The sequence below is a fragment of the Arachis ipaensis genome, chromosome B4 (genome assembly GCF_059453495.1).
Source record: "Arachis ipaensis isolate K30076 ecotype BB chromosome B4, ASM5945349v1, whole genome shotgun sequence".
Taxonomy (NCBI): Eukaryota; Viridiplantae; Streptophyta; class Magnoliopsida; order Fabales; family Fabaceae; genus Arachis; species Arachis ipaensis.
In genome coordinates, this window is record NC_142439.1 from 8054920 (window position 1) to 8117064 (window position 62145).

The 62145-nt window shown below is 32.4% G+C and overlaps 4 protein-coding genes, 2 non-coding genes and 2 pseudogenes across 10 annotated transcripts; 3 read left to right on the forward strand and 5 right to left on the reverse strand.

The window, feature by feature from the left end:
* Positions 1-6712: 6712 nt before the first annotated feature.
* FRS10 (FAR1-related sequence 10) lies at positions 6713-9833 on the reverse strand. Its single transcript, XM_016342077.3, has 4 exons — positions 9555-9833; positions 8256-9370; positions 7733-8176; positions 6713-7634 (listed from the first exon to the last, which is right to left on the reverse strand). Exons 2-4 carry the CDS (start codon positions 9273-9275, stop codon positions 7023-7025), a joined length of 2076 nt encoding a protein of 691 aa, XP_016197563.1. The 5' UTR covers positions 9276-9370; positions 9555-9833; the 3' UTR covers positions 6713-7022.
* Positions 9834-20311: 10478 nt separating this feature from the next.
* MAP70-5 (microtubule-associated proteins 70-5) lies at positions 20312-23448 on the forward strand. 3 transcript variants are annotated; one of them, XM_088485652.1, is made up of 12 exons: positions 20312-20348; positions 20424-20572; positions 20904-20989; positions 21070-21135; positions 21238-21408; positions 21476-21646; positions 21735-21890; positions 21972-22118; positions 22245-22316; positions 22414-22926; positions 23014-23176; positions 23253-23448. In XM_088485652.1, exons 2-12 carry the CDS (start codon positions 20473-20475, stop codon positions 23258-23260), a joined length of 1653 nt encoding a protein of 550 aa, XP_088341778.1. In that variant the 5' UTR covers positions 20312-20348; positions 20424-20472; the 3' UTR covers positions 23261-23448. The 3 variants fall into 3 exon arrangements, with proteins under 3 accessions (XP_088341778.1, XP_088341779.1, XP_016197564.1); XM_088485653.1 differs by having other exon boundaries at positions 23029-23176; XM_016342078.3 differs by having other exon boundaries at positions 20332-20572.
* A 1198-nt stretch (positions 23449-24646) lies between these two features.
* Positions 24647-27157, reverse strand: LOC107635956 (pentatricopeptide repeat-containing protein At4g16390, chloroplastic pseudogene; annotated as a pseudogene). Its single transcript, XR_015881126.1, has one exon. The product of XR_015881126.1 is annotated as a pentatricopeptide repeat-containing protein At4g16390, chloroplastic pseudogene (transcript).
* A 5067-nt stretch (positions 27158-32224) lies between these two features.
* On the forward strand, positions 32225-32327 carry LOC148566594 (U6 spliceosomal RNA). Its single transcript, XR_015882953.1, has one exon. It is a non-coding gene; the product is annotated as a U6 spliceosomal RNA (small nuclear RNA).
* A 501-nt stretch (positions 32328-32828) lies between these two features.
* LOC107638718 (pentatricopeptide repeat-containing protein At4g16390, chloroplastic pseudogene) lies at positions 32829-35430 on the reverse strand (annotated as a pseudogene). The gene has a single exon (XR_015881127.1). The product of XR_015881127.1 is annotated as a pentatricopeptide repeat-containing protein At4g16390, chloroplastic pseudogene (transcript).
* A 729-nt stretch (positions 35431-36159) lies between these two features.
* Positions 36160-36262, forward strand: LOC110270881 (U6 spliceosomal RNA). The gene has a single exon (XR_002360602.2). It is a non-coding gene; the product is annotated as a U6 spliceosomal RNA (small nuclear RNA).
* Positions 36263-39761: 3499 nt separating this feature from the next.
* On the reverse strand, positions 39762-41282 carry LOC107638722 (uncharacterized). The gene is made up of 3 exons (XM_016342085.3): positions 40934-41282; positions 40762-40843; positions 39762-40658 (listed from the first exon to the last, which is right to left on the reverse strand). The coding sequence occupies exons 1-3, from the start codon at positions 40943-40945 to the stop codon at positions 39997-39999; spliced, it is 756 nt and encodes a 251-aa protein (XP_016197571.1). The 5' UTR covers positions 40946-41282; the 3' UTR covers positions 39762-39996.
* A 6702-nt stretch (positions 41283-47984) lies between these two features.
* LOC148566595 (uncharacterized) lies at positions 47985-48554 on the reverse strand. Its single transcript, XM_088484326.1, has one exon. It carries the CDS (start codon positions 48552-48554, stop codon positions 47985-47987), a length of 570 nt encoding a protein of 189 aa, XP_088340452.1.
* Positions 48555-62145: the final 13591 nt, after the last annotated feature.

Sequence of the window (62145 nt, forward strand, 5' to 3'; positions counted from 1 at the left end):
TAAAAAAGAGGAATGTTAGGAGCTAGTAATTTTGATATTTTGTAATCATCAATTGGCCATCAATAATATTTTTAATGGTGTGAGATTACATCTAATAGTGGAAGATCACTTTTGTTTTGATGGTTAAGTGCTGGCAAAAAAACACAAAAATTACTGACTCCTAGACTTTTTCTTAAAAAAATATAAAAATTTAATTAAAAATTTAATAAATTTATAAAGGAATCCATGGAATAATTAAACCTAAAAAAATAGTGTAGGTTGAGAGTTACTATAAATAGAATGGTCCCTAAAATTGAGAGTTGGTTCACTCTTGACACATATCATCACAAAGAATACATACAAGCTAAGATACACATACATCAATCATCATCATTTTGTTCTAAGGATGGATCATGAAAATGGCATAGTAGTAATGATGAAACGAAAGTTGCAGTTAGTTATGTCGCTAAATGTGGTATCTGTGTTCCTTTGTTGCACTTTCACATTACACTATCTTCTTTCCTTCAATTATGATTACTTCTCCACTTTCTTCACTCACACCCTCCAGAGGAAGTACATGTTCCTCATCTGCAACGCCATTCTCGCTTTTCTCGCCAAAACCTCCTCTTCTTCTAATCATCAACATGAACAACACGCGCTAGTTCCTCCTACTGCTATGGCTCTGCCTCAAGAACAAGAACAAGAAGATGAGGAGGAAGAAGTAGAAGACACGTCATCATCCATTATGGAAACGAATAACGAACAAGTAGAAGAAGTAGGAAATGCAGAAGAACTCAACAGGAAGTTTGAAGAATTCATTAGGAAGATGAAACAAGAAATCCGGATTCAAGCTCAAACACACCTTATTACCTTGTAATCAGATCAGACCACCGTTAATCTCATATATGGAATAATAAAATAAAGAGAAGTGTTAGGGACAGCAACTTTTATGATTTGTAGTCATCAAATAGCCATCAACAATGATTTTAATGGTATAAGATTGGTGTGAGATTTCATCCAATAGTTCACTTTTCTTTACTGGTTACATGCCGATTAGAATTTGATAAAGTTGCTGGTCCCTAAATTTTTCCTAAAATAAAATTTAAATTATATTTGCTCATTTTAGTCCGCTTAATTTATTATGGTATGAAAAATTTTTTTAATGCATCAAAATTAAAATCTTATCTTAATATGAAAAATTTTGAAAACCAACGCTTTCAGCGATAAAAATTAGAAAAGTAACTAGTCTTAATTTAAATACAAGGCAAAAATAAAAAATACTAATTGTCTAACATTTTTTATAAAAAAATTAACAAAAATCACTGCATCTAATATTATTCTGAAATAAAACATGCTTCAATATTGTTCCGGGGTATATGTTATTGTTTTTAAGATAGTAATAAATAATATAAAAAAAGAAAAGTGCTAGAGAGCCAGCAAATTTTATAATTTATAGCCATTAATTAGTTATGATTAATATTTTTAATTGTACGAGATTACATCTAATAGTATAAGATTATTTATTTATTTTCTTTGCTAGTTAAAATACTAACCAAATTTTAATAAAACTGCTGGCTCCATAAACCTTCTCACAGAAAAATATAAGAAAATAATGAGAATAGTAAATAATGTGAAATAATAAAATAAAAAAAATTAAAATTAAAATCATAAATCAAATCTTATAAAATTTAGAAGATTATCATTTTTTTTTTGTTTTACCAAAACAAACAACCTTAAAAAGATGAATCAAATCCATTCTTTCTTTTAATTTATTTATTAATTATTTTTAATTTCATATTTTAAAATTTAAAAAATAAGAATTAATAATTAAACAAGCAAATAACTATTTTTAACCATAAAAAATTTGGAGGTTGACAAAATTAACCATAAAAAATTAAAACTAAAATTATACCCATAAAAGATAAGTTTTTTTCGATAAAAATGATCAATTATTAATTTTTTATTAAATCTATTTAAAAATTAATTAAAATACCCAAACTACCCTTATCTATTTTATTATCTTCAACTTTTTAAATTACCTCTTCTTTTTCAAATTTTTAACATCCGTCTTTCACACCCATACCACTGCAAACCACCATCAATGCCACTATCATATCAACATAACGCATCAACAAATACAAGCAAAGAGGCGAATAATAGAGAAGGAAAAACAGTAAAGGAGAAAAGGGAGAAAGGATGTCACAAGGAAGGGAGAGCCATCGAAAGGTGGAGTTTTCCTTATTTTTTTTGTTCTCGTTTAGTGTTTTTTGGTTTTCTTTTTGTTTTTGGATTACTTTTCAAGAATGTACATTCACCGATACTGCTACCATTCTAGAGGCGAAGAAAACTGCCGCCGAGGAAGTCGCCGTCACATTCCAAAATCCTAGCACGTCCCTTTATACGGTTCCAGCGTTCCCGCATGGTCGTTAGTCGTTACAGAACGCGCTTGACTTTGCTCTCTCGCATTTGCTCCAATCCACGACCTTATTGCTTTCGCTTCGTCGTATTTGAATCCGATTTTAAATCCGAAGACCCAATTGAAAAAATGTGAAAGCTTTGCAATAAAAAAGAACACTTGACATCTGGGTTTTGGAGTTTGAACAGGGAATAAGGTTCGAAGCTTCTGGCTCGGCAATTCCGTGATGATTGCCTCTACATATGTGATTGTCTTGAGTGCTTGTTCCGTGGGGTGTTTGTGGATTTGAAGCTGTAACAATTAGAAAGTATTTGAGGGAAAGCTAATCGTGAAAGGGAAAGGAAGAAATTAAGAATAGGTGGTTAACAATGGGATTATATGTAAAGATGAGGTAAAGATGGAAGAGATGGAAGATAATAAGGTAGGGATAGTTTAGGTATTTTAATTAATTTTTTAATGGATTTAATAAAAATTAAATGATTGGTTATTTTTGTCGAAAAAAACTTATCTTTTATGGGTACAACTTTAGTTTTAATTTTTCGTGGTTAATTTTGTCCGCACTTGAATCTTTCATGGTCAGAAATGGCTATTTACTCCAATTAAACCAAATAACAATTGACATAGTTACTCTCAATTTCACGCTCCTTCCCATTCTCCATTTGTGATCTCCGGTGGCACCGCTGCACTTCCCCGCTGTCCGGTCCGACGCTGTCCAGCCTTCTGCCGTCGCCACCCAGCTTCCTGCTGATGCCGCCGAAGCATCTCCTCGTCTCGCTTGCGCTCCGTAGCAATGTCAGATTGCTCCGCAGTAGTGTCGTGCATCCTCCTTCCCGCTGCCCACCTACCGCCGGCCGTGCAGACCCCATTGCAGCCCCCACCTTCACCGTTGCTTCACTGTGTGCTGCAGTTCCATCGACATCAAGGGACACACGTAGCAACATTTTCATAAGTGCATCACCCTCACATGCACGTAAATGGAGTCCATCCCTCCGCAGTTACACCCGTGCATTCCCTTGTCGTTGTAACCCCGGCCGTGCCAACGCCACCACATCCCCCCGCCAACACCGTTGCAGTCTCACTGTGCGCGGCCACACCCTCCGCAGCCACAGCTGCACCCATGCCTTCACCCTCACGTGTCCATTGGTGTAGAGGGTGAACAATCTAACAAGGTAAGCAACAAAAGTCCATGCATTGATAATGAATAATATGACGGTTGTTCAGTTTACTAGGTTGGCTGATGATTATTGTATTTTTAATGAGGATGGTTAGTTTAAGTAAATACAAGTAAAACATGCTAAATATTCAGTTCAGTAGGTATATAGATGATTATTTTAATTTTTAATTAGATGGTTATTTTGTTCGATTCAATGATGTTCAATGAGGAAAAGATTGACGCCGGTGAAAGGGGATGGTTGATGAAGGCACGACGGTAGAGAGTTTGGAAAAAAAGATGTTGAGTTAGTAAATTAGAATATAGGAGATGGTTAAAATTTTGTAATAACTAAATGGAATTTTTGGTTTGAATAATTTAAGTGGTAATTTTTTTTTATTCGGCCAAATTTTCAACCCATTATTCACATTGTTTAGTATTTTCATTGTCTACTTATACTTTTTTAATAATAAAAACTTTCCTTTCCTTTAATTCTACCTTATTTTCTTTTGAACAATCATCATATAATAAATAACATCTTACTTGCTCTTAATAAATTAAGAAAAATATGAACGAAATAACCATGATCATCCTCAGATAATAAAGAATATCAACTTATTAAGGATGAACATACTAGAAACGACAAGAACGTACTATAATATTTGAGTACATACGATATATAATAAGTAGCTTATTATTGGTTTGTTAAGTTGCTTGTATTACATCATTCAATTAAAGTAGTCCTTTTTTAAACCGGCAAAACCTGCATTACAAAAAATACTTATACATAGAACTGTCCTTTTTATACATGCAAGTAATTATTGTATGGAAGAAAGAATATTTACAAAATAAAAGTGCGTTTTCCTCGGCTTTTATTGAACATGGGTCATTTACAATTCGCCATATGTTATTATGATTCTCTAGTTTCTGGCCAACATAAAGTATATATATATCTAGAAGACGATAGTGCCTACTATATTTGTATGGACTACACCATTTCAATTTTACATTAATCAATATACATACATACATACAGCGACTCAATTGACTTGTCAAAGAATAATTTATACTGTCTACTACTATTATTCTATCCCATTCATTGATGTGGTTAATTATTAGTTTAAAAAAAAAAAAGAAAAAAAATACTTAATTAGAATAAGTTATAGTAGTGACTACTACATTAAGATGTGAATATATATTAAGAAAAAATTATATTTAAGATTTTAATATGTATTATATTAAATAATCTAGTTAAATATGTCAAATTATCTATCAATTTTCAATTATTATTTTTATATAAAAACTTCTAATACTATGTTATGAAATAACTTATGCCAAAAACTTAAGCCAATAGAAAAAGACAATATAAATAATTATATCTCTAACCATTCCTAACATTTAATTTTCCTAGTTCACACACACATAATTGAACCCTAACCTGTCCCGTAAGTAGTAAATGGTTGAACCCTAACCTGTCCCGTTCCTACCTGTTCTTATAATTATTATATTAAAATCTAATAAATAAAATTAAAATTTAAAATTTATAACATCATCACATACACGACATAAATTAAAATAAAATTTTAAATATAATACAATATTATCAATTATTTTACTAATTATTTATATATATTATACATATTATACATTAAAATTATATTTTATATATATACTGGAACAAATAAGAACGAATAATATCTAAATCTGACCCATTTCTATCTCATTAAAAATCCGCCCCAAATAGATAAAAATAAAATGAATATCCACAAATTCAAATTGTGTTGCCATTCCTACATGAACATGAGGCATGGACACAATAACTCCTGTGGCATGCATATGATAATTTTATAATCTTACTTCACATGATATTCAACTGCTGTAATTAAGTTAGTCAATGCCGACAGCCATAACAAATATCTTTTAAAAAAAATAAATTATAACTTAAATTTTTTTTTTCTAGTAATTTTACTTTACTATTAAAATTTTGAAAAAATAAAAAATATATTTTTTATTAAAAAAATCTTTTTTAACAATTTAATGACATTTAAACAAACTTTAATACTAAGACTAAACGTTCTTTTAATCTCCATATTATTGTTATTATTATTAAAATCTTTTCAATCACCCTTAGATACGGTCTATACTATAATGAATCCATTGTAGAAACTAGAAATATAACAAATTCCTGAGACATATACTTTCCACGTGCTTCCATTGTTATTCATCTAATAGCTCAATGATTATTATTGCAACTCTCACCACTGACCACATATTTTTCAGGCTCATAATATTCACAAAGGAATAAGGAAAATGAATTAACATGGCTATTATTATACCTAGCTTATGCCCCAAAAATATGAAATATAGTAGTACTATATGAAAACTGAAAAGATTTAATCAGATCCATAACAAGAAATTATATGTTGCACTTTTTGTCATATACTACTTTAACTGTAGAACAGACACTAGACAACTCAACAATAAGGATTTTCTATGCATTCGTGTGTGGCTATTAAGAAAGTAATTAAGCACATTATTATTCTTTAGCAATTGAAATATCTTGTGAGTTGTGGCCAAATCATTTAAAGGGAGGGACCCTACTCCTCTAAGTGAGGATTCAAGTTGAACAAATCATGTCAAATTAAAACCTTTCTGGTACACACAACAAGCCTTAAAAGGAGAAATCTAGAAGGCTCATCATTGAACTTTAGAGCACACAAACAAATCTGTCACCACATTATGACAAATATATATGTATGAAATTGCTCAATCAATATCAATATATTTGATATATGGTATGGACAAGTGCAACAAACACCATGTCCACATGAACTTGACCAAACTAAACACTAACTTGGTGAAAATATGGTGTTTGATTGTAAAAAGACAATCACACATTATTGGACTCATGCAGACCAAATAATTAGAACACTTTTTTGTTTGAGTTGCTGTTTTTTATTTCTAGTAATTTGTGAAAAAAAAAAGAAGGTTAAAAACATTAAATATATGTTTAGCATGCCACCAAAAGTGCAGGATACAATCACAAAATAGTAAAATTTTAAAATCAGAATCTGATATAGACAACATTTCATTAATTGGAGCAACATAGAAAAACTGACTCAACTAGATGATAACTAAATTTTACTCAACTAATTCAACAATGGAAGTATCCTCAACACACTACAATATTCACTTTTATTATCTATCATCCAACCAAACAGATAGCTAGGGGCATTTATTGTAATCTTGAGCAAAATCATAAACATTTCATGGATTTGAGAAGACAATGATGTAAAAAATGATACAAGAAAAATCATATCAATGTACATGTACATGTAAATTAGCCATTTCAAACACATGCTGAAAGTGTTTTGGCAATTTTCCCTTCAAAACTTACTGTTCTGCCATTCTCTGCTTTGCAACTCTTTTCAAACTAGCATATTATGTAATCATGTATATAAAAACCAACACTTCTAACTAACTGGTCGGCGATACAGTCATGTTCATTAGGACTTCATCGGTGTCCGGCAGATTTCTGACCTCATTGAGAATCCTGGTAAGTTCTTTTGTCAGTTCACTTCGAGCATAGTCAGATCGTTCCTTTGTAATCGAGGATTCTGAAAATAAAGTTTCGGCTAGGGACTGGTACTCTTGAAACCACTCCCCATCAGTAATTTGATTGTTGTGATCATCATCAATCAGTAAAGTACATTCCCGTCTCCATCTGCTTAAATAGTATTTGTCAGGCAGCTGAAAGTAATTCTTTAAGATGAACACACGAAGAGCATGTCTGCATAATATCCCAGAGGATTCAAATTCCTTGCAAGAGCAGTGAATTTGTTCGTCTTCGGCCAACCATATTACAAGCCGTTCTCCATCCATACTTTTGAAATGCCGCACAATATACGATCCATTGGCCATCTCAGATGCAGCATATTGCATGGCCAGCAATAACTCTTGCTGCAAAGCATTAAAAGCAAAAGGCGTGAGGATACTCCGTGCATGCTCTTCAACAGGTATGCAAGTTTTCAGATGCATATAGTGAGTCTCCTGATGCGCTTGATGTTGGATGTTCGCAGAAATGCCAATCTGCAACAATTTGAAACAGTGAATAATTATATCACTGGTATAGTAAACAATGCTAGTGCGAGCGTAGGAGGCAAATTACTTCTTACTAGTATACATACCTGCTCGAAAAAGCTACGCAAACATGTTTGTGCGGCGAAGATCCCTTTCAGAAAAGCATCTATTGATTTTGAGTAAGCTATTGTAGACATTCGAGCTAGAAAGTAACCTCTCACATAGGATTGTGCCCAGGATGCTCGAACAGAATACAGTAAACCAATGTGTTTATCTGAACCAAATCCAAACACAGAAATCATGTCTCTCCACTGTAGTTCAAACTCCTCGGTATTCTCAATTTGAATTAATGCATCAAACATGGATTTAAATTCTGCATAGCGTGGCCCAACATGAAGAGAAAACCAACTTGGTACCTTGTATAGAATATTCCATGGTGGAATGACATGTTTAGTTCCTGGATATTCGCTTCTAATGGCATCTTTAAGCCCGGGGTCAAGATCAGTTAGAATTGTTTGTGGACATCTTCCGTTCATGAATCGGACAAAAGTCTGTATCGAGGGATAATCATCATAAGAGGATAATTATAAAGGCAGAAGTAAAATCTTAGAGAGTATGCTAGTAGTAAACCTGCAATGCCCATGAGAAGGACTGAGGAGTTTCATCCTGCAACAAAACAGAACCGAAAAAGATGGTTCTGCCACAGCTATCAATACCAAACCACACTCCAAAGAGCAATCCATAAGTGATTGATCGATATGTCGTGTCGAAATAAACTACATCCCCAAACATAGCATTTGCATTAACAGAGTCACCATATGACCAAGCTACATTTTCAACTTTATCATTCTCATCCACTGTAAAATCATAAACAAAGTCAACATCAACTTCTTTCATGGCTTTGCATGCCTCAAGAAGTTCTGATAGATCGTTTTCTCTCTTCTCACTGAGCAATGCCTCGTTCTCTTGAACAACCTTCTTACGGTTTTGAACAAAGTTCCTCACATCCCTCTCCAAATAGGGCAATTGCCCACCTTGAATCCCCTTTTCCAGCTCTAACATCTTCACTATCCGATGTATCGGAAACCCTGCTTTAGAAAGCAATAGTATGCGCTCTTGATCGGCCTCGTGAATCTTTCGATAAGCCGGAAGAAGGCGCACTTGGTCATCTTCCAATAGCTCATGATTGTGGATATTGCTGAATTGCACAACAAACCACTGGGAAACACCTTCAACCACCTCCTTAGACAGATACATTTTCGCATCGCATCCACACCTAACCGATTTCCTATCTCTATGGTGTTCTCCATTGGGCTTCCTCTTCACCGGGGCGAATCCAGAACGGTAACAAACAAAGTCACGCTTGTAAATCCCCAACTGGGGGCTAACCCTAGACCTTTCCTTCCTAACAGAAAACCCATTCTTTCTAGCAAAATTGCCATAATACTCAAAAGCTTCATCATCACTCTTAAATACCATTCCAACATATGGGGTGATCATGGCACCGGATGAAGCTTTTTCTGCCTTTACCAATTCTTCTGCTCTAGAACCTTCATCAGAATCACCCTCATATGTAATGTAACACTTCCAATCCCCACAAGGGCATTGTTGCCTCCTAATCCATAAGTTTTTTGAAGGTATGGAAGTCATTGTCCAGCTTCAAATTTGAGTGTCGAAATCACTTAAAGTTACACACTTTTAAGCGACCCAGAACCATGTAAGCATTTACAAGCATAAGCAAACACCTAGAAAGAAAAAGACAGACAGAATTGAAAAAGAAAAAGTGGGCAACCTAATTATTTTTAAGAAAAAGAGAGACTTTTTTAATACCACGAAATTTTCAAAGCAAAAGATTGAAAATTGCGGAAATGAGTGAATTTTTTGAGCTACAAAGTTTGAGGGAAGTAGGTATGAGTTGAAGAATCGTACCAGAGATAAAGTAGCAGAGAGTACTTAAACCCCTTCCTTGTTTCTCTAATTCTGATTTGTCTCTTGATCCTCCTGTTGTTTCTGTTCTTTATTACAGGTTCCGAGAATTCCCTCAAAATTGAAGAAAGAAACCATTTTTGGGTGGGAAAGGGGATTTTTTTTTTTTGGGGGGGTGGCAATTTTCGCTTTTTGCTCAACTAAATTGAAATCCACTTTGGATATTGGGCTAGGGTTTTTATGGGCCAATTGAAAAACCAAAAGGATCCAGTCCAAAAAAAAAGAAAACAAGAGGAGAGGTTGTTCTTGTTTGGTTAATTTCATTAATTTGACAGAATTTTGCACAATTATGGAAGTCAATTTCTGAGTTGAAATACTAGATGCAACTTTCTGAGGTTCCTATTCTTGATTTGTGCCTAATTGATGTTATGCCCTTTCTTTTTAATGACACTCTTGCTATTGTTCAACTGGGCCTAAAAAGGTGCTGTAGAATAAAGTGCATTCATATGTGAATTTTGCAAAAGGAAAAAAAAGAAGTTTGCTTTTCATTTTTTGGAAAGGCTGGATTAAAGTGATTGTGATCCCATGATTGTACTAGAAAATGTATGAAAAGTTTTACCATTATATGTTTTCTTATTCAGTATTCCCCCAACAATAATGCACATTCTCACTTCTGATATTGTGAACTAATGTTGTTGAATATGGATAGTGTTGTTCTTATTACCTATTGCCAAAGGAGAAATGGTACAAGGCTTTTGGACAATACATACATGGTGACAAAAGGAGCAGACTCATGCAGAGATTCTCTCTTTTTCTTCATCTTCACCTTTGTATCTTTCTCTCTTTATGTATATGCATTCATGTCTTAATTGGGCATGACTCATGCAGAGATTCTCTTGGACCTATATCCTAACACTGCCAAATACATACATGATTTTAGCAGCAGCCAGCAACCACTCTCTTGGAAGTAGCTATGCATTTTTTTTTTCTTCACTGCAATTGTTTCAACATGATTCTGATCCATCTCAAATAAGTGTCTATCTTTGACTTTTCATTTAGATTAAAAAATAATTGAATTGTGTTAGATTAGAATTATAAAAGTTACTAATTAAGTTACAAGATTACTTTCCATAACAAATCTTTGGAAAGAGAGGGAATATTATCAGTCATGGGGACTAGAGCCACTCAAGTCTCAATCAATGAAGCTCATGTTTTGCATTGTTTGATACTTTGATCTGAATATATATTGAGTGGCACAGTTAGACACAGAAGAAGAACACTGGCAAAAATGGGCCTTCCAACAAAATTGTCACTCTCATAGTAATCAGAGCAAATTAAAGTGATGCATTTAAATTCACAAGACACACATAAAAAGGGATCTGACATCTGAGAGACACAAACAAAATTCTCATTTCTATGTTTTTACTTCTTCACTCAGTACTAAAAATTGATTAAAAATGTTCAAATAGACTCAGACTCTATCTTTCATTCATCTATACTGTATTATATGTGGTGGAGTAAAAGGAATTCCAGTATGAAACGAAGAAAAAAAAAAAGATAACAACTTCATAAATAGTATATATGGAAAGTGCTTTAAACCAAGAATTGCACCTCATCAATGGACTATGGAGGCAATGGGGATTGAGAATAAAGTTATATGTAAACATAACAACACAATATAACGTAGGAAGGGTTTCAAGTGTACTGGTAACACCGATATTCCAGTTGTTTTAACCGTTGATCTAAACTATAAAAAATATATATAATATATATTAATTGAAATCAACGGTTAAAATAACTGGAATACTGGTGTTCCCGACACACTTTAAATTTTTCCTATAACATATAGACATAGTATTAATACCTATGATGAATACGGACACGGGACACGACACGACATACATGCAGACACACGAATATTAGATTCTTATAAGACACGCGTGTAAGACGAATGTCGTATCCGAAATGTATTCAATACGCAGACATGACAACCCAGCAAAGTATCCATGTTTTATAGATTAGGAAAAACTACCAAAAGTACCCATAAAGTTTACGAACGCTGACAAAAGTACCCATAAACTAAGGAAATTAACGATATACCTATGGAAGATGGATTTTGTATGACAAAAGTATCCAAATCCTAATTTTTTGTTGATTTTTTAATAAAATTTCCAAACTACCCCCACTCAACCTCAACTCACTTTTCCAACCTTCCATAACCCAACCTGCACCTTTAAAATCTTTGTTATGGAGTTCAAAATTACTTCTATAATAGACCAGGCCGAAATCAATGGTAGTGGTGGTAGAGGACTTCGACCGGTTCTTGGCAGATAAATTTAGTATGGTGAGCTCTTTTTCATTTTTTTTACCACATCCCTTCACACAAAGAAAGCCCCCAAATTAAGAAAAAAAAAAAAGGAAAAAACAACTGAAACGACTAAAAACTGCTTCTTTATAATTCTTTCTCTGATTCTTCATCGGTATTGATTGATTCTTTTGTTAATCTCGGCGCTGCAATTCTATGTTGCACCATAAAGGTTTATTTTGTCTGTTGTAGGAGTAGTTTGGATTCTATGGCAATGATTTTAAAGGTGCATGTTGAGTTATGGAAGATTGAAAAAGTGAGTTAAGGTTGAGGGTGAGATAATTTAAAAATTTTATTAAAAAATCAACAAAAAATTAGTGTTCGGATATTTTTGTCATACAAAACTCATTTTCCATAGATACATCGTTAATTTTCTTAGTTTATGGGTACTTTTGTCAGCATTCGTAAATGTCATGGTTACTTTTGGTAGTTTTTTCTATAGATTAATACTAATCAATCTGTGTTTATTTGCAATATGGTTAAAGAAGTTAATGTCTATGGAAGGGAAGTGGTGCAAAGGCACATGAATGTTCCTCGTTTTACTTGCATTTGCAATGTATTTTTTATATAATATATCACCCACATTTATAAAGTTCTAAGGAAAATTGCAAAATGCATGAACTTGTCATAGACATTCATCTATCAAGGATTATATTATTATATCAGAATATTTAGAGAGTCTTATTTTGAAAAGTGAACAAATGCAGAAAAATTTCTGTGTGCAAGTGTAGGACCAATTAACAGGATATAGTGGTATCTTAAATTCTTTTTAAATAAATTCAGAAATTAAAGGCGGTGTTTTCAACACTTAGCTTGATAAGGTAGATGCTTTAGGAAAAAATAAAATAAAATCACTTTATTACTCCTAAAGATGACCTCAGAACTAAAACAATGATATCATGTCTCTAAAGTCTAAAGCCACAAGTTGTAATTCTCTAATTAATTATAACTGACCATTCTATATGGTCCCCAATAAAACTCATACTTATCTTAAAAGTATTAGTTATAGACTTATAGTTATCCTTAGGCCTTAGCCCTTTACAATTTACAATATTATGTTCCTATATATGTTCTTATATATTAAAATATAGAATTAATAGTCATATTAGTTTTGAAAGATAAGACATTTTTTAAATTTATATTTAAAAGACTTTTTGAATTAAATTGGTCATTTAAAGATTGTGAATAAATCATATTTGTCCTCCAGTCACTTCATTAACAATTTTTTTCAAAAATTGATGTTGTAAAATATTAATTGATAACATATATAATACCTGATATGTCTAATTGGATATACTAAATATGTTTATGAAAATTTATTAATTTAATCATTTTTTCAATTACAAAAATTCTATTCCAAATATGACCTAGTGACTAAATTGATAGATTTTTATAAACATATTTAATTAACGTCTAATTAAACATGTTATGTGTCATGTATACTATCACTTAATATTTTACATCATTAATCATTGATGAAAATTGTGAGTGGAGTATCTAAAGGACATATATGATTAATTTGAAATCTTTAAAGAACTAATTTAATTAAAAAAATCTTTTAAGAACGAATTTAAAGAATGTCTTATCTTTCAAGAACTAATTTGACTATTAAGTATTAACCTTTAAAATATATTAAAATTATAATATATGTTCCTATTACTTTGTAATTTATAATATTATGAATCGTTTCGTAGATTTATTTTTATATAAAATTGATAATAAATAATTTGATAATTTAATATATTTAATTAAATTATTATTATTATTTAATAATTTTTAATTATAAATTTTATATAAAAATAATTATATAATATATATATATATATATATATATATATATATATTTTTTTTTTTTTTTACTTTTGCTGCAAAATCCTTGCATTCATGGAAGAATATACATTCATGTAACACTCCATGAATGTATATTAAGTAACAAATGCAATGAAAACATATATAAGAAGGTGAAGACAAAGTAAAAGAGGAGGTGGAACAGAACAGTTTTTTACACTTGCTTATTTTCTTTGATATTTCTGTGACAATTATTATACAAATTAGATTGATACAATTTCCTTTTGGAGCATCAACCAGGTCACCAGAAATCAAGCATGAAAATTAAAGGGTTTCTAAACTAATTAAGCCTCATGAAATTACATAAACACCCCGTCATCATTAACATGTTTTAGAAGCTGTGAGAATCCTCACTATGATGTTGATCCTACACCTGCTACATAATCCAAGAGTCCCTCACCAGCTTTCTCACCATGAAGATCATGATGGTGAGATAATTCATCAGTTGAGAACTTTGAAACCCCTCCAAAGGCTATTATTGCAACCAAGAAGACTGTTGTGGAAGCAAACAATGGCCAGAAATATGCCAATATTGTAACAAATCTTGGTGCTGCATACAACATCAAAGACAATAAAACTGAAATTGCTATCACTGTGCTTATATGGTATCTATACCTTAGAAGCCTTTCTGATACATCCATGGATTAGTATTACAACAAGCACCTTGATTAACTCTAGAGAAATAAGAGAGAAGAATAATAAGGGAAAAAGGGAGAATAAATAAAGATGTGTATAGTGTAACAACATTGGAGTTGGCAAAGTATTATATATGTGTGAAGAGATTCTTTATGCTCTCAATGATGTTTCAAATGTTACTTGCCCCATATGCCAATTATTTTTAACATACTGGAGGAGTTTAATTTTAATGCACTGATTGTATAAAACGTTTTACACAGTGATATAATTATATTTATTTTTTGGATGATTATTTATGAAATTAATATAAAAAGTAATTATTTTTATTGATGTGATGATACGTAATTCGATGTACGTATAAAATTATCTTTTATTGATAGTATATTAAAATTAAATTTATAAAAAAGTATATGAATTTTTTCCCAAACTGCCCTCACATGAAAAATGGATCAACTTCACTTAGAATAAAAAAAATTGTTAAAAAAAGCAATCAAAATTTTTAGAATTGTAGAAGTCACCATTTTGTTAATAAAATTTGAGATTAAAAAATGTATAAACAAAAGATAATACGTATATATAACTAAATTATGTGAAATATTTAATTATATTTACAATACTTAAAATTAATTGGTTAAAAAAATATTACGTATATACTAAATATCAGTTATTATATATTTATATATAAATATATATGATGTTGTATATATTTTTTAATATATATTTTATATTTTAACATATTTTTTATATTAATAGTTAATTTATTAGTTGATTTTTACTATACATGTAATATAATTATTAATTAAATAACGAATTGTCTATTTTATATTTTTCGTCTGTTTGTTCTGTCCTTGTAATTTTTTTTTAGAAAAAAGATTGGCATTAAAACATCTCTTTCCAAAATTATGATTAACGATCTCAGCATTAGGTATAACTCCCAAACGAGACAAGAAAGATGATGAAAACTATTTGCATTAAGAAGTGAATAATGACTCCAAATTAAATATTCTTATCATATCATGGACGGCCAGGACGGGGGAAGGGATAATAAACTTTTGAATAATTGCTTTATGGACCAAATTTGAAGGGCATATTAGTAAATGAACAACCTTGATGGAATGTTTTGGTATTGATTCTTGATTGGTCGGTTTGCGGTGATGCCCTTTATTTTAATTGGAGATTTTAATTTGAGATAACGAAGATTAGTCCACAAGGACAAGCAACTCTACTTATTCTTGTTAATGGTGATTGGAATCAAGAACTCAAAAATTAATCAATGAACATTTTGAGAGTCATTTTGGGTTTTGGCAAAGCTTTGTTATTCCTTTGGATCTAAGGTTTCTTCTTTAGTCTTTGGTGCCATCACTCTCCACCACCCACGTGTGAGGACAGGCCTTTAAATCATTATTATTTTGTAAGAAATAGAAATCTTTATACAAAGATTTTGTTTCTCATTTAGAAAAAGCTAAGGTTGAAGACATATTATTAAGCTTAGTGTGTCACCAAAAAAAAATATTAAGCTTAGTGTAAATTTAATGATAGTATAATAAAATTGTGAATGTTAGGGTAATGTAATATTATTTAATAATTTAAATTTTAAGATGAATAATTTTATGCCATAATATTAGAATTTTTATATTTTTGTTTGATAATTTTTTATTTTAATTTTATGATGGTTATTATTCTTTTTAATAATTATTTTTATTCATCTTACCACTTAAAATGATATTTTTCTATTTTATTTATATACTTAAATTTAATTGTTTATACAAAGTAATTTCTCTTTTACTATTTTTTGTCCCCTCAAATAGGCAAAACTTGAATTTGAGATAACATACTCAAGTAGTCCAAACTTTTTTCTCACATACTAATAGATGTTAACTTTTAAATAAGACTTTTTAATGAATCTTCCACACTCACAAACAAATTAAAAAAAAAAAACTATATGTGGCCATTTATATTCAAAAGAGATGAATGTCTAAATTTGAGGTATGGGGTAACCTTCAATCTCATGAGTGGCTGATAAAGATGTAGATGATGAAATTTGTGACCAATTTGAGGTGAGAAGTGGTCTTCAATCTTATGTAAAAAAGACATGGCAAAAGAGACAAAAGTGAAAAGTCAATCAACATTCAACTTCAGATGAACATAAACACTTTTATTTATTTATTTATTTATTTGTTGCCTACAGTATCCTTCAGCCCGACAAATCAATGACACAGATCTAAGCTTCATTTAAAAGTCTATCGCTGGACAATGGGTTGTTGCATGTACAAGGCGAAATTCGAACTCCTGACACTTGTTTAAGTAGACGAATGAACTTATCACTTAATTAAGCAAGTTAGTTTAATTATTTTATATTTGGATAACCAACCCAAAAGGATCAAAGCCCACCAAAGAGTTAGTTTGCTTTGGTTCTAAGGATACCCTTTTTGAGTCCATTCAAGAAAACTTGGATTTCATATCATTGCATCACATTGTGGATATTGAACCAAAGAGCACTATACCATAGTGAATACTTCATGAAGTTAGAATGGGCTCAATTTAGAAAAGCAATTAAATCCTTGACCCATAAAATAAAATCAGCATAGCATGGAGCCCAATTTCTAATGAAAACTCAATTTCTAATGAAAACTGTCATGTGGAATATTTGACTAGTAGTAGTACCAACATACTTGGATTGTGGATTATAAAATAATTGTATAATAATTATTATTATTATTATTATTATTATTATTATTATTATTATTATTATTATCATTACCTTGTCTTATGACTTTTGTTCTAATTTTTTTTACTTCTCAAAAAAAATGTTACGACTAGAAGACAATTGAGAAAATAATTCTTCATTTATTTATTTTAAATTACATACTTATACATTACAATTGATGGACAAAGATAAAAACATCCCTTTCTACAACTACCATTTTGGGTAGAGGCTTCCGTTATTTTATTAACTTGTCTTTAGTCAGGATGAGTGGTTATTTTTTAAAAAATTGTCTTTAGTCATCGAGTTTCATTTTTTATTTGCTGAAATATATTTATTTAGAAGTCGCTGCACGTTTAGATTTTAGACAAATGCTGAATATTTTAGTTGATGACAAGTATTTTAGTTTAGCTTTTAAGTTTGAGCACGTAAATATTTATATATTTCATGCTATACATTATTTTTCTATTTTATATATGTGTTCGTCATCTTAGTTCATATTGTTAATCCGATCCTTTTTGTTTTTGGTTGGAGAGATTATTTAATTTTTATTTCCACTAATTTAAACCAACATATATAAAATATGTGCCTTAAAGATAATAACAATCACTCCAACTTATAAAATTAGTTTGATCCCACTATTATATCACATCACTATCAAACTATTGTAAGTAATAATGTAAAATCAAATTAAGAATCATTAACTTCAATTACATAATATAATACTAGTGCTCACATGCTTATTGGATCGTTTTTTATTTTTTATATAGTTAACAATTTACCAAAAAAAAATTACTTGAAAAATAAAAAATACAAAAGAGATCAAAATTTAAAGTAAATTATCATAATTTTCATTATATACAAGTATAGAACTATACAACTATATACAATGATAAAAAAACTCCTTTTAACTCTGTTTTTTTTTTTAATTGAAATGAATTAGGGTTTAGGGTTTAGGGTTTAGGGTTTAGGGTTTAGGGTTTAGGGTTTAGTATGTATTTACCAACGCAAGTTAGCACAGATGGATGAGGGTTTGTATCCCTTAACCATCTCTCTCGGATTCGATACTCACTCGAGGATGGAAATGGAGCTTGCTTGCTTGGGAGGGTTGCCCACTTTGCCTCAGTACCCGAGGGATTAGTCATTGGGCTTCCGGCCTGATGGATACCCGTACCCTGGTGCAAACCAAAAAAAAAAAAAAACTTAGTATGTATCTATGTGACTCTTGTCTATTTTAAAGTGAAGAAGATTTGTGGTTGTAGGTAAACCCTTCCATTTGTTGTAACATATATCCAAACATAGAATAAGCAAAACACACACCTTTCTTTGTGTGTAGAAGCCGTTTTTCTTTTTCTTTTCTTTAACCTTTTTTAATTAATATACTTATAAGCAAAGATGACAACTTTTAATATTGATTTTCAAATTTATATATTTGTACTTTGAAGCCACTTTAGTTGGTCTCTTTCAAAGTAGAGTCATGACTCTTAATTAAGTAGTATATATATATCATTGCCTTTTGAGTGGCTTCAAATAAGTAAAAGAAAAAATGATCTAAAAACGTTTTTAGCGCTTAAGCAATACAATAGTCCAAAATGATATATATTATTTTATGAAACAAGATTGATATGACAATTTTTAGATTTCAAATGAAATGAATGAAGCATTAGTTACTATGCCAAAAAGAGTTACAATTTTTTTAAGGCTTTCTTATGTTTTTTCATAGCATTTAAAAAAAAAAAAAAAGTTAAATTACACGGTTGGTCTCTACACTTTTAGTAAAATTGTAAATTAGTTCCTACACTTTAAAAGTTTGTAATTAGGTCTCTAAAGAGAATTAAAATTTATAATTTAGTTCCGGCCGTTTAAAAAGTGTTGATTTAACAAAATATTTTCAAAATATGTTGAGAATATTCTGTTAAAATAGAGAATATGTTGAGAATATTCTGTTAAATCAAACATTTTTTGAACAACAGAGGCTAAATTATAAATTTTAATTCTTTTTAGAGATCTAATTACAAACTTTTAAAGTGTAGAGACTAATTTGCAATTTCACTGAAAGTATAGGGATCAACGGTGTAATTTAACCCAAAAAAAAATAGAGGAGAGTTTTACCATAGGAGTTACAATTTTTTTAAGTATATAACCATGTTGTTTTCAATTAAAACTGTTAAAAATTCAATCATATACTCTAGTTCTATGAAGTCTTTTATCTTCATATTCGAGAACTTCTTTGTATATCTAATAATATTAATGTTAATTGAGATTGAAGCAAAATATGTCAGCTGAAAAAACAATATGACTGTATATTTGTATGAAAAACTATGCAGAAATGTGACCAACCACTAGTGCAGTACTTTTTATTTTATTATTTATTTATTTATTTATTTTATGCTATATGATTGGTAATGAATTCAGGTAGGAAAAATAATTTTGTTCTAGAAGGTATAAGTAGTAACCAACAAATAACATTTGGCATCACTGTAATTATCATTTTTCACTGAATAAAAGCATCCACCTAATCCATTTTCCTAACATGATTATCATATCTGACTTAGTACAATTAATTATAGATATTACAAATTGACTTAAAAGTATGATCTTTATAATATTTATAAGTGTGAGACAAATTTCACCTATTGAACTAGCTTTGATGTTATTTATCTTTTGACTTGAAAACATTTTAAAAGAATTTAATTTTTATATACTAATTGTGTAATGTCATATTATTAAAAATAATTAATTTTTGATTGGATGATCAAATAAATTTTTTTACACTCTAAATGCATCAAAATTAAATGTTTTTTTAAAATAAAAATTAACAAAAAAAAAAAGAAGAAAAAGAAAGTAAGGGTTGCTATCATGGAAGAATTTAGGAGGATCCAATGAACTAAACTAGTTACTAGTTCTGAAGCTTGCTTCACTGAAGGGGAATGCCTTGCCACTCTTTACGGTCAATTCCTTACAAGAATAGACTTTCATATTTTCAGCCATAATTCTCTCTCTCACACACACACTAAGTATTATATATATAAGTGAAAATTCAGGGTGAAGTCGACTTCACGTGAAGTTGATACTTCAGAGCCGTTAGATGAAAATTTAGTCAAATCAGTTAAATTATCTAACAGCTCTCAGGTATCAACTTCACGTGAAGTTCACTGCACTTGAATTTCCACCATATATATATATATACACATTGCACTTGAATCATCATTTCTTGTTGGTGTTTTTGGACTAAGCCTTACACATATATCTCTTGTGTGCATTTACCACCACTAAACAAGAAAACCAAAGGAGAAAAAGGAAAATCAAGTATATATACATATCCATTAAGCCTAGTTGAACTTAGTGTGACCATTTTTGTGTTTGAGATGGTGACTTTGGGAGAGCTAAATGGTGAAGAGGAGGTTCCACTTGTCCTACATAACCCTTTGGTCTTGGAGATTAATGGTTTCCAAAACCAACTCATAGGTTCACAATACATATATCTATCTCTCTCATATTGTTTTCTATTATATGCTTCAGCATATGGTTCCTTTTGACTTTAATAATGTTGGCTTTTTAAGTCAATTAAGCACTGCAAATCAATTTTATTAAAACTTCAAAAGTTGGTAGAGAGATATTATATAATAGAAGGATTTAACTAACAATAGCACACATTGTTTGTTCATGAAAGGAATCATTAACTTCAATTATATAATAAATGAGTCACAACATAGGAAAATGAATATGGTATGAGAATTTCATATCTCAGTGTGTATTCATCTATTAATATGATAACTAAGTTGTGAAACCATTGCAGAAAAGGGTAAGGAACTTGCAACTTGCCAGGGTGAAGTCAAGGCCTTAAGGGCAACTGAAGCTCTCAAGGATAAGGCCATAGAAGAGGTACTTTTAATGCTTAGTTTATTTATTTATTATTGCTTACACTATCAGTAGATTGAAACTTAATTTTTCTCCAATTCCAGCTGAGAAATGAAGTTAGTAAACTGGATCAGAAACTTAGAACAACCGAGAATCATCTTAAGGACAAGGTACACTGATATAGTAATAGTATAGATTGTAACATAGATAGAAGCATGTCAAACAATGCTAAGTTCTAAAATCCATTTACTTCAAAATCTGTTCATGTGAAGAATCTAGAAATCAAGAAACTGACAGAAGAAAAGAAAGACGCCTTGGCTGCGCAATATGCAGCAGAAGCAGCTCTTAGAAGGGTACATTTAGATGAGAAGGATGATGATTATATTCCATTTGAGAGTGTGATCACTCCTCTTGAGGATGAGATCAAGTTGTATAAAAATGAGGTATGATTATATTGAAAAGTAGGAGAATTATATAAAATGATAGTCCTAACACCCATCTTTGCTTCAGATTAAAGCACTGCAAGAAGATAAGAAGGCATTGGAACGGCTCACAAAGTCGAAAGAGTCGGCATTGCTCGAAGCAGAGAGGATATTAAGAAGTGCACTAGAGAGGGCTCTAATAGTTGAGGAAGTACAGAATGAAAACTTTGATCTGAAGAGACAGATTGAGATTTGCCAGGCATGAGTTTCTATGATTCTTGTTCACAATTGGTTTCTATAGTGAAACTATTATGCTGTTCAATCAATTTTCATCTTACCATTGACAGGAGGAGAACAAAATCTTAGAGAAAACGCATCGCCAAAAGATCATGGAAGTTGAAAAGCTTAGCCAAACCATTCATGAACTTGAGGAGGTCATATTAGCTAGTGGAACAACTGCTAACGCCGTTCGAGACTATAAGCGACAGATTTCTGAACTGCAAGTAGGCATATGTTATGAATTCTTGCATTTTGAAACTTATGGTTGGTCTTTGTAGTAACATGATTTTGCACAAACTTTTCAGGAGGAGAAGAGGACATTGGAGAGGGAGCTAGCAAGAGTGAAAGTTTCAGCTAACAGAGTTGCAACTGTTGTGGCTAATGAGTGGAAGGATGAAAAGGATAAGGTCATGCCGGTCCGGCAATGGCTAGAAGAAAGGAGGATTATGCAGGTACATAACTATAATGAAAAAAAGATGCTGAAGAAAGCAGTTCAAATGAATCTTTTATCCTAAAACTTGGCCATTCAAGTATGAGCAAGAAATGTTTTATGATCAAGTATGCTGTTACATATGTAGGCCGAGATGCAACGATTGAAAGAAAAGCTAGCTATATCAGAGAGAACAGCAAAGGCAGAGTCACAATTGAAGGTAAAATTATATAGATTGATATAGATTATAGAAGCATCTGCATCAACTTATATTGTAGATATTGTTGTTTGTTATTTCATTCTTTCTTTCTTTTCAGGACAAACTAAAGCTGAGGTTGAAAACACTAGAAGAAGGCTTAAAACAGTTTGGTGAATCTCCAAAAACAGAAAAGTCTAGCATCTTGAGTTTTTTAGCTACTAATAGTGGACTAAGAAGCAGATCCACATCACAACCAAGAGGATCTTCTGTTGGAAGCTCTTTGTTCCAGAAACCAAGCATGAAAAACAACACAGACATTGCTGCTGGGAACCTAGGACAAGGTGGAACTACAAAAAGGAAACACGGTTCTGCGGAAAACGTGTTGAAGAAAGGTATATGGGCAAGAAGTAAAGTTGGTGATAGTAGTGAAAAGGAAAATGAGATGCAGGTGAACAACACAGGAATGAACTTAGATAGCTGCAATAATGAGAGAGAAGCAGATGACTCCAAAACCAAGGATGATATGGTCTCAGGTTTTCTGTATGATAGGCTTCAAAAAGAGGTCATCAGTTTGAGGAAGTTTTGTGGAGTTAAAGAGAGTAGTTTGCAAACCAAAGATGAGGAAATAAAGGTACTAGTAACAGAGTTATTCAATCAATTTCTATATTTGTCTCTTACTCCAAACAAGTTTCTTTGAATTCTGTTATGAGATAAATAGGTATATGGCTTGCAGATGCTTACAAAGAAAGTCGATGCACTTACAAAGGCAATGGAAGTGGAGTGTAAGAAAATGAGAAGAGAAGCAGCTGTTAGAGAAAAGGAGGCTACACCAACAAAGTCAGAAATAAACAGAAGAAACAGAAGCTCAACTCCTCTCAAAGGTTCTGTAACATTTTAAGTTCTGATAACTGTTATAACTGTTTTAAGTACCTTAACATCGATACAAAATCACTGCAGGGCGATAAAGCGAGCGCTGAAGATTCTTTATCTAGAGAACAATGAAGGAGATTTATTGTCATGAGATTTTCATTTGTGTTGAAATAAACTCTCAATTGGAGAAAGAGAGTCAGGGATTTGAATGTACACACAGAAGGATTACTATGTCTTCCACTATATTTAGATAAATAATATTGATATTTGATTTTCTCTGACTGTGGAATGCTATATACAAGCCAAGTTTATCAAAAACATCGGCAAGAATATGAGCATACTTAATATGAAGAAAACAATTTCAGTTACATTTCTGCATTATGATGGTTGTGAAGAAAATTGTTCCCCAGTGATCTCAAGACTCATTCTATATAAATTCTAAACTGCATAGCCATAAGGATGTCTACCTATGTTCATCATGGATTATTACAATCTTTTATTTGAAAACAATTGAACACATGGAGATTCTACCAGTAATATCTCTAAAGCAATGAAAGTTAACAACTATTGGTTCTCCCTGCTGTTACTTTTAAAAATTTAAACAAGTAAACATCCTTGATATTGTTTAGTAGATACATACAACCCAGAACCTCTCAGAAAATGTTGTAATACTAACTGCAAAAACTATACAACTATTCAATAGTTCTGCACTTCAGGAATAGTTGGTAAAGAAGGCAGCCATTTTCTGCAGCCTCGATATACAGGACTTTCCCGGACACGGTCGACACCACTTCTGATTTTTAACTTCTTTGGTCCACCTAAAAGCAGTGCCAATTGTTTTGTAGTCACCACAATCTTCACACTGCTTGTCCTCAGCTTTCTGTTGTCATTTGTTCTCACAAGATGGTAAATCTCCCCATCCTGCAGCTTCGAGCAAACCGTTATGTAATGTTTAGAATCAGCAGGGCTCATCTTTTCGACTGGCGCCGAGGCATCGACCTCTCTTCGTCTTTCTTCAACTAGAGGACCTCTTGTTTGCTTCTTTGGTTGAGAGTGACAAGCCATACAGTTTCCCATAGTGCTTTCTGCATGATGAAATGAACAAAAGCTCTCTCCCTTATATAAAGAGCTTTAGGTCAATTTTTTAGTTGAAGGTCTTCTTAACGTGCATGCCATCACACACAATTCATTCTTATTTTGACTTCTAATATATATATATATATATGAGAGCTTCTTTAGATAAGATTTCAAGTTCTAAGTCCACTACTTCCCAAATATTATTATTAACAGAAAGTCAGAAGCCCCTTTTGGCGTTGAAATCAGAAGCCCTTTCATACTTCATTCTTGAGATTAAAATATTTTGTCGTCTGTATTTTCAATTAATATATAAATTGTTCAAATACATCGATTTTCAATGTACAACTTTGTCCAAATTGATAGTTACTTTGTAAAAGAGGAGGTAAAAGAGTCCAAAATAATACGAAATTTGTCTTATTATATCTTTTGTAACTAAAATCTTTACAGTAAAGAACACTCATATTTTGCTAGCCACTACACTGTATAGTGTATACTAGAATCAGAACTTCATTTTTCTCTAATAAATCCAAAATTTATTTGAAAGATATTAATTTTCTAATCTACTAGTTCAAAATTTCTGCAAAAGGGATAGGAAAATGCATAAAAACTACTTGGCAAATGACTCCCTAAAATAACACCATCAATGGTGAGGGAGACACTGTTAGAACACCTAAAAAACCTTGAAGTTTCTAAGCAGCAACTATTTTAGTTGAACACCTAGACTGCAGCCATAACTTGACTGCTTTGTTTGTAGTAAAAAACCAGCCAGCCTTATGTGTAGCCTCATGGAATGGAGCATTAAGTTCCCTCAAATGTGATTCGAAGACACTTACCAAACCTTTATCTGCAAATTTGTGTTTCCCAAGCCCAGTATCAATTCCGAGTAATGGCGGAAGGTCCTCCCCGGATTCCAAAGCCTTCGACAAGTCATTAATCCAGAAACATAATGCAGTCAGAGCAGCTCCAAGTGAGAGTCTCTTTAGATGCAGATACCACATAGTTTGAGACCTGGACTGTATATCTGTATATATCCCAAGCCTCAGCCCCAGGTCTAGAAGATCACATGCTCTATCTGGTTTATTCAGGTTGACACAAAGATCAATTAGACTATTGCAAAAGGACTTCTTCGATTCAGCATCAACTGAGTTGAAAAGTTCACATGCTTCCCTTCTAAAATCTACTACATCACCCTTCTGCTCTTCCAACAAACATCTTACCACAGAACCGAGCTTCGGATTAGCCTTCTCAACACAATCTGTTAGCTTAACAAGTTCTTCTTTTGGGGTTTGGATCATGATATTCAGAAGAGTATCACAGAAGCGATCATCCGGAACGATCCCCAAACCCGAAAACTGATTAAGTATCTTGACAGCATCATCTATTCTCTTGGCTTTTCCATAGCACCTCACAAGCGATGTCAGAACAAAAATATTGGGCTGAATTCCATTATCAATCATTTCATTCAGTGTCTCTTCTGCCTCTGAAACTTTCCCAATGCAAGAGTACATGTCAATCAAGGATGAGAACGTAAAACTGTCAGGCCGACAAGCTGCAGAACTTTTCATGTCCTCGAAAATTTCAACAGCTTTATCTGTGTAGCCAACATCAGCACACATAGCTAAAAGCATGTTATAAAGAACTACATTCATGTCCATTCCCTTTTCCTTCATTTCCTTATAAACACTGAGAGCATCTTCCTTAAACCGACCTCTACAGTAGGCTTGCAGTAGAGCTGCATAGGTTGGCCAATTTGGCGAAACACCATTGCTTACCATCTCTTCGTATATAACCTTTGCTTGCCAGGCGCGCCTTGCTCTCCCCATGGCATACAACACACTGTTATATGTTACCAAGTTAGGCTTTGTACCAAAAAACTTCATATCATTGTAGACATTCAAGCATCCATCATAGTTCCCTGCCTTGCCATGCATCTTAATCAATGCTGAGAATGCCACTTTATCAACATGCCACTTCTCAGTTTTTGCACGATCATATAGACTGAGAGCCTTATAGGCATTACCAACACGCGCATAAGCATAAATCATAGTTGAGCATATGTTATCATCGGGTTCACACTCAAAGCTAGGCATGTTTTCAAACCACTCCACAGCCTTATGTGGCAACGAACACGTGGCAGCACAGCTTATCATAGTAGAGAATGTAACAATACTAGGCTTCACCCCTCTCTGAATCATTTCATCAAACAGCTTCTCTGCACCTTTAAAATCCTTAACCTCCCTAAACAACTTAAGGGTCACATTGTAAAGAACAACATGCTTTTGGGGTTTAATCTTCTGCTGGAAGTACTTAAGTACAATCAGTGCAATCTCAGGATTCAGCATGTTATCAAGAACAAACACAGCATCGTGTTCAACAATCTTGCCCCCTAGGGAGTTTAGTATTTTAGGGACATCTTGTTGACTGCAAGAGTCTAAAGACTTTGCAAGTCTCAAGAGAGACGAAAACGACGAACCGGAAATGGAAGAGAGGGATTTCTTCTTGCGAAGGTGTTTGGCTCTGGAGCTTCTGGGATTGACCCAAATATGGTTTTTGGATAAAGGTTGAGACTTTGCATGTGGGTCGTGAGGATTTGCAGCTTCTGGAGAATTGGGATGTTCATGATGTTGTGTAAATGTAAAGGGGTTGTGCGAGGAGGCGTGGAGAGGGGTTTTGGATTGAGTGTGGAGGTAAGAAAGCTTGTGGGAGGAAGAAGGAAAGTTTAGAAGTTTGAAGTGAGGGGAAGAGGAAGAGCGAGAGTTGAAGGTGGAGGTGGAGGTGGCGGTGGATGAAGGAGAAAAGCGTAGACGGTAAGACTCAGCCATTTGCACCTTCAACCGTCACACAGTTTGCCTCTCAGTATTCGGAATTTCTGATAGAGGGAAGTATTGGTGGTTTATGGGAAAGTACAACGAATGAACTTTTCAGTTAGTCAACCTTAATTTTAGTGTTAAAAAAGATTGGCACTTTTGACTCTAGCGTTAGTTACTTTTGCTTTAATTAAACAATTTGTTAAATAAAAAAAAAAAAAGATAAATCTAAACCATGCTACGCTTTTTAATTTGAATATGGGAGCACAATGGAGTTGGATTGGGATATGGAGAACACGGGTACTTCACATTCTTATAGTGTCAGAGTAACACAAATCGGATCATGCGAGTGCTAATCAGACGATCCGAGTTGTTAAGGGCAAAATGCATGGTTCGAGTTGTGACGCCCTAAACACATGTCGTGCACAGACACCTCCCTGCAACGGTACCTTTAATCCCAATATAGACCCATGCAAGAGAGTAGAGACCCACACCCATCATGTGAACAATCACTTTCACTTTCATACCAAAGAGCTCACACTCTTATTTTTTTTCCTTTCTCCACTGTTTCTTGTTCTGCATGCTGGAAAAAAAATTAAAATGCCAAAGAAACATAAAGTTAGAGATGTTGATAGTTCCGAACTTTATATTATACATTATCTCAGCTATTCTGATTATGTAAGTTTTTTTTGAAATTTTTTAATTTTATAATTATAATTATTATTGTTAGAAACTTAATTATTATTATAGTTGTTAGAAATTGAATTTAGGAATATAAACAGAATGATTATTATTATTTTTCAACATATGTAAGTTTTGTTTTGAAATTTTTTTAATATTGTTTAATTATAATTATTATTGTTAAAAAGTTAATTATTATTATTGTTAGAAAATAAATTTAGGAATATACATAGAATGATTATTATTATTTTTTAAAAAAACGTTAGTTTTTTTTTTTGTAATATTTTTTAATTATAATTATCATTGTTAGGAAGTTAATTATTATTGCTGTTAGAAATTGAATTTAGGAATATAAACAGAATTATCATTATTATTTTTCAACATAAGTAAGTTTTTTTTTGAAATTTTTTTAATATTTTTAATTATAATTATTATTGTTAAGAAGTTAATTATTATTATTGTTAGAAAATGAATTTAGAAATATAAATAGAATGATTATTATTATTTTTTAAAAAATGTTAGTTTTTTTTTTGAAATTTTTGTAATATTTTTTAGTTATAATTATTATTGTTAGAAAGTTAATTATTATTATTGTTATTAGAATTTGAATTTAGGAATATAAACAGAATGATTATTATTAATTTTTAAAAATATGTAAGTTTTTTTGAAATTTTTTTAATATTTTTTAATTGTAATTATTATTGTTAGGAACTGAATTATTATTATTGTTGTTAGAAGACGAATTTAGGTTTATAAATAGAATGATTATTATTATTTTTTTAAATTTAGGAATATATATTTAAATAATAGTTAGAATGTTTGTTTAAACGTAATTAGAGATTATTTGAATGAATGATAATATTTGAGTTAGACTAAAATAATAGCTTAGTAAAAATTACTACATAGTTAAAAAAATTTTATAATAATTTTAGAAATTATAATTATGATATTAATTTTTATAATTAATTTTAGAAATTATAATAGTTAGTTATTATTATTATTAATAGTTAGTTATGAATAATTTTAAGGATTAATTATTAAATGTAGAAGTTAGAATTATTTGTTTTAGTTGGATTTAGTAAAATAATTTATGATAGTTATGCGGTTTCAATTAATGTGTTGTTGAGTCAGTTGTGCAAATTTTTTAATAATGAGAGTTCATTAATTGGTAGGTTAGTACATGGTAATTACTAAATTTTGTAATTAACAAAAAGTTTAGCATGAATTTAATATTTTAGTTCCTCTAGTTAGAAAATTATTATCTTTTAGTAGTAAGTTAGTAATTGTTATCTGAGTTGACTAATAATTTGTTATGTTTTTGTAGAGTTTAAGAATGTTCACGTGATCACCCAGTCCCTCCGAATCGGTACAATGATAGGGTGGAGGAGCATTTACGATTTACTGATTTTTATCATGTATCTCAGATTGGGGTAGTCTAATGTCAGAAAGCACTGGTGAATGCTCTAATCGAAAGGTGGCACCCAGACACACATACGTTTCACCTTCCGATTGGTGAATGTGCTGTGACGCTTGAAGATGTGGCTATAATTCTTGGTCTTCCGACGGACAGTCTTCCCGTCACAGGGATGACAATGAGTATTTTTGAAGTCTTGGAGGCGGAGTGTTTACACCAATTTGGAGTTGCACCGCATAAGTCGAACTGTAGAGGAAGCTGCATAAAACTGACGTGGCTACGGGATCTAAAAGAAAATTTACAGTTGAATGATGAAAACAGTATACAGAGGTACGTGAAGTGCCACATTATGTTGTTGATCGAGACAATTGTTTGGGGATAAGTCTGGGGCATCTGTGCACTGGAAGTTTCTATCTTTATTTCGTGATTTTGGCAGTATTGGACAGTACAATTGGGGATCGGCATGCCTAGTACACCACTACAGGGCGTTATGTAGGGTATCTCGTTTTAAACAAATACTAATTGAGTATATTTTCGCACTTCACTTAACTATTTGGCCCATCGATCAAGATAAATTATTACAAAATTCTAATCCTTTTTATAAATATGGGTAATTACGTACAACAACTTCGTAATTACTTTCGAACTCTTCTTCGCTGTCACTATTGTAATCTTCCCGTACAATATTCCGGTCAGCCTCAAATTGTTCGAATTCAACGTACAACTCGATGAACGAGATTTGAGCCCGGCTTTCAATGTACATTGAAAACATCTCTTCCAAGCTCGCTTTGTCCGTTACATATTTGGTTTGAAATTGGACGAATCCACCAAACATCGGTATGGGATATCTATATAAAATACATTATATTTTTTTTGACCTCTCCGAATCAATCTTTTTACATATCACACCTTTGAGCTCTTCAAATGAGATTGTGAAGGGAATAACAACATCTAACAGATTTTCACAAACAAATTTTACTCCTTCAGATGTTTGTAACAAAATCTGACCAAAATAATACACTTTTAAAAGAACTCTGTCATCAATTTCCCTCACTCACTTAAACAAGAACAGAAACTTGACTACCAGATTTTTTTGTTTCATACCAAGCAAGAGAGAAACACAATAAGAAGAAACCAAAAGAAGAAGCCGAACAAGACGCAAACTGATTTCTTCCACCAGTTACACACTTTATATGTACGTCTATGCAAATCGGACCCCTCAATTAGTTCATAACTTGATTCAAAAAAATTTAAAATAATCAAATCGGACCATGCGATTTGATTTTCCCATTCATATGAAAATTCAGATATACATACAACACGGTCCAATTTTTTTCTTCCAAAATTCAAATTTCTCTCTATCAAATCGGACCATCCGATTTGTTCAGCAAATTTTTTTAACAAACAACTCGCACGGTACGAGTTCTACCTCCTGACACTTACAAAAAGCTGTCTCATAAATTTGTCTTGTACCCCATAAATTTATATCCAGACACATCACATACAAGGCTTCTATAACGATAAAATTAAGCCACAATACTAAAAGGTATTTTAAATGGAAAAAAAAATATTTTTTAATAATTTAATGTATAAAAGATAAATATAAAAGGTTAATACTTAACGTGTATTTTTATCAAATTTTTTGCTTGTAATAATTTTAATTAGAAAAAGTTTTTATATACACTTTGAAAAAAATTATTCTTCTTTCTATTAATGAATTATCAAGAAGTGGATTTTTTATTTTAATATTCGAGAATGAATAAAATTTTACGTTGATATTATAAAAAATAGAATTTTACATTATTTTGAGAGTATTTTTTTGTACAAGCACAATACACAGAATACATATTGTACTGACAATACGCAGTTTGTATATTTATAATACGCAATTTGTGTATTATAATTTTAATATTAAAATATTACAATACGTAATTTGTGTATTGTATTTATAAATATTTCTGTTGATGAACTAAAAAAAATCTGTTCTAATAATTCCCCTTCTGCGAATTTTACGGTCTCCAAAATTTTATAAAATATCGTGGTTTCAATATTAAAAAATTACACTAATTTTTATTTAATATCTAAAAAAATGAACCTCAAGAAGTGCTATAAAAGAATTCAATATTAATGCATTTTAAAAAAATAAAGAATGTAGTATTTTTTTTTAAAAAAATTACCTGTTATTAAAGATGATAAATAAGTACAATACTTTTTATTTAATAAAAAATATTAAATATAAACCATAAAACTTTTATAGGATAAACTTCTAACATTTTTGAAAGACTCATAATACTTAAATTCCTAAAATTTTTAAAATATGAAAAAGTATTATATTATATTATATATATCAAAATAAATTTTAAAGATAAAATTTATTATCAAATATAATTAAAAAATTATAATATTTTTATCTTTAAAATTTGTTGATTTTATACCAAGTAAAAAATATTTATAATTTTATGTTGTGAATGGTTGAAATCTTAAAAATAAAAAATGAGATTTAAAAAATGAAATTTGCTTCAATTTTTCATACAAATTCTAAATATGTTTCCAATAAATTTCAGACGAAATGCATCAATTATTTTTTAAATACAATTTTTTTTACTATTTATAAAAAAATAGTTTGTTTAGTTATATTTTAAGGCACTTTTAAATTGTTTAGAAAATTTTTATTATTTTAATTTTTTAAAAAATATTTTTGATAATTTATTCAACTTTTAAACTCCATAAAAAATAATAAAATCTCTCCCTTAATTAGTATATTTAAAAAACTTGTTTAAAAGTCACTAAATTTTTGTAATCACACAAGCAAAGCAAGGTAAATTCTCGCATATAATGGAGCCCACACAAATGTAAAAAGTTACCACTGTAGAGTTTCGGTCACCTTCTTCTTCATGTCCCAGCTCCCTCCCTGCAACTGAGTGAAAGAACTCGGTTATGAGCTCATGCAAACTGTGATGGACATGTTAATCGTCCTCCATTTTCATGTTCAGTTTCTCTTCTTGACTCGGTAAAGTCCCACATCGGGTAGTATCGCGTCTCTCTGACAGAATATATGGCAGAGGGAGCAGACAAGGCTCGTCCCTTCGGGGACATCCGATAAAATTGGAACGATACAGAGAAGATTAGCATGGCCCCTGCGCAAGGATGACACGCACAAATCGAGAAATGGTCCAAATTTTTTTTTCTACCCCTCTTTCTTCCTTCCTTGCAAACCCATTATCATGTTTTCGAAGTAACTTAGACCCATTTATGGTTTTATTATCAGGTTCAGTCAGATTTTGGATGCTCTCCTAGCATGGTATATTAACTATAAGTGTTTTCCACTTTCTTGACGAAGATGTTTGTTTATATCTATTATATCGATTTACATGCCCTGAATTGTTAGAGTAATTATCCATTACTAATTCGTTTTTATTTTGCTGCTGAACGTTTTACTAAACATGCAAATCACAAGTAGATGATAAAATGTTGGGTAATTTGATTTGGTGAAATTACATGAAAGTGAAACTGAAGTACTTTTCATATCTTTCCTAATTGCCCTAAGCTGTTGTCTTCTTCCGGTTCATGTACAATGACAATGAGGATAAAAAGGTTAAAGACTTTGATTATAAATTTATAATGCATGTTCATGAATATTGCAGTAATAACAGCATCCATGTACTCTATATAAGACCTTCAAAATTTATTAATACGAAAAATAATTTACTCTTTATTAAACTAATACAACGTTTCTGCAAAAATGAATCAGAAAATGCATAACTACATTATACATCTCCTAAACATTATTAACGGTGACAGGCCATTGTTCATTTGTTTGAGTTAGGGAGTTTGAAGTGGAGATTGATTCGGTTGAACCCTTAGACTCCAGCCATGACTTGGCTTCTGCAGTGGTGGTCAAAAGCCAGCCAGCCTTGTTTGGATGCTCATGGAATGGAGCATTGAGCTCTTTCAAATGTGATTCAAGGACACAAAACAGACCTTTGTCTGAAGGCTTGTACTTCCTCTGCCCAGTATTAATTCCAAGCAATGGTGGAAGGTCCTCCCCGCATTCAAAAGCCTTCGACAAGTCGTTCATCCAAGCATGTAATGCAGTAAGAGCAGCTCCGACCGAGAGTCTCTTCAGGTGCAACAACCACTGAGTTTGAGACCTGAGCTGTAATTCAACATATATCTCAAGTTTCAGTCCCAAGTCTAGAAGGTCATGTGCTCTGCCATTTGCATTCAGCTTCACACAAAGATCAATGAGAGAATTGCATAAGGGCATTTTCGCTTCAGCATCAACTGAACTAAGAAGCTCTGATACTTCTTTTATAAAAGAATCTCCATCACCTTCCTGTTCTTCCACCAAATATCTAACCACAGACCCAAGTTTTGCGTTACCCTTCTCAACACTATCTGTCAGCATACCCATCTCTTTATTTGGTGTTTGAGCCATAACATTCAGAAGACAACAACAGAAGCGGTCATCCGGAACCATCCCCAAATCCAAGAGTTGATTACATATCTTCACAACATCATCAGTTCGCTTGGCTTTTCCATAGCACTGGACCATCGATGTCAGAACAAGGATAGTAGGCTCAATTCCGGATTCAATCATCTCATTCAACATTGCCTCTGCCTCTGAAACTTTGCCATGGCACGAATACAAGGTGATCATGGATGAATAGGTCCAACTGTCAGGCTGGCAAGTCCCAGAACTCTTCATGTCCTTGAAAATCCTAACACCTTCATCAACACGGTGAACATCAGCACACATCGCCAAAAGCACATTATAAAGAATTGAACTCATCTCAATTTCCTTCTCCTTCATTTCCTTATAAACACTTAGAGCATCATCACTAAATTGTGCTCTTACATACACCCTTATAAGAGATGCATAGGTTACCAAATCTGGTGAGAACCCATTACTTATCATCTCTGAATATATAGCCTTGGCTTGCCGGGGTCTCCTAGCTTTCCTCATGGCCTCCAACAGCGTGTTATACAATGCCATGTTAGGCCTCACACCAAGTTCCTTCATTTCTTGGTACACACTCAAGCATCCATCATAGTTTCCGGACACTCCAATCATCTTAATCAATGCCGAGAATGTCACGGCATCAAGGCGCCACTTCTCCTCCTTCGCTCGATTATATAGCTTCAGGGCCATGTCAGCATTACCAGTGCGTGCATAAGCATACACCATAGCCGAAGAGGTAATTCCGTCTGGCTCGCATCCGAAGCCCGGCATCTTCTCAAACCACTCGACAGCCTTATCAGGCAAAGCACACATCCTGGCACAGTTGATCAAAGTGGAGAATGTAATGTTATTAGGCTGCATCCCTCTCTGAAGCATTTCATCAAACAGCTTCTCCGCAGCTTGGAAATCCATGGATTTCCTACACACCTTGACGGTAACGTTATAGAGAATCAATTCGGTGTCTTTAGAGGGTTTAATCTTGTCCCTGAAGTGTCTCATTACAAGAGGCGCTGTGTTAGAATTCTCCATCTTATTGAGAACAAAGACCGCATCACGTTCAAGAACAGTGTTCCCGAAAGAAGCAAGGATCGTAGAAACTTGTTCGGAAGTGGGGTCGCAGGAATCGAGAGATTGGGCGAACTTGACAAGGGAGACGTACCTGGAGGAGTTGGATTTGCGGCGGAGGCGTTTGGCTAAGGGGTTGTTGGGGTTAACCCAGATGCGGGGTTTGGAGGAAGACGAGGGTGCTTCTTGTTCTGGGTGTTGGTGTTGTTGTAAGGAGACATGAATAAGTTGAAGGGAGGTTTTGGGTTTGGTGGTTGGAGAAGGGGAGATGCGGGAATGGGTTTGAGAACAGCGATGTTGATGGGAGAGAGGGGAAGGGGAAGAACAACAGAGGCGCGAAGCCATGTTTGGGTGTGTTCTGTCTTCTGTGTTGGACAGTGACTGAAAGCTATTTTCATGTTTTGATTTCAAAGTTCCACATCGTGTAGCATCAAATGATTCTGACAGAATATATACAGAGGCATGGCCCCTGCAACTCTTCTTCTACCTATGGTAAGTGTTACACAAGCTATATTCCCATTTTTATTCATGGTTTTAGTAGAATTTAGCTTCTTCCTCTGGTTATGCAAGCTTTAGTCTCGTTTTTATTCATGGTGTTAGTAGAATTCGGTAACTAAATATGATAGGAACTAGGATGTTGGGTAATCTTATTTTAGAGAAAGCTGCATGGTAGAAAGAACTTCAGGTTCAGGGAAGGAATATGGAGATGGAGTAGAAAAATTCATGTACATAAATCTAGATTAGCATGGAAAACAATGAATGAATCTAAGGTTAGACACAGAGAATATGGTATTTGCATGGAAAAGAATAATGAACATGGACTCTAATTCTTACATAAAGACTAGTTTTATTTCTTTGCATGTTATGAGTCCTCTTTCCTCCTCTTCCACTTATCGTCCATAGAATTAAGATTTGGCATTACAATAAAAAATTTGATAATATAATCTAGCATCTCAGCAAAAAACCTTTGTCAAATATTATCCATCTTGGACTGGTTTTCCTTGATAGATGATGTTCATATGCTGGCAAAGCTTTGATTTTTATTTCTTCCAACTTATAAATGAGGTATGATTCAAATGTATCCTTTCTTGGTAGAGCCTTAATAATGGGAAGTTCTAATAGAAATATACACATGTTCCCTAGCTACAATGTTCTCTTCTCATTCTTCTAATTCATAGATATGGAGATTGATGTAAAATGATTTCATAGATACTGAAATTACATCAAAATGTTTGATACATTCTGGCTAGCAAATCATCTGCTTCTGAGAGAAAGGTGATGCCTCTGGTTCTCCATTATTTGGTTTCATGAAGGTGATTCCAATTATTTTCAGCTGAGTGGAAGGTAGAACTTGACCCAAATGTATGATATCCTCCTTATTTTGTGCTGTGGCCTGTGGGTATCAAAAGAAGCTCTTTTAGAAGTACCACATCGAGTAGCATCATATAACTCTGACAATATATATAGCAGAGGGTGCAAAGAAGGCTCGTCCCTTCGGGGACATCCGATAAAATTGGAACGATACAGAGAAGATTAGCATGGCCCCTGCGCAAGGATGACACGCACAAATCGAGAAATGGTCCAAATTTTTTTCCTGTCCATCCTCTTCATGTTCATGTATGTAAATTGCTTCATATGTTTATATTGGATACTGCAGAATATTTATACTTCTGCTTAGAAAATTCATTGGGTTCATATACATTTAAAAAATGCATGGTTCTTGCTCTCCATGTAATCATGTTCATGTATGTAAATTGCTTCAGATGTTGGAATATTGGATGCTGCAGAATATTTATGCTTAGAAAATATTGTGCAGAATACTCGGCTAAGAAAATATAGTGTAGAGTTGGCTGTTGATCCACATTTATATGCTTCTTTTCTATTTGTAGTCTTGTTCTTTATATATGTAAATTTTACTCAGTTTGAAGATTTTCTCACTGCAAATCAAGAATGTGGTTAGATAAGATACAATGGTAACAAGATCTACACACATTTACCAGAAATTTTGCAGAGGATACACATTTTTCTATAAGATAATCAAATTTTGATAAAAAAATGCTGACGTAAGATTTTTTTTTTCTTTTTCCAAGTTGGTATACTAACCAAGCATAATTATCTACTAGGTAGGTAAAAAAATAAATGAGAGAAAGATTTGTTTGTATTCTACACATATATAATTCAATTATACTTACACACTAAGTTCAGTTACTAAAATTAGCTATTAATATAAAATATATATTAAAAATAGGTTAAACGATATATATATATATATATATATATATATATTGACTGATTTTAGTTACTAATTTTAATGTATACATAACATTTTTGTATATGATTTATGTAACCATTGCTAAAATTATGTAAGTTCCTAAAATGAAAATTTTACATAAAATCAAAAGAATGAATTAAAAAAATTAAAAATAAAATTATAATATGAGTTCAAACGTAAAATATTAACATCATGCGGAATTTTTTTACACTATTTAAGATTTAAAGTGTGAATTGTATGTAGACACTAGACATACACAGATATTCTATATAAAGAAATTATTTATTTTAAAAATTTAAATTATTATTTATCAAATAAAAATATATACATAATTATATTATATATCAAATTAATCAAAAATTAAAATGTTCAACTTAAACTTTTGATTCGATTCCTCTAATTATATGGATCTAGCACGAGTTACGCGACGGTGCCGACACATACATTAGGATCTGCAAACGTAGTTTGACCATATATATATGCTGTTTATGATTACAAGTATTTATTTTTAAAGTTGGTTTTGTTAGGTAGACAATAACTTTTGTAAATAATATGAATAATGAGTTTTAGAATTAATCTAATAAAATAAAAAAATATTTTACTCTACAATTGCTTTCTAAATTTTAACATTATGATAATCATCTATATACCTAGTAAATTGAATATCTAATCATTATTAATTATGTAAATCAAATCAAAATAAATAATCATCTAATTAAAAATAATAAATATAATCATCTGCATACTTATTAAATTAAACATTTAATATATCTATTGTTCATATTATTTAGTATTTTCATTACCTACCTACGTACTTTTCTTTTCAAATATACTACTTAATCGATTTCAACATCTATCATCTATGCAAAAGCATGTGATGCAACAGAAGCAAGGAGACAAATTTTTGTGGCATCGTAACTTCGAAAGAATACTACCGAATCATTTCATTATATATTATATTATGACCCTTTCATTTATTCAATTCGTTCTCAAATTTTAATTTGGTCCCTATTATTATATACTTAGCTTCTGGTTGCTGTTGCGCCTATTATTATTATTTTTATTTAATATTTACATATCATTAGAAATCAATGACTTCATCATCGTATTAAATTAATTCATATACAGCATTATTATAACTAACTTGGGTTGGTCGAGTGGTCAGCTAACTCGTCCGCTTAAGTAAGTGTTGGAGTTTGAATCCCGTCTTGTGCATACAGCAATCCATTGGCCAGTAACAAACCCTTAAATGGAGTTCTGATTCGCGACGAATTAGTCCTTTACCTGTCGGGTTGGGAGATACCGTGGACAAAAAAATATACAGCATTATTATTTCGCCTTTGGCCCATGTTATGTATTATATATTTTTTACGTTAACCATCTGTATATGTTTGGTTTCTTTTCCAAATTGACAAAAAGCTATCCCTTTTGGGGGGTTGAAAGTTGAAACGTATTCTAATGTCTAAACGAAAGTATAAAGGCTGCTACTAACAAAGGAAGAAGAAATTGAATCAGATAAACTTTAGTGGATGCTAGCTAAACATATATAGTGTTGATTGAATTGCATTAAATTCTGTGAAATAATCAAATGGTAACGCATAAACCTAGAAGTCTAGAATTATCTTTAGTTGAAAGCAACCTTTTTCATCTCGATGGAGATTGGTCACATCCCTTTCCCTTCTAACATAAGGAACAAACATTTTCCTCTTACATAATATTATTACTTTTCAAACACCGTTTGTTTCAAGAGGCAAACCACAGCATTTGAAAAAGATGGTGAAGGTTTAAACCTATATTTCTTTTTATATAATATTTAAGTATTTTTATTTATTAGATTATTTTTACTTAATTATTTATTTTTTTTGTTATTTTTTGTCTTTTTAAACTATCAGACTTTTTAAATAGATTTTAAATCAAGTCAAAATTCACAACACATCAGACTTAATCAATATTTATTAAATAATTTATAAAAAAACTAAATTAAATTTAGATAAATAGACTTTATTATAGATCACATTCCATCTGTTTTCATCCGTAAAATGTAAACATTTTTTTCACATGTATATATCTCTATTAGACATTATTTTTTATGAGAGTACATAACTGGATAATCTCAATCACTCACATGTAAACATATAATCTATTTGAAAGTGGGACAAGATGCGAGTCATATATATCTCTTTGTATTGGCTAATTTGGTAATGTAGGTTCATGGATCTAATGATGAGGTGGTGAAGCCAAAACAGTGGTTACCGAAAAGAAGAGAATCATGGTTGTCAATTTGTCTTTGTCTACATATTATACATTATGCCATTATAACCACTAAAGTCTAAAGCACATATGACTCAGTGAGTAGCAATTATCTAAACACTTGTTCAAATTTGTCGACCGAACGATACAATGTGTGATGTGATCATTTTTTGTTGGCTGCTTCCTAACTAAACATTCTCATTTCTCAAGCATCTATATACATACAACAAACTCTGCCTTCCATAGCCACCTGATCTAGTTATTATTAGGCCCCTCCTTGTGACTTCAACTTTTTTAGTGCACATACGTTTGCACGAAAATGACCAATACATAATTAAATCATGTACGTTATGGGAAAAGGGTTAACCTTAATTCCTTCGGCTATAGTAGTGACATCAAATTAAAGAACTTAATTAATAAGATAATCTCCCTTAACGTCATATTTGGACACTAGCTTTTCAGATACTATTAATTACCACATCATTCAGATATCAACACATAAATAAATTAAATAAACAAAGAGTTTAGGTATGCTTTTCATAAATCCGACACAGGAATTATACTTCACTTGGTGAATTCCATGAGTTTATTATATCATATATTAAATTACAAATTGCAAAACCAAAAAAGTAAAAATAAAAAAGAAAAACATATTGTGTTCATCTTTATTTCCCCCACTTGTTTCTTTCCTATGATAATGAGACGCTGGCACATTTAGATAACAAATAAGAAAAGAAGAAAGAAATGGAAAAAGATTGATTGAACAATAATAAACATGATTGAGATGTGATGACATCATCACATCACATGACGGTGCAGCCTGCCGGGTTTTCATCGCTGAAATATTGATCACAACGGTTCACATAATACGGTCTCCCTCCACCGTAACTATCGTAAACGGGCCTTGCATAGTACCCATCGTAGCACATCACGGGCCCAGCGTAACCATTCACGCACGGCCCAGGCCCACCTTCATAGCCCGTCACGCATATACCCACTGGAACCATCATCGGTTGCGGCGCGGGCGGGTACGCCGCCACGGGATCCGCAATCTTAACGGGAGGAGGTGCGGGTTTTGCCTCTGCGGGCTTGTCTTTGGGCTTCTCGGGGTCACCCTTAGGCTTCTCGGAGTCACCCTTGGGCTTATCAGCCTTTTCCTTGGGAGCAGCATCTTTAGGCTTCTCCTTGTCCCCGGCATCCTTCTTCTTGTCGGGCTCATCTGCGAGCTTGGGCTTTGGTTTGTCGGCAGCAGCATCTTTCTTCTTTGGAGGGTCAGGTGCGGGGGCTTTGGGCTTGTCATCAGCATCCTTCTTCTTTTCGGGCTTGGGCGGGTCGACGATTTCAATGCTTTTGATGGAGCCTCCGCCTTTGTAGCAAAGCTTGTCCCGGATCTTCTCGGGGCTGCAGCACACCACCGTGATGGTCACGATATTTTGCTTCTCGTCGAATTTCTCGTCTCGAATTTCTCTTGTTCACAAAATGACAGGAAATAAAATAAACTCAATTTGATGCAAAAAAAATAAATGAGATTGAAATTGTTAAGAAAGAAAAGAGAGAAGAGAACTGACGAGGGAACTTAGCGAGAACCTTCTTGACCTTCTTGTAGCATTTGTGGCATTCAAGGTCAACCTTGAGCTTCATTACAGTCACCTATATTGAATGCATGAATGTGCTCCAATTAGAAACTATAGTGACTTCAATTAATTGATTATCTATAAGATAAAGATACGATATACATACCTTCTCAGCCATGGTGATGGGAGTGAAATTAAAGGTTCAGATCTGAGGGTGATGATGATGGGATGCAAATGTAAGAAAGCAAGCTGAGCACTACCGCTATTGAAACCAATGAGATGACAACACGTGGGGGAGGTGGAGCTGCTTCTGCTTGTGCTTGGATTGAGATGGAATCAGCAGAGAAGGTTGAATACCATGTGCTCCTTTTAATTCACAATGCAAATGCATGCTCTCTCTTCAATCCCTATATCACTCGCTCCCAATTACCATGGTTATTTAATGCCCACAACTCACACAAACACACGTGTCAACTCTACTTTGGAACGTAACAAATCATGTCAAAATTCGCTTTAAGAGAAACACAAATACTGCTTTCACCCTCTATATTATTTTTTTTTGGCTCAATACTGTTTGTATGGTTTTTTTTTTTGGATTGGACTATTTTTGTTACTCTATTAGTTCTGTCAGCAACAAAAATAATGGTTAAGAGCAATTTCTTTCAAAGAAGCAGAAAACATATAATAATAATAATTACACAACAAATAATTTTAATTAGGTATTTGAAAGATTTTTTTCCCAATGTTCATTTTTACTAATAGTGTCAGCTATTTCCATACAGTATATTAAATGAGATCATGCTTCGATCAGTAATCAGTAATCACTGACCATAACCAAACTCTAGCTGAAGAGGTTGGGAATTGAATTATGTTACTACCTAATTCAGAATCAAAGATTTAAGAAAAATATTATTTATAAACCAAATATTTTTTATATTCGTATAAAAATACAATTGCTCCTAATTAATTGTATATTTAAATTATTTTTTAATTAATAAAATAAAAAAATGCGTATTCAGTTATTATAAAATTTGGTGTCAAGATGGTGTTTATTATAAGAGTTATGCTACGTGTACACCAAAATCAACCATCAGTATAAAATATATCCTGAAATACACAAATACTTACTGAAACACATTGAAAATAAATTAAACCACACATATATTTATATACAAATATATTAATAGTTGATTTTAGTAGCTGATTTTAGTGTACAAAATAATATTTTTATTATTTATAAATACTGTATACCTAGTGTTTTATACTTTTATCAATATTTATTTATTCTATATTTAATTATAATTATTATATATGCCTTAGGATTAGGAGAAGGAACCAGTCGAAATTTGTGGGCTCCAAGAAAGTCTCCACATGTTCCTTTGAGCTACTCACCGAGACACCGAGTGTTTTGCAATAATAACAGAATGTGATGCACACTTCTTCCAAATCTGGTGTAAACACGGTTCAATCTATCATCATCCATTCATCAACAAATTACAAATGAAATGTGATTTTTGGCTGCAGTTCATACCCATACCCATATATAATTGGTGCCTTTTTCTTCATTCTTCCAGGTTTCGATCGCCTTTAATTTTTCTTATCCAGATCAGTTTCTTATTAATTTAACTATCAAGTGTTTTATACTAATATATTTAGTTGAGTAATACTAGAGAGATCGTAATCAAAAATTATTTTTATTTAATTTAATATTTATAATTTTATGTATATAATATTTATAATTACATATTTATTATATTTGATATATATATATATTCTAGTACTAATTAATAAATGCAAACAAAAACTAAAAAAAGAAGAGTTATGACTACTTATGGTTCTTAAATTATGACTCTCAAACTAATATTTTTGTTCATCAGTTAAGTAGTACTATTACATAAGCAGAAATTACTTCATACCTACCTGTTATGTGGGTAACGTGAGATAAGTGGATTGGGTTTGAAGGCTAGATCCAAACGTTAGAAGAAGATAGTCTTCGACTTGCTTTACATCTGGGAGACGCCGCCCGAACTGTAAGCGTTTGGCAGAATGGGGGGTGGTACCTGCAAAGACACTCCGATGTCTAAGTTAACAAGGGGGTAAGCAGGTTCAGAGAATATTGGAACTTAACTTTACCTGAGTGTGTCAGTGTATTTATAGGTGATGATCCAATAACCACTGTTGGACTAGCTCCACTTCTGAAGGTGGTAACCGTCCATTTATCTTAGGGTTGTTGAGATATCTTCTCTAGAAGTGGATGAAAGATTTTAGGAGGCAGTTACTTATTTGAATAAGTGTTATATGTCAGCTTATGTTGAACCTGACCTCTTTGAGAGGAGCTTATGTCGAACCCGACCTCTTTGAAGAGGTCGGGTAGGGGGTAAAGGCCAACCTTTGGATTGGTCCTTTTTGGCTTACTTGGGCCTGGATCATAATATTGGATCAGGGCATGAACAGTGCCCCTACTCGAGTCCGATCTCTTAGCTATGAGTTGGATTCGAGTATTAGTTGAACTCGGGTTCTTTCAAGTCGGAAAACGACGTGATTTTTGTTAACGAGGTGATTTTTGTTAGCAACTGACGTGATTTTTAATTTCTCAATCATCGTGTCTAATCAAACGTCGCGTCCGTTTGGGATTTTGCATTTACACGTGGGGGCAGTTACATTGGTAACGGCGCGTTTCTTTAATGACTGCGTCGTTTTACCGTTATGCTCCTGGTCTGTTATAAATACTTTTCTCTCTTCTTTCTTTGTTTTCTTTCGTCTTCTCTTCGAAGTTTCTTTCTTGCTCTTTCACTTTTTTGCTCCAAAAATCCCTTTGACCTTTCGTTCATGGGTACTTCAGGTCGGCTACCGGAACCCCCTCCTTTTTTCAAAGAAGGTTAGTTCTCCTTGCTTCCCTCCATCGTTCGTGTAGTGCTTTCTTTTTATTTCTGCTTGGTGCACTTGTGTGTTTGACGGGGGTTTTATGCCTTTATTGTTTCTTTATTTGCAGTGCGAAGCTTTAGAATTTTTGTATGTTTATTTTACAAAAATCGCTTCTTTTGTCGCTTGGTGATTATTTTCTTTATTTGTTTTTGGAAGAAACTGTCTTGTCTTTGGAGTTCCTGTTTTTTTATGATTTTATTTTTTCTTGTAGGTTTTATTACTTTTATATACACTTCCTTATTGCTGAAAAAATATCTTCTCGTATCCCTGAGACCCTTTTGAGATGGGTAGACAATTCTGTACTTATTGAGAAACCTCTAGTGGATACTGACTTCATAACCGAGCTTCGTACCCATCATAGGATTTGTAGTTTTGAGGCTGACGAGCTTAAGTATGAATTAGTGGCCCCGGATCCTAAGGACCGGGTTTGCTGTGGGAGGATTGTTGATTCTGGTTCTCATTTTTTCTTCATCTATTACTGCCTTTTCACCCGTTTGAGGGTTTTTCTTCCTTTTTCTGATTTTGAAATGGAAGTTTTGTCCCACTGCCAAGTTGCTCCTACTCAACTTCACCCCAATTCCTGGAGTTTCCTGAAGATTTACTAACTTGTCAACCAAGAGCTTGACTTTTCGACTTCTTTAAAAATCTTTTTCTATCTCTTCCACCTTACCCGACCTTTTAGTAAGCAGAACACACAGCAATGGGTATCTTTTCGAGTTATCTAGGGTCGGAAGGTATTTTTCATTTTTGACGAGTCCTTTCATGACTTCAAAAACTTTTTCTTCAAGGTCCGAGCTGTAGAGGGCCATCATCATTTTTTCCTAAACGAGAATAACGAGCCCCGATTTCCTCTGTACTGGTCGGAGGCCTCCCCCATAGATAAATATGGCCTAGATGACTTGAATGAGGTAGAGGAGGCCGTTGTTGAATTTTTTCGAGAGGCCTGGGGGAGAGATCCAATCTGGATACTAAGAAATTTCTCATTGGCCCTCCGAGTTTCGTCCAAATCGAGCTAGGTAGATTTTTTTTTTTTGGTTTATTTTGTCGCCATTTGTGATATCTTCCGACTAGCATTTATCTGGCTTGTATACTAATTATTTTTGGTCTTCCTTCCAGAAATGGTGAAGAGTGAATCGAGTGCTGCTTATCAAAAGGTACAAGAGGCGAAGAAGAAGGCCCGCACCCGAACTGATGCTGCAAAGGTCGGAGCTTCTGGCACTCCTCCTCTCCGAGATTCGGGTTTGGGGACCTCCTCCTCTCGTCCTATTCTGGTAAACCATATTCATACTTCTTCTCTTCCTCCTCCTGCTCCTGCCCCACCCGTTCAGCCCTCCACCGAGCCTGAAAAGAAGAAGCGGAAGACCTCGAAGACTGGTTCTTCCACTGCTGGGGAGGCCAACTTTGATGGTCCGAAGTTTGCAAGGAAGCACATCCTTCCTTTTAGACAAATTTTCATGGATGATGCTTCCTTGCGAAACCATCTTCAAATTCTTGCACGGGGAAAATTCGGACGGCTGGGGTCTGTACTGCCCTTCTTGACATACTCGACAAAACTCCTTTGAGTTATTTTCAAAGATCCATAGAAGACCTTCAGGGGAGAATTGTCCTGTATCAGGAAGAGGAGAATAGGCTGCAGGAGGAGAATTCCTGACTGAAGGAGGAGCTCGCTCGGTTCCAGGATAGGGGAAAAAAGCTTATGGCTCAATGTGCACTGGCTGAGGGGTTGAAGGAGAAGGCGGAGCAATATTATGTTAGGCTTTTTTCTGAGAATATTGATCTGCAGAAGCAACTAGAGTTGAATCGGGAGGCTTATCAGGACTTGGATGATTCTATTGTTGAGAGCTCGGAGGAGGCTTTTAGGGTGTTCAAGGAACAAGTCGGAGTTATCGCTCCTGACTTGGACCTTTCACCTCTCCATCCCGATAAGGTCGTTATTGATGGGGCAATTGTCTCTCCTCCTCGTCCTGAAACCGATTCTGAGCTGAAGACTCGTGGGCAGCGTATTGTTTAGTCTCCTCCTCGTGAGGTGGAGCAACAGGAAGGATTCTTGCCGAGCTTTTCTGAAGCTCCGACTTCTGCTGCCGAAGAGACCCCTCAGACCCTTCCGACTCCTGCAGCAGACCCGATTTCCACTCCTGCCAATGATTCCAATCCTCTTCTCGGTTTCCAATGATTTCCAGTTACTAGGGCCCGGCTTGTGGGCCCTTTTCAAACAATTTATTTTTATATGTTTATTTTTTGTGGTGGTTTCTGACACTTGTCCCTTAATACGGACATTAACAAAATTTATTTGTTTTCGCTGGTCCTTTTTTGAATAAGGACCTTTTAACAAAATATTTTGATTATGTATGTTTGCGGGCGTTTTTTGATGTTTGGAAAAAATAATTTTTGTTGCCTGATTTTGTATAAGGCTTTTTGCGAAAAAACCCTTTGTTGTTTTGATCTTCCCGGTTTATGAAAAAAGTTTTTCGTCATATGAATTGTTCTAAGTTAGAACTTTCCAAAAACTTTTTGTAGGAAAATTTTGAGAAAACCTTTTCTTCTATTTTTGAGGAATTTTCGTATCTCTTTTTGTGTTCCATTATTTTGACTTTACATATTCAATTTTACTTATCAAATTCTTTTCATAACTTAGGTCATTTTTGCAAGGCATTTTGTTTTTTCTCGGGCTTTCCGACTTTATGAGTCGTTAGCGATATTATTTCTGAGTTATCATGATCGTCTTTTATAACATCTTTACACCGATTTGTACCTCGTCGTTTTATCTCGTCGACCACTCAGGTCGGTCAAGGGATTTTCACGCTTTTTCAAACTTAAATCGGTGCGTTTCATAGAATAATATTACTAATGGAATTATGAAGAGATAAAATAAATGTTTATTAATTGATGGAGATAACTTTTTATAAAAGTTGTTGTTAGCTACTAAGGGATTTAAAACTTTTAACCCTTAGTCCCCACTTTGATGCCTCGTTAAAACCCCCCTTCAGGAAAACCCTTTTTTGGAAAAAAACCATGAAGTCGGGAAAAAGAGTACATCAGGGAGCGGAGTTCACTTCTAGCTATAATACCTCCTCATGTTGGAGGCATGACACGATCTAGGGAGATCGGCACCACTCAAGTCGGATACTTTGTAATATCCCTTTCCAAGGACTTCACTTATCTTATATGGCCCTTTCTAGTTTGCGGCGAGCTTTCCTTCACCTGACTTGTTTACACCAATGTTATTACGAATCAAAATCAAGTCGTCTAAAGCAAAGTTTCTACGAATGATTTTCTTGTTGTATCTACTCGTCATCCTTTGCTTGAGCGTTGCTTCCCTTATCCGGGTTTGTTCTCGGACTTCACGGAGTAGTTCGAGCTCTTCTTTATGTGCTTGAAGGTTGCCGACTTCATCATAGAACCTTACCCTTGGACTTTGCAAGTCGGAAGGGTGTTTCTCCAGTGGCAGACTGAGGTGTAGTCCGGTACGCCCATAACACTTGAGGGAGCTCCTCGGCCCAAGCCCCCTTTGCATCTTGAAGCCTTTTCTTCAATCCAACTAGTATGACTTTATTGGCTGCCTCGGCTTGTCCATTTGCTTGTGGGTGTTCAACCGAGGTGAACTGGTGCTTGATCTTTATACTGGCTACCAAGTTTCTGAATATAGAGTCGGTGAACTAGGTACCATTATCCGTGGTGATGGAATGGAGAATTCCATACCTGGTAATGATATTCTTGTAGAGGAACTTCTGACTTCTCTGAGCCGTGATGGTGGCCAAGGGCTCTGCTTCGATCCACTTCGTGAAGTAATCTACTCCCACTATGAGGTATTTTACTTGTCCAGCCGCTTGGGAAAAAGGTCCAAGTAGGTCCAGCCCCCATTTTGCAAAAGGCCATGGAGAAGTTATGCTGATAAGCTCTTCGGGGGGAGCGACATGAAAGTTAGCATGAACTTGGCATGGCTGGCATTTCTTCACGAAGTCTGTGGCATCCTTCTGCAAGGTCGGCTAGTAGAACCCGGCTCGGATAACTTTCCCGGCTAAAGACCTTGCTCCGAGATGGTTTCTGCAGATACCATTGTGCAACTCTTCTAAAACTTCTATCGTCCTTGAGGTCGGGACGCACTTCAACAATGGTGTAGATATTCCTCTTCTATAGAGGATATTTTTCACCAAGGTGTAACTTTGTGCCTCCCTTCGAATTTTCTTGGCCTCTTTTTCTTCCTTGGGTAAGATGTTGAACTTTATGTATTCAATTAATGGGGTCATCCACCCGAGGTCCAAGCCAGATACCTCTAGGACATCTTGTTTAGCCTATGTTTTCGTGACAGAGGGCTCTTGGAGAGTTTCCTGGATCAGACTTCTGTTATTTTTTCCTGGTTTGGTACTTGCTAATTTGGAGAGAGCGTCTGCTCTGCTGTTAAGATCTCGAGTTATGTGTCTGACTTCGGTCTCTGAGAATCGCCTAAGGTACTCCAAAACCAAGTACCTTTTCATATTTGGGTCTTTAGCCTGATACTCTCCATTGATTTGAGAAGTCACCACTTGAGAGTCACTGAAGACCACTACTTTGGTTGCACCGACTTCTTCTACTAACTTCAACCCGGCAATCAAGGCTTCATATTCAACCTGATTGTTAGAGGCCGGGAATTCAAATTTCAGGGAGACTTCTATTTGGGTCCCCTCTTGGTTGACCAGTATTATGCCTGCACCGCTTCTGATTTTATTGGAAGAGCCATCCACGCACAACTTCCAAGTTGTGGAGGCTTCCTCTTGATCTCCCGCGTATTCTGCCATGAAGTCGATCAGGCACTGGACTTTAATCGCTGTCCGAGTTTCATACTTTAGGTCGAAATCGGATAGTTCTATAGCCCATTGAACCATTCTATCCGCAATATTTGTTTTTAGAAGAATATACTTCATGGGCTGGTTCGTTCGAACTTTATTGTATGAGCTTGAAAATAAGGCCACAACTTTCGAGATGCCACTATTAAGGCATACACAAACTTCTCGAGTTTTTAGTACCTTAACTCAGGGCCTTGCAGAACTTTACTGGTGAAGTATACAGGATGCCGTCCGACCTCATCCTCCCGTATTAGTGCTGATGCCACAGCCTTTTTGGCTACAGACAAATACAAGACGAGTTCTTCCCTGATTTAGTACAGAAAAAAGTGGTAGGGATCTCAATGCTGATCCTGCCAAAAACCTAGAGAGAGCTGCGAGTCGGCCATTCAGCTGCTAGACTTCCCTTAAGTAGGTTGGGCTCTTCATTTCCAAGACTGCTCTATACTTATTGGGGTTAGCTACAACCCCCCTTTGTGTTAGCATCATAAATCCTAGAAATTTACCGGCCTCTACTGCAAAGGTGCACTTTGCGGGATTTAATCTCATCCCGTGCACCCTATGGTGCTGAAGACTTGTGAGAGGTCGGTCAGGAGGTTGGCTTCATCCTTAGTTTTTACTAACATGTCATCCATGTATACCTCCATTAAATTCCCAAGGTGAGGTACAAACACCTTGTTCATCAGCCTCTGGTATGTGGCTCCTGCATTTTTTAACCTGAAGGACATGACTACATAGCAGTAATTCGCTCTAGGCATGATGAAGGATGTCTTCTCTTGATCCGGTCTATACATCGGGATTTGATTATATCTCGAGTATGCATCCATAAACGACAAGTATTGATATCTCGAGTTGGAATCTACTAGGGTATCAATATTTGGAAGAGGATATGGGTCCTTTGGACACGCCTTATTTAGATTGGTGTAGTCGACGCACATCCTCCATTTGTCATTCTGCTTCTTGACTAGCGCCACGTTTGCCAGCCAGGACGGATACTTGACTTCTCTAATAAAGCCGGCCTCTAAGAGGGCTTGTATTTGTTCTTTGACCACTTGAGCCCGTTCAGGACCGAGCTTCCGTCTTCTCTATTGGACAGGTCGGGACCCTGGATATACTGACAATTTATGTGTCATGAGCTCGGTATCTATCCCAGGCATGTCGGAGGCTTTCCAAGCGAAGAGGTCGAAATTTTTTTGTAGGAGCCTTGTTAGCTTCTGCTTCAAATCTCCTATTAAAATGACTCTTATATTAGTATTTTTATATGAAAGAAGTTTGAAACAATTTGGGAGTCCAAAATCCGAGTTATGGCTCACCAAAGTTCGGCCAAAAATTAGATTTTCACAAAAATGCTCTAACCTCTATTTTCATCAACTCATCATTCAAAACCAACTTTTTATGCTCATAATCAACACCAAGATATACCATATCATAGCTCCAAAATCTATCACACCCTTACCTCAACCTTCTCAATCAAGTCAACCTTCCCCATCCCAATCAACATACACTTAGCTCATTATATATATCATTATAAACATCACACTTCAACTTCAACAATCAACCTTCACAATTCAATTCACTTTCTTCTCTCAATAATTCAACATCAAACATTCAACAATACACATATCTATCTTTATATCATAACTAATCACTCAAATGCCCATTTTTCCTTCAAATTCAAATAATTCGTCATCATACATCAATTCTCAACTTATCAACATTCGTATTCACAATTATCCATAATAAATCATCACAATTTATCAATTTTTATTAATGCCACTATCATTAGCATAAACATACATTCCAACCTATCCTATGGTCATCTAGCCTATATTTTTACGAGATATTACATATTAAATATGAGAAACCAAAACCATACCTTGGCCGATTTCTCTCTAATGCCCAAAGCTCTAAAAATGTACTCCAAACAGAATTTCCAGTAACAATAATCCAACCTCAAGCTTTTAACATCACAAACTCCATCAACATGCTTCAAATGACCCACAACTCAATCTAATACCAATTAAACATCACTCAATTAATATGGGTTTCACTATATCAAAGATTTTCACAAGGATTAGAGTTGTCTCACCTTACCAACGCGAAATTGGAGCAAGACCCAGCAATATCTCAAGATTAATTTCCTCCTAAACATCAAGATTTAACGAAATCTCAACACTAAGGCTCAAGAATTTTCGAAATTATAGGAGGAGCAGCTGGGTGATAAAATGTGACTTACCGACTAAATTGTTCGGTGGATTTTGTAGAACTTGTCGTGGTAGTATGGTCGTAAACAGTGCGGCGATCGGATCTCCGAATTGAAAGTTATGACAATTTGAAATCAAAACAAGGGTTAGGTTTTTGCTCCTTCACCCCCAAAGTTTCCCAGCGTGATTCTCATTTGGAAAAGGGAAAGAGAGCTAAGTTCTTGGTACTTTAATGGATTAGTTTGGGCCTTGGGCTCAATATGGGTCTGGTTCGCCCGATTCGATCCGTTTGGCCCAATTTTGGGCCAAATTCAATAAAGTAGTGTTAAATTTCTTATTTTAATTAGTTCTACCTCACTAAATTATAAAATTCTATTTTCTAATTTATTTTATTTATAATTAATTTATTAGCTAATTATTCACTAATTTCGTGGGTTTTACACAAGTAGCCCCCTCCCCTGCGTGTCTCTCTCTCCTTCACTGGCAGCCAACATAGCCGACGGACTCCTCCTTCCCGTTGCGCGTCCGTCGTTCCCCGCGCGTCTCTCTCTCCCTCCCTGGAAGCCAACCTGGGCATCGGTTTCAACCACAGCGGGAAAGAAGGTCAGCTCCATGCTCCCCCTTGACGCACTGCTTGGCTCACCATCCACCATAACCACGCGACGCTCACCCGCTCACTGGAGATACTTGTTGCAGGACCCCTTCTTGCATTCGTCGTGGGTTGGCACAGCAGACACCATCACCAGCGTCGCACTCTGTCCACTTGCTACTTCAATAGGTTAGTTGATGGCCAGGGTTTTAATTTTCAAAAGGGTGTTCATGAAATGTATTTAGTTGAGTGAATGGATTTTGCCTCTCCTGTACACAAAACAACCATTCACGTAACACTTAAAATAACCATCCAACTTTCTAGAGAACTGAACATCCCACTTATTTACACTTAAACCGAATCCAATAAAATAACTATCCAATTATTCATTAAAACAACCATCTGCACCAACAACAACTATCCGATTTTATAGGAAACTAAACCTCTATATCCAAAATAAAACTTTAATTCATTACCTGCTTGAATTGTTACCCAGTACAGCGCACTTGCCATCTGAAAGAATAGAATCATCAATGATTAATGAGGATAGTACAGTAAAAATTTATTCACCTATAGTAAACTCCATCCACGATTACGTGAGGGGAATACAGGGGTTGTTATTCACGATGAGACTACAATGGTGTCGGCAGGTGGCTGTGGCGGCGACGGCACGGCTGATGGCGGGTGCAGCAGAAAGGGGGAGGCACGGGGCGGCTGCGGAGGGATCCGTCACAATTACAGAAGAACAGCGGGGGGAGGGGGTTGCAACGGCGCAGGTGAAGCTGCGGCAGCGAGAGGAAAACCGGAGATTATTGGGAGGTTGTGATGAGATTAGGAGTAATTATACGTAGTATGAATAGGTTTAATTGCTAATCCTAATTTTTCAAATTTTAAAATATGAAATTAAATAATTAATTAACAATCTGATTTTTAATTATATTTTTACCTTCCTTTTTTAATCTGTTGTTCAGATTGTCATTGTTTGATGAAAATAGATAGAAGAATCGACTTAAGTCATTTTTAAAGTTTTTAGATATAATTTAGATCAATTAAAAATTAAAAAATTAAATTAAATCATAATCAAAATTCAAAAATCATTTTGAGTATTACCTCAATAAGCTTAATAATAGTATTTTTTGTCACAATAACTCGTAACCTCTAAAATCAATAAATAATATAAAACGTGATGCTAACATATATAAAGATCAGAAAAAGGTGATATATATATATATAGTTAGCTCGTAAACAGAGGCGGAGCCACATATAACAAAAGGGGGCAATGGCCCCTCCCAAACTTCAATTTTTTTTTATAAATTGTGTACAAATTTTATTTTAGTTTCCCTTCAAAATTTTATTTTACTCTTTTTCTATTATAAGATTAATTTTTTGCCCCTCTCTCAATTTCAACCTAACTTCGTCCCTACTCCTAAACCAAAAAAAAAAAAAATCATTTAAACTGAGAAGATTAATAAAGTAAAAAAATAAAGAATTAATTATGATTAAGTTTGTGATTTTCATATGTAAGGATAATTAAACTCCTCACTTTTTTAATTAACCCATCTTCATTTATTTTGGAGAAGCTAGTTTGATCCATAGACAAATAATGCTACATTTTTCTTATTTGATAATTATGTTTAGCAATATCCTTTTTTTTTAAAAGTGAATAAAATAAGTTTTTGTATACATAACTAGCCTATTATATTATCAAGAAAAAAAGAGAATATTGGAAAACATTTTGGTTGTACCAACCTTTTGTGGATCATCTCGTGTACTAATTTGTTGTTTCTTTTAACAGCTATAATCAATTATTATGTGAATCATTGTTTCTGAATTATTTAAAGATGTGTGTGCATCCATAAATAGATATATTTCTATTGTCCATACTCCATATATAAAGGAAAACTTATCTTGTTAATCTACTAAAATGAAAAGGTACACAATACACATGCACAAATTTAATTTGTTGTTTGAATAAAGAGTTAGAGATACACAAATCTTAACATATATAATCATGTCTGTTTATTCAAAATAAATGGATACAAGCAACTACTCTGATTTTAGCAATGATGTAAAGACATCAATCTCTTCAGTTAAAAAAATGGATATATCATTAGTATTGGTTGTACCATTATGAAAAATCATTCTTTATTTACTTTGTCTAAGGGAATTTTTATTTAATATACTACAAGTGTTAATTAAAAAAAATTCTATACAGATATTTAATTACTTAAATAATTATTTATAGATAAATTTTATCCAATATTCTCTAAAATAGTTTATAATTTATTCTCTATAATATGTCACTTTTTAATTGAATGATATCTTAATCATAATAGAATTATTTTATAATTAAATTATTATTTAAAATAAATTATTATATAATTTTTTAAAATATTAATAACCAAATAGATCACCATCACATTTGCACCGTACTCCACTACTTTTCTCAAAGTTTGATAATCGGTGCAGTACGATTTAAAAGAAATTCTATTTTTAAAATTTTAGTGTAATTCATTTGTAATAAGCTACTGAAATTAACAGCAGCATTCATATTCAGTGGCACATTAATCACAAACTTATACTCATTCATGGAGTAGTTTTTGCACTTCAACACCTTCTTATAAAAAATCACAAATAAATAATGAATAACATTTTTAGCATAATCTACTTCATATATGGTGTAATTTATTAGTTTTGTTTATATAATTTAATTAAAGTTAATTTTTCATTGATAAAATTAATTAATTATAAGTGGCAAGACTGAGATTGAGATAGATAGTTAAAGATGGTGGTGTTGTTTAGAAAGACGAGAGTAGAATTTTTTTTTTCAAGAAGAATAATTTGGAGAAAAGAGGAGTTTGGTTATTAATATTTTAAAAAGATTTAATTATTTTGTTGGTTTTTATAGTTTGGCGAAATTTTTAATTAAATTTTTATACTTTTTTTTCTTTTAATTTGGTCCTTGTACCAATTTTTTTTAATTAGGTCTCTTTTGACAGTAATTGATTTAATTGTATAGGAACCTAACTAAAAAAAAATTGGTACATAGACCCAAATAAAAAGAAAAAAAAATATAGGGATCTAATTAAAAAAAATTGGTGTAAAGACTCAATTAAAAGGGAAAAAAATATAGGGACCTAATTAAAAATTTTGCAAAACTATAGGGACCAACAGAATAATTAAACCTAAAATTATATAATCATCTATTTTAAATAATAATTTAGTTATAAAATATTCCTATTATGATTAAGATATCATCCAATAAAAAATTGATATGTCATAGAGAATAAATTATATGTTATTTTAGAAAGAATTAAGTAGAATTCACCTTATTTAAATGGTTAACTAAATATATAAATCAAATAATCATATGATTTTTTTATGTTATTAATGCATTTATTTTAATAGTACTTGGATCAATACGTATTATAAATATTTGTGATATGAAGGATTTAACTAGTATTTAAAAACGAAGATATTTGGTAACCAAAACAAATTAACTAAAACAACTACAATTTGTCTTATTTAATATTCATTAATTTTAGCAACAATTAATAAAAGATAAATAAGACAAATTTTTGAATTATTTTTTTTTGTCTTTCTAGCATTATTAATTTAGAAATTACTAGTTTATATTTTTAGAATGTTCAATTTAATTTGATGTATTTTGACTTTATTTATTTAGTTACTAAATTGTGCTTTATATTTGTGGACTTAGGGTTTTTTTTTTTTTTAACTTAATAAGAGATTATAAATACTTTTTAAATTATGTACTAGTCATTAGTGATTAGAGGTGTAAATAAAATTCCTCCTTTTAGATTTTCTGATAAAATCATGATGTGGATAGTTGGATGAGTCCCTCTCTTATTGTATCAATAAATTCGATAAAAAAAATTGAATAAGTTTTTTTTATTCAATTTTTAAATTATGATATGAAATATGAACCAGATTGAAGAATTTTTTTTTATTGTATCAAAAAATTAGATAAAACATAAAATAACTCTTTGTGTTTAATTTCCATCGATTATTTTTATTTTCAATTTGAATGTATTTTTTTTATTCCCTTTGACTTCTTGTCCTTTTTTTTTCTTTATCATGGATATTATGTAAATTATATAGCTAAATGTATATACAGAATTGTGAAAGTTTTGAATTAAGAGAAGTGTAGGGGTATATTATTGTAAACTATGGTAGGGTTCGCCCCAGATGCAATTGCAAGATAGGGGAGGAATATGAGTAGTATTCCTTAGCCAAAATATAACACGCTTCTTCTGCCTTTATTTGATTGTGTTATTTTTTAGGGTAAAGTACTAAATTGGTCCCTAGGTTTGGGCGTAATTCTGTTTTGCTCCTTAAGGTTTAAAGTGTTCTATTTGAATCCAAAAAAGTTTCATTTAGCATTAATTTAGTCTCACAGTGAGGTCAAAATTAAATAATTAACAAAATATCCTACATAACAACAGTACAAGAACAAAATCGATAATTTGGAGAACAAGTACAAGCTCCAGAGGCATAAAATCAACTATTGATACATCAATACATTTATTTATTATTTTTTTATAATATAAATAAAATATTTTCTATAAAACTAAAGAAAATGATAAATAAATGTATTGATGCATCAATGGTTGATTTTGTGCCTCTAGAGCTTGTACTTGTTCTCCAAATTATTGATTTTGTTCTTGAACTGTTGTTATGTAGGACATTTTGTTAATTATTTAATTTTGACCTCACTGTGGGACTAAATTGATGCTAAATGAAACTTTTTTGGATTCAAATAGAACACTTTAAACCTTAAGGACTAAAACAGAATTACGCCCAAACGGACCAATTCAGTACTTTACCCTATTTTTTATTTGGTTTAGGGTTGAATCAAGATTTGTCTTTTCTTCTTAAAATCCAAATAATAAGCATATCATGTGTACCAAAAAGAGGCATCTTAATTATTTTTCTTTATCTACTAGTAGCACCTGTGTTTTTATTATTTGGCATGTATGTTGGCAAGTCAAAATTCCATGTCATTATATTATAAGAATTTGGATCGACTAAATTTTGAATTTAATTTTAGAGGATAAATATAATTTATTATCATTTATTTTATAGGTGGAATTAAGAGAATATATAAGAGATTTTATTTTATCCTCTAAAGTAAAAATCTAAAATTTAGAGGATCTAAATTCATATTATAATGTTAATAATTTATCTTTTTTTTTTATTACTATTTTAAGTTTTTCTAATTGTCACGGAATAAATTCTATGGTGCCTATAATTTGATATAATTTGATGTCTAACTTTAGCCTAACTTATTTTTTATAATAACTTTTGAATATTTAATACTTATTTATTTTTATATTTTTAAAATTAAATATTAATTTTTAACTCTTTTTGATAAATTAAACAAACACTTTTTTAAGTACCATAGCAATCACCTTTTAATTATGAGTTAGTGAAAATTGACAAGCAAGTTGTTGATGATATTTTTTTCCCTTCTAGCCAATGAGTGAATGATAGATATCTCAAACCATCAGGCCATTAGAGAAATGTATGCTATACACAGTATACATTGTCAGAATCAAAGTTTTGTAGCATGTAGTAATTAAAATCTAATGGTAACTCACTAACTCTTTTATCCAGTAATATTAACAATATAATGTCATTCTAGTAATAAAATAAAATTATGATTGTTTATAGTTTTTTTTTATCCAGGAGGAAGAGGAAAATCTAATTGCATGCTGTCATGCACAACAAGGATTTTGTTATTTAGAGTGAGTTTGAAAAGTTTTTTAAGGTGAAAAAAGAATTTTATTTTATTGAGAAAGAAATTAATTTTTATATAGAATTTAATTTTATGATTTGAAATAAATTTAATATATTGATAGAATTGAATTCAATTTTTTATGAGTAGAATTTTCTTCTTTTATAGCTTTAATTTATTCTTGAAAAATTATTTTTATTAAATATTTATTTATAAATAAAGATATTTTTGTTATTTTAAATATTAAACTTGTATGTTGCGAGAATTGATTTAAAAATAGATCTCTCTTTAGTCTGATTTATAAATGATAAATATATTAGAATTGAAATTCTCGAAAAAATTAAAAGAATTTATTTTTATGTATTTAAAAAAAAGAATTCTATTCTTGTATGAATTTTGATTTTGGACACTCCAAATAAACTCTTAGAGTACGGATGCACTCAGGGACGGAATTACGGGCGAGTGGAGCCCTCGGGCACCCGCAACTTTTTTAAAAAAGATTAATAGTAATAAGTTATTAAGTACAATTTAATTTTTTAAAAATTTATTTAGTATTTAGTCTAATATAAATAAAAATTCAGTCTAACTTAAATATTGATAATTTCTAATATCTAAAAAGTAAATAACAATATTAAAAAAATATGAAAAGATATTATTACTAATATTTTTAATTAAATAAAATTTTTCAATTCCCATAAAGTAGATTTTTTTCTTCTTGTGAGCGTCCTTCTTGATTTATTTGGTATTAATTTTTTCTGTTTCAACTACTATAACTGAGAGTTCTTTTTCAGCTATGAATATTGTGAAGAATAATTCAAAAACAAAATGAAAGATAAATTTCTTGCTAATTGTCTTTTAATTATATTGAAAAGAAAATTACAGAAAATTTGACACAAATTCTATTATCGATGAATTTTATGAAATGAGGAATCGACCACTTTGTTAATAAATATATTTTTTGTACTTTAAAATATATTCTCTATCAGTATATTTTTGTAATGCATTTTACATTATATAATTTTTTACATAATTTTTTAATATTATATATATTATTGGCTCCCATAATACTATTTCTGAATCCGTCCTTAGATTTACTAACAATAGATTAAAAATCAATATTTTAAGATATTATAGAATAAGAATAATTAATTGATTAAACATGAAATGAAAGAACTAAAATCTAATTAAATTATGCAATTTATGCTATTGTTATTATTATTATTATTATTATTTGGTTGTTATATTTTTTTATCAGATTGGGTTGGACAATCTCCAATCTTATATATTACAGCATCACAATACTCATACACATTACACACTCACACCACAATATTAAATATTTTTATCTATTATTGACCTCAGCCAACTCTCAAACCCAAATACATTTATTACAAGACAAAGAATTTCACCATTAAAGCTGATGTGCAAATTGTTACATACATTTTTTTTTTTTTGGACTTGAAATAGTTACATGAATAAAAATATTATTAGCATTTTTTTTGGGTCTTGTAAGCAAAGTCTTGGATAAAAATTTTGCTGTTCCACAAGAGGATCAAAAGAAAGAGAGATTATGACTAAAAAAAGAAAGAAAGAGAGAAGCAGAATCAGCTACTAAGGATTTTGGGCTTTTATTGTAGGCCATCCTTTTAGGTAGGTCCATCAAAAGCCCATTATTGTATTGGATTCACCATCCAAATAAAGCCCATTATTTATCTTTCTTTCAAAAAATCCAACCTAGGTTAGAACTGATCTCCCTAAAAAAGGTGAATAGAACCAAAAATTATATTTTTATTTTTATTTTTATTTCTAAGGCATAGATCATATTTTAAAATAGCATAGATTTGATAATTTTAGAGTAGACAACTATTCTTATCCATGAAAATTTAGAACAAAAGATTATTTATAAACAAATAAAATTAACTTTGTACGTATTTAAGATGGTGCATACAATAAAACTATGTAGTCGTTAATAAATGTATCAATGTTTGAAATTTGTACATATATATTGAAATGATAATTTACTCCTTAAATCAAGTTGTGTACCTCAACGAAAACATTAGAAACAAATAACAAGATAGATTGTGTTTGCAGGAGTAGCAGATGGATGATGATGTATGTTAATTTCTCTTATTGGAAATCCACATCAGATTTCAGCATCAGCTTTTGTTGTTCTATATCTGGTTGCTTCTGCTCTTATCGCATGCCTCTTTGAAAACCTGCTTCCCCTTCTCTCAGCTTTCATTTTTCACCAGTATATACTGTATATATTTTTTAAAATATTGATCAAATTTTAGGGCTAATTTTTTTTATATGAAAAAATATTGGTATTTTTATTAAAAATAAATTATCTAATGTAATTATATGTAAGTAAATTTTGTAGGTAGAGAGTCAACACGTATTATCCTGACAATACGTCGGGTGCGTTGGACTCATTTTTTATACTTTCATAATACTATAATATACTTCAAATATTAATATTCAACCAAAATATTATTTTTATTTTATATTAAAAATAATTTCTGAAATTTCAGCGTCTGTTATTGAATTTTATGAAATTTTTTTAAAATTTTAGAAATGCTCGCGTATTACTTAAATTAAATATGTGTGACTGTCATATGATCATATGATAGGATGTGAAGAAAATCAACCCAAGGATTTTAATTCGAGATCAAATCAGAAGTATACGTGGCACCACTCATTGAGGAAGGAGCATTATATATAGCTATTTAGCTATAGCCACATGGACCCATTTTTTACCCCCAAAATAAATTGAGACGAAATTAAAGTGAGAATCTTGAACACGTGACTAAGTTTAAAAGACATGGAAAAAAAAAATGAACACTAAATTGTTTTATCAATTAAAATAAAAATTCATGTCACAAAACATGGCACATGTTTGAGTGATTTACTTGGTAGCTAGCTAGTCTATTTCTCTCAAATTGTGTTGGGAGTTGGGACCTATCTACCATATTCCCCTTTTTTATTTTGATATATATATTTTTTTGATATTTTTTAACAATGTAAAAAGATAGTTTTTTTTTTATGAATATCACAATCTAACTTTAGATTTGTGAAAAAAAATTATTTTACCATAAATCGAATCCTCTCTAATTTGTAAGGGTTCGATTTGAGAATCTTTAAAAATTTAAACTTATTTTGCAACAATTCTAAACCTCTAATTTTTGTTAATTTTTTTTCATGTAAATCTGAAACTCAAATTTAAAAGTTTAAATTAAAATAAAAATTAATATTCATAATAAATTAAAACATTTAATTTTTCCGTTTTTTAATTTGAATATGGAAGTAAAAGTGGTGTTGAACTCAAATATGGGGAATACAGTGCTTCACAGCCATGTGGTGTCAGTAGAACAACTCGGAGGGTCCAAGTTGTGTTGGATATTCCATTTTGTGAAAAAATTGACAACAACAAACAACTTGGAGGATCCGTTTTCTAACTTCCGAAATTCATATTTGCCCAACCACAAGTCGGACCATGCAATTTCTTAAGCAAAATTTTAAAATCAAACAACTCGCATGGTCCAATTTATGTACTCTGAATTTTTTTCACTTTTAAACACAAATCGTCTCCGATTTGTGTACTCCCACCATTTTAAAAAACACCAAAAATTACCATGTTAAAATATATAACTTATTTTGCTTCCCTATCAAAATTCTTTTAGCCTAATTTTTTCAATAACAATAAATAATACAATTAAAAGTTCCATTACCAAAAAAACCAGCCACCATATTTGCAATTCCATTATGCCATGACATATGAATGCGGATTTGTGGTGTGAGAGAAAGAAATATATATATATAGGAAATAGCAGATTTTAATAATTTTAGCTATTAATTAATTAATATAAATATTAAATTATTTTTAATATATAAATTTTATTAATTTATATGTATAAATTAAAAATAAATATATGTATAAATTATATTAATTTATATGAACAAATTTTATATATTTTATGTGTATAAATTTTTATAAATATAAATATAAAAATTATTATTAATTAAATATTAATTTAAAATAATAATATTTATTAATGGTGTAATATTATTGATAAAAAATATGTATTATTTATAATTTTCTTAGTTTATATATTAATACTTAGTTAAGCTATAATACAAAATTTACTTCTCATAAATCTCAAACTTGATTAAATAATAAATTAAAATAATTTATCACCATTAAATATAAAAATACTCAATTAAGAAGTCGTGAATTCCAATCTTCTTAACTTTGGTAAAATAAATAAATAAATAAATAAAATATGAGAATACAGAACATTCTAGTATCTATATGTTGGGAGCATTACTACTACACAGTATCTATATCTATTCTACGGCCTAGCTACATGTGACTATGTAAGTCACTCTAACACACAATTTAGTTTTTTATATTTTATAAAATAATGAAGAATCTCATGATCTCATATATTTGGCTCATTTTTTTTATATTGGAGTGATGAATGTGTTGTGCTGAGTTATGTTATTATAGTGGTGTTTAATATTAATGTGGGACAGAATTTTTTGACATGCTAAGCTCACAAAACGAACCATGCAAATTGTATGAAAAGGAAAATAATAGAGACAAATTGAATAGTCCGATTTGCATAGAAAAAAATTTGAATTTTGGATATAGTAAATCGGACTGTCTGTTCTGTTTTTTTTTTTAATGTAGACCGTTCGATTTGTAATAGAAATTTCGGACCATCCGATTTGTTCTTACCTGATCTCACACTGTTGTAAAATTCACACACTCTCTATATATATATACATGTCCTATCCTAATCCCTTCTCTATAGTAAAAACAAAAAGCGCATATATTTATCTGAAAAAAAAATTAATACAATAAAAAAGAGGAAAAAGGAAAATAATAAATAATAGATAAATAAAAAGAAGAAATTAGTTTATCCCATGAAATAAATATAAACAATGTTATCTAGTAGTTTCGTATGCTGAGTCAGGTATGATGTGGCACTGGCACATACATCATGATACAAATTACTCTACGTAACTTTTTTATGGTTATTTAGTCAATTAGTCTAACTTCAATTAAATCAATTTATTACAAGT

Bases quoted from the DNA above. Each gene is read 5' to 3' on its own strand.
- FRS10 (XM_016342077.3), bottom strand. From the start codon at position 9,275: ATGACTTCCATACCTTCAAAAAACTTATGGATTAGGAGGCAACAATGC. The intron at 8,177-8,255 runs GTTTACTACTAG...CCCTCGATACAG, and splicing joins CCTTCTCATGGGCATTGCAG to ACTTTTGTCCGATTCATGAA. The intron at 7,635-7,732 runs GTATGTATACTA...AAATTGTTGCAG, and splicing joins TGCGTAGCTTTTTCGAGCAG to ATTGGCATTTCTGCGAACAT.
- LOC148566595 (XM_088484326.1), bottom strand. From the start codon at position 48,554: ATGGTTCAATGGGCTATAGAACTATCCGATTTCGACCTAAAGTATGAA.
- MAP70-5 (XM_088485652.1), top strand. From the start codon at position 20,473: ATGGTGACTTTGGGAGAGCTAAATGGTGAAGAGGAGGTTCCACTTGTC. The intron at 21,891-21,971 runs GTAGGCATATGT...CAAACTTTTCAG, and splicing joins GACAGATTTCTGAACTGCAA to GAGGAGAAGAGGACATTGGA. The intron at 22,317-22,413 runs GTAAAATTATAT...CTTTCTTTTCAG, and splicing joins AGGCAGAGTCACAATTGAAG to GACAAACTAAAGCTGAGGTT.
- LOC107638722 (XM_016342085.3), bottom strand. The intron at 40,659-40,761 runs GTCAGTTCTCTT...TGTGAACAAGAG, and splicing joins GGTTCTCGCTAAGTTCCCTC to AAATTCGAGACGAGAAATTC.